At 32.0% G+C, this 72,089-nt stretch overlaps 3 protein-coding genes and 1 pseudogene across 3 annotated transcripts; 3 read left to right on the top strand and 1 right to left on the bottom strand.

The window, feature by feature from the left end:
* The first annotated feature begins 15,528 nt into the window (after window positions 1-15,528).
* LOC142633905 (mini zinc finger protein 2-like) lies at window positions 15,529-15,822 on the top strand. Its single transcript, XM_075808169.1, has one exon. It carries the CDS (start codon window positions 15,529-15,531, stop codon window positions 15,820-15,822), a length of 294 nt encoding a protein of 97 aa, XP_075664284.1.
* A 5,256-nt stretch (window positions 15,823-21,078) lies between these two features.
* Window positions 21,079-24,292, top strand: LOC142616531 (F-box/LRR-repeat protein 17-like; annotated as a pseudogene).
* An 18,022-nt stretch (window positions 24,293-42,314) lies between these two features.
* Window positions 42,315-43,083, top strand: LOC142622576 (mini zinc finger protein 2-like). The gene has a single exon (XM_075796088.1). The coding sequence runs from the start codon at window positions 42,414-42,416 to the stop codon at window positions 42,699-42,701; it is 288 nt and encodes a 95-aa protein (XP_075652203.1). The 5' UTR covers window positions 42,315-42,413; the 3' UTR covers window positions 42,702-43,083.
* A 16,784-nt stretch (window positions 43,084-59,867) lies between these two features.
* On the bottom strand, window positions 59,868-61,579 carry LOC142622223 (zinc-finger homeodomain protein 8-like). Its single transcript, XM_075795667.1, has one exon. It carries the CDS (start codon window positions 61,126-61,128, stop codon window positions 60,088-60,090), a length of 1,041 nt encoding a protein of 346 aa, XP_075651782.1. The 5' UTR covers window positions 61,129-61,579; the 3' UTR covers window positions 59,868-60,087.
* Window positions 61,580-72,089: the final 10,510 nt, after the last annotated feature.

Here is a 72,089-nt window from a genome sequence, read left to right on the forward strand (position 1 = left end):
GCACTTGTTCATTACTGAAAGGTTTTTTTTGAGGGGGAAGTGTTAAAACTGATGCTAGCTGCATGTAATTTGTTTCAAAAAACAATTTGCAGGTACGTTTGTGCTTAGACCGCCAGGATTATGTTCGTGCCCAAATCCTGTCAAGGAAGATTAGTCCAAGGGTTTTTGATATTGATACTTCAAAAGAAAAGAAAAAGCCTAAAGAAGGTGACAATCTTGTTGAAGAGGCTCCTGCTGATATACCATCTCTATTGGAGTTGAAGCGGATTTACTATGAGCTAATTGATGAGATTTTAATGGGTTTGTGCTTAATTGCTCATTACTGTAACTCTTTTATTGTTATTGTACATTTCACATGCTTAAACTTAGTAATTTCTGGGACAACAAGCATTGAATTTTCGGTTGAAACAGCTCAAAGATCTTTTAAAACAAAAATAAAAAATTATTATTGAAAGTTAATTTCTTTTTTGTGCATTCTAATTTTCCACATTTGGGCAATGATAAATCAGACATAAAGAAATAAGTTTTGAATTGATCTTAGTTTTAGTACTACTATTGTTTGATTATTTCAAGGTTATGTATTTGATCAGCTTATTTATTAGATCTATTTAGCATTAGAAAATTAATTTGAAGTCATTTTGAGTAAATTTTACCTCTTTTTTATTTATTTTTTTCTTAGGGGTGCTGAGTCGAAGCAATTGGCAATATTTTTGGTTTGAATATGATCAAAGGTTTGTAGGTATGTTGTTGGTGATTTAATTAGTTCCTTGTGGTAGCAAAATGTTTGATGTGTGTTAGATGATTCAGTGGTAATTGCTTGGTTGATGGTGCACGCTTAAAAATGGAATCATCCATGAATAGTTATAGACATGATTTTTGGTAAGCATTGTGTCCTTTGTTATGTGTCTACATTTTGCAGTTGTCTACATTTTGGCTCTTACCCACCTCCTCTTCCTAACCCACCTCCTCTATTTTAAAACTATCTGTTAGAGTTCCATTTTATCCTTGAAGAGACTAAACTGGAGGAACTCTATTGTAAATGTTAAGTTATATAAAGTTGACTATTGAAAAATATAATATCATAAAAAAAAATAAAGATTATTATTGAAAATACATAATGACTGATTCAAAACTAGTTTTTATTCATCAATTTCAATATTTCTTATAAAACTAAATGATTAATGGTGGTGATAATGTCTTTTTAATTAATATGATTAATGGTGGTGGCTGCAATATGCCTTTTGCAGTATGATTTCAGTGGAAGACGTGATTTAGTAAAATTAATAAAGGAAATTCATGCACACGGTTTATATATATGCATGCCTTAGGATTGGACCCTTCATTGAGAGTGAATGGTCTTATGGGTAAAGCCACTTCATTTTTCTTCTTTCTTTTGATACCTCTCCTTATTATACTACATATAAAATATTTACTTCTCAAATATAGAAAGATCAATAATGTAAATTATTTTATAAAATTTGTGGTTGAAATTTAATTTGCAACTAAGCATGATTTGGTGTTTGGCTCAGGGGTCTGCCATTGTGGTTACATGACATTCCAGGCATTGTCTACCATTTTGATAATGAACCATTCAAGGTAATGACTTTTAATTTCCCAAATTCAATACAAGTTGTTGTGATTTTCAACAAGAATATTTATCATTCTCATATTTATCTAATCGGTTTTTTCAGACTTGTGTTTCCTATATTGCACGGATGCTTCTAGAAAAAAGAGTCATATTTGTATTAGATACAATACTTCTCAGATGCTTTCCAATGCAATTTGATAAATCATCTAAAGTTTGTAAACTTATGCATCAAATACATCCTAAACTCTTAGATATGCTCCTCTTTAGTGTAGAATGGGCATATCAATGTAAATAATAAATAGGAAGGCATAATAAATAGTATAACTATGAAATATCTGCCATTTTATGCTAATTTTTAATAATTTTGCTGTATCAACCTATCCACATTTCATTTCAGAGGGAAGCTGGATCAGCTGCGAAGATGCTTTGAGGTTTGAGCTCATCACCCTTACTTCTCTTTAAGTAGTTACTTATCCTTTTAGTGACTTATTTATGATTGTGTACTATAGGTTCAATTTGCAGCGGGGAGGGATCTAAAGCCTGGTCAACTTGGGAGCATGATACAAACATTGTCGAACTGGTAACATCCCTTGTTCAAATTTATTTGAGAAACTTCTATGCTCATTTTGGTTGCTTGTTTGATTGCTAAATCATTCTCCATTTCTTGAACAATTTATTTATTTATTTATTTATTTTTAGTACTTATCAAGTGATGAAAATGCTATTTGAAAACACTAGAGTAGGGTTGCATAGGTTGACGATCAGTGTAAAATTTAATCACATTCAAATTTGGACATAAAACTGCAAGACTCTAATTCATATGTACTAGAGTTTGGCTGGACTCGTTATAGGTCTACTGCTTAATGCAGCATGCTTGTTTCCATGCTGCACATGCCAAGGTGTTTCTCTCCTCTGTCTTCGAAATTGCCCTTGCATGGGTGTAGCCTTGGTGCTAGTTGATGCAAGCATTGTTTTTTAGCTCATTTTCCACTTTTCTTGCCAATATCTTGACTCCCTTGCACATTGAGTGTTGGTTTTGGGTCAGTTGCAAGGTGACACCATCTACTTCTATGTCTGTCCACCAAGGGAATAACACATATCTAGTTAAACGTGTTACAGTACATGTACTTCTAACCTACCTGTAAGGAGTAAATGCTTTTTCATCATAATTTTTAGAATCCATAGGTTAATTTTTTAGAAGTTTTTTAGGTGAAAAAACCATTTGCTAAGATCAAAGTTCTGTTAGTAGGCATATATAGTGGGGGGGGGGGGGGGGGGGGAGGAAAAACCCCAAAAGGAAAAAGAAAAATCTGGTTTTGTTTATAAGGAACTTGTAGAGGCAATGCCGAGAGCTGTTAGGGCAGAACAAATTTTCTTCAAAGAGACTATTTGTAATGCTCATTCACTAAAACCTCAAACCCTTTTGCACGTTTACTGGAGGGATTGAGGCAGCCATAGTTGCCACAAAAAGCTGAAGATAAAAAAGAAATTGTCAAAACTGTGTGTTTGATTTGCCATTTGAGATAATCTTATGAATTTTTAAATTTTTGACAGTTACAATCAATGAAATCAAGGCCTTGTATGATCTATTCAAGAAACTAAGCAATTGCATATATGATGATAGTTTCATTCACAAGGTATATCTATGCAATGTTTTATTATGTAGCTTCTAATTTGTCTCTTTTCATGAGTTCTGATCTTCTTGAAGGCAAGAGAGAAGCTGAACAACAGCTAGAGAAGCAAGTTGCAAAAAGCAGAAGGGGGATAAGGGTGTAGAGCAGGCTGTTGTGAAGTATTCAGGGTTATAGCTGCGTTCAAAACGCGGCCATAGTTGTAGGCTAAAGCCGCGTTTTTAAAACGTGGCCATAGTGATGGGCTGAAGCCGCGTTTTAAAAACGCGGCTTTAGGTCACAACTATGGCCGCGTTTTTAAAAAATGTGGCCCTACGCCTATAGTTACGCATTTTAGGCCACGGTTGAAAACGTGGCCTAAAAAAACGCGGCTATAGACCAAACCATCCTGAAGCCACGTTTTTCTGAGCTATAGCCACGTTTTTAAAACGCGGCTATAGAACATTTTTTTTGTAGTGACTGTACATGATTTAGGTCTTTTGATGAAATTAGCACATACAAATCCATATTTCATTCTTTGTGACTTATGGTGATCTATCCTTTTGTAGTTGTTGTTTTAATAGTTTTTGAGAAAATATGGTGATCTATCTTGAACATGAAAATTGAGACTTCTAAATAATATGTTGACATAGTTTTGGAAAAAAAATTGCTCAATTTGGCACCAAGTCATTCCCTTATCTCTCTTTGAAATTGCCCATTTGTAGTTTTTAGTATATTTGTGAATCTAAGTACCTTCTTCTATGACATAGATTTTACCAATTTATGTAATGGAAACCCGCCCATTAATAATATATGTGACTCCTCTCAGCAACAAAAAAAAAAAAAAATGTGACTCCAATCCATTTGAATAAGAACCAACAATAAAAATTTTATAAAAAAAATTGAAAAAAAAACTCACACTAATTTTAAGAGTGTGTATCCAGGTTGGAATAGTATAATTTGAGAAGCATTGTCATTCCAACTTTTTTAAGTTGAGAAACCACCAACCAAAATCAATTCATTACTAATAAAATAACAAAATCATGGCAACGTATAGGTGATTGGTCTAGGTTGGTCGGGTTGGGCTTTTAGTATGGTCCAGTAGGCTATTCATATTAAAAAAAAAACCTTCCTTTGTCAATCAATATTTGAACACAAAAAAATAAATCCCAAGTGCATCAAACGAACAAGTAATCCATTAAAGTGGCGCATGCATCAACCTAGCAAAATAGATATTACAAGCCTATACATATGTGAACCAAGGATTAGCAGCAATAGAGACTATAGAAGTATAGAGTGAGAATGCATGAGAGAGCACCAATTAAAAAAAAAAAAAGGGTATGCTAAAATTTACCTTCTTTTCTCTAGCCCTATTACAATTTAAATCACAAATTTTTTTGTTGTTATACATATAAAAGATAGAATTGGAAACTATGGCGTCGGTTTAGTTTTTTGTTATATTTGACCACTTAAAATTTGGAGTAAATAAAATTGCTAGGATTTTGTTGATTAAGCAAATTTTATATGCTGTGAATTCACAGCATATAAATCTTTGGCCCTTCTTCTCAAAAAAAAAAAAAAAAATCTTTGGCACTAATATGGAAGGTTGTGTAAAACGCAGCAAAAGTGGTTTCTAAAATTATTTACTTGAATAATATGGAAGTAAAGAGGTGGAAAATTAGTATAAACTGGCTCTCTTAGATCCATCAAATCTCTTTTCTTTGTTGCCTTTTAACTTCTTCTTCCTTTATTTATTTATTTATTTTTGTGTGGGGAGTCATGTCATGCCAACGTTATAATGTCTCGCTCACAGCGGATCATATAGCAAATGCCTTTACACTTACCATCTCCTTTCTGTCTAGTGTAAAATTCGATTTCTAATAAGTTTATCAAGAATAAGAAAAAATAAAAATCTTTACAATTCATTGTATTATTGCATAAGAATCTTTGAATTTGAGGCTAATGATGCGGAATTGATAGAGAAAGGAATTGATGTACATGAATCTAAGCAAGTCATCAACTATTAACTAACTATGTGATTGAGAGTCATTTTCTCATAATCTCTATGCGCCATATTTCTACATTTTTTTTCTTCATCTATTTCAAATCTTATGACCAAATCAGTGAAAGTTTTTAAGTGGTCCTGAACTTAGTAAAGATTAGTGATCTTGCAATTTTCTTTCTCATCAGGTAAACGAGAAATATGACTAATCAGCATTTAATGTGAGACTTTGATGTGTGTACCACTTCCCTTACCTATAAGCCTATGATAGAAAGGAAAGAAACAGAATGTGATAGATTGAAAAGTATTTTCTAAAAATAATTCATCATCACCCCTGTTTGAAAGTTTGATAGGAATGAATATATATATTAAAAATATTATATATTTTAACACACACACGAAGAGATGAGAGAAAATCTTATAGAAATTGACAATGATATATATTTAAAAGGGCCTAATTCTTGGATACATAGTACAAACTTTAAACCTGATAAGAATGAATATAATTGTTAAGTGGGAATGCTCATTTCATTCCATTTGTTTTTAATAAAAAAATCTTCCAAAATATGAGAAGGACATAGATTGCAATGAAATATATGTGAAATACCGCTTTGATATGCCTATTTTGGGAAGGAACAAACAAATGTGAAAGATATAATAGTAAAATTATATATTTCTTTATTTCCATTCTTTATTTTACAAACTCCCAAATTGGCCAAACACACTAGAAAAAATGCACAATATTAAATTTCATTCCATTATTTTATGATGTATCCATTCCACTAAACTCTCAAATATAGTGTTAAATTAAAATTCAATAAAAAAAGATATAATGTTAACTTACGCAAAGCTTTGTAACTCAATTGATATTTTCTGATGTTTTTAGTAAAAATGTCCAAGGTTTAACTTCTCCAATCACCAAATTGTTATAAAATTAAATTAAAGTGTAAGCGTTATGACTTTTTTCTTTTTATTAAATTGTCTACCATTATTTATTTATTTTTTTAATGAAAGTTGTCTACCGTTTGTTCCATCCCACTAGTGTAGATGTCTTGGTTTGAAATGACATAATTTTTAATGAAAAGATATAAATGTAGTTATCTTTTAAAATGTATTTTATTTTATACAAAGAGCAATATATCGTTTAATACAAATACTACTAAAAAAAACACTTAGTACACCATAAGAAAGTAAAAAACTTTATAAAGATATATGTTTGGCCCTAAAATTAGGTAAGGTTAAGAGCATTATCATTGGTGGTGGTAAAATAGCTTTTTAGTGCCCAACATCGGTGGAGTCAAAGGCAATTTTTTTCCCTTTTTGCTACAACGAACCTGCTAGTCTTGGCAATTCACTGTAAAAAGAAAGTATTAAAAAAAAATTATTACTTAGTTGGGTTTCATGGCAGAGAGGAAGAGAGAGGAAGCGAGAAAAAAATTAATAAAAAAAAATGAGTAGTGTTTGGCTGGTGTAAAAATAAGACCATTGATGCAGAGTGTGCTGTGCAATTATGTGTTAAAATAGATAAAGTAGTTTTTTAAAGTGTTAAATGCTAAAATTTTGAGCTCCACCGATGTGGATGCTTTCCATTAATTCTGAAAATTTTCCTTCAATCCTAAAAATTATAAATGTATCAAATTAATCATTCCATCATCTTGTCATTATAATTCTTACTTGTGTGGTAAAATTCTACTAAGCTACTCGATGCTTCATTATAACGGCAAGGTTACAGAATGAGTAACTTTTTGTATTACTAATTAACAATCTTTTTTAGGATTAAGAAGAACTTTACAAAATTCAATGATTAAAATCATTTAAAAAAAAAAACTTAGTGATTAAAATAAAAAGTGATCCAAATTTTAGGAATCAATCATATACTTTCCCTAAAAACTATAATTTTTAATAAACTAATATTTTAACACTCTCGTGAAGAAAGTAAAAAATTTAAATGGAGATGAAGAGAATACTGAATACCATAATCTCTATGGAAAAAAGGATCTTCTCCATTTCACTAAAATATAGAAATTGAAATGGAAAGAGTTTATTCATAATTCAAATTTTATTTCATAGACTTAACATGTATAGAGTATCACATTATTTAAAATATTAAATAATGAAGATGATCCAATTTATATATGGAGGTTGCAATGTGAAATAATTCCTATTTTTCCAAGTGAAATGGAGGGGATCTAACTTGTTATTTGTATATAGAGGTTGCACGAGCATTATATATACAATTGCTTGCTATAACTATACAACTTGATTCGTAAGTGTGCTTCATTAATTTTTAGCTGCGGTAGTGCGATTCTTGTTTTTGAAAGCAATAAGTCTTGTGATACACAAATTTCTATACAGCTTGGTTCATAATTAATGGTTGAGTTGGGATATTGTAATGGTGCACGATAAAGATAATGTTAGTGTTGGATTAATGTGAAAATGATGTTACACCAATTACAACTAACTACTTTAAGAACTTGTAAAAATTGTTTTACCCTTAACATTACTCTCGTTAAAAATCACATGTGACTCTTGCAGTTAAACTTATACAAAAATTCACTTTTTACATTGGCCTTTTGAGTTTGTCAATTAGAGGGTGTTTGGTTGTATTGTTTAAACAACACAACATGTATTTTTACAACAGTTTTTCATTCACACATATTTTCAGAACACTAAAACAACGTTGTTAGAACAACGTTACCAAATGAGCCATTATTTTATTAAGTAACCTGTTTTATAATGAAGTAAAGCATTACTTCAATTCACAATGGATGCAGTAGATTTCATTTTACCTTAGTACCAAAGACATTTACAAGTCCGTCCTACAGTTTGGAAGTATATCAGCTAATTAACCCACTACAAAAGTTCTGTGGTCCAATCTCGAAAGGTGTTTTCTTTTGCATGGAGGAAGTAGAAAAGTGCTAAACATAAATGGGCAATATAATTTGAATTACATGGATAAGAATTCTAATACTATAGGTCAAGTTGCATCAATCAGCACCACCTTTCCTTAAATAAGCTAAACATTTCCATTTTAGTCTGTATTATTGATCATTTATTCATTTTGATAAGTGACTTACTTAGGTCACTTTTCAGTTTCCATCACAATTAAAAAAAGGGAAATGTGTGGTTTAGAAGCCTAAGATGCTTTTGTCCAAGGGCCCCCAAAAGCCATAATCACTAGGCCTTTTACTGTGGGCCTATCAAATGGGTTGGGTTGGTGAGAAGCAGAAGGCCTCATCTTTCTTTATTTTCCCAGTACACAATCATACAGCAGTCTTTGTCAACCCTCAAATCCATCCCAACTGTCCTTTTATTATTCATCACAAAAGATACTCTTATGAGTGCCCCCATACTCAATTTGTTAATTTGACATCAAACCACCAACTCTAAGCCCTAGATTAAAGATTGCATGCATGTTGAAGTTCCAAACCAACCTTCCAATTGACTATGGTTTATGGGATATAAACTTACCTGCACCATTTGTAATAGAACATTTGGTGTCTATTTGGTTGGAGTGATTTTGAGGAGGGGAGAGGAAAATTAGTTTTTGAGCAGTTTGATTTGAAGGGAAAAGTGGAGGAGAATATGGTGGGTCCTCAGATGTTTTCTCCTCTTGGCCCACCAAAATCAAATTTCCCAATTTGGGAAGATAATGGGAGAGGTGAGGAGGGTAGATGGAAAATTTCTCATCTACCCTCTTTTAATTCCTACATACTGTTATATTGTGCAAATTGTGTTTTGTTTAATAAAAAGATATGTTTTATTATAAAACAACAAAACTATTAAACTTTTTCCTTCATATATATGATATTGCAATAACAGACTAATAGGGAAACTTTTTTGTTGGATTCAAGCTCCTACGTAATTCCTCAATGATATTTCTCTACCTTGTTTTATTAGTTTTTTTCTAGAGGTTTTATTAGTTGTGTTAGCTTTCAAGTTTATAATATTTTTTTTAAAAATAACTTTCTTATAAAATATTAAAAATATTGTTATTTATGTAATAGGGCTCCTTACACAAAAAATACTTGTTTAAAGAGTCATGAAGGCCATCAAAATTTCTTTTTCATCAATATTTGTTTCAAATGTCATCCGGACCCTTTAAAAAATCTTTTCAAGTAATTTTCATTCTCTTTTTTCAAGGGATTTGACTTGCCAAAAAATCAACTTTTTTTTTTTTTTTGTAGTGGTTATAATACTAAATTTATACAAATGACATTTTTTATCTGCTCAACCAAATAAAGGAATTTTCCATCTATTCACTTTTCTATCTTCCCAACCAGATACACATAAGGAAAAACTAAATCTATTCTATTCCTCAATTTTTCATGCCCCAACCAAAGGAAAACCTTAGGGTTTAATTCACGTTATTTCCACAATCTTTTCATGTAAAATATTAAGTACAGTTCACCAAAGAGTTAGCAGTTACCCAAATGGAACAAATTGGCACGAGTTAAATTCCAAATGATGACAAAGATATTCATCTAGGTTAAAACTACATATGCCAATGATGTTTTTTTTTTGAAGAAGATAAGGTTGTTAAGCAATGACTTCATAACACTACTAGTACTTTTTTTTTTTTTCCTTTCAATAAGGTATTGGCATATCACTTCACTAAAAATGATCATTTAGCTATAAAGCAACCAAAAAAAAAAAAAAGACTTTATTGATAAGGATGCCAGAAAAAGAAAAAAAAGAAAAGAAAAGAAAAAGAGAGAGGAAAATGGAGCCGAATATGTTGGGCACTCCATGCAGGCTGTTCACAGAGCAAAATCTTCCCTATGATGACCAAAAAATGGCAAAAAGTTTTTAATTGTGTCTCCTATCAATCACATAGGCCAGCATTAAAAAACTAAATGTCGATGAAAGTTGAAATTTTAGTGGGGTTTTAGCTTACTTTTGCACTTAAAAATCAGTCATTGTTGCAAAAGCAAAGCAACACCTGGGAGCACATGATTTCATTTTGTTGGCTATAGCATCGTTCACGAATATTTTTAAAAAATCAAGAAGAAAAAAATAAATATGTAATGCATATAAAGTAAGATAAGAAACTAGATACCTCATTGTGTAGGGTAAGTTTGGATGAACTATTTTTAATTTTTAATAAGCAAGTGTAGAAATACAATTGCACCTATAATTAAAGTATCATTTTAAGAAACTATACAAAAGCTTCTTCTTCTTCTTGTTTTTTTTTTTTTTTTTTTTTTTTTTTTTGAAAGAAATACACATAAGCTGGCAATCTTTCTCAAAAAAAAAAAAAAAAACACATATGCTGGCAATGAATATGAGTTGGTATTTTAAGCTAAGAGAGCCTTACTTTATACAATTCAAGTCACACCAAAAAGGAAAAAAAAATTCATTGATTTTATGGTTAACAATTTATTTTTTAACAAGGATATTAGCACCCTTTTATTAAATTTTTAAAGAGTGTATTCAAAAAATAAGAACTCATAATAAGTCCATAGGACAATGGAATTCTTAATTGTCCAATAACTTCCACTTTCATACTTTTTCAATATAATCTTTCCCTCTACTTTTGTTAGAAGGGTTATCATTTTTAGTGTCTTAATTTTGAATTTTCCAAAATAATGTTGTTTCTAGGACTTTTTGAATTTCCAAGATAATGTTGTTTCTAGGACATCCAACGTCCTAATGTGAAGGAATTAAATAGAGGGACTATATTGAATAAAAGTATAAATTATAGGATTGAAATGAATTTGAACAAAGTTAGAGGGTGCAATTTATAATTTTGTAATTGTTTTTTTTTTTTGAAAGAGGTATTAAAAAATAGGTCCATAGATTTCTTGAGCAATCATTGTGGAGCACTTGCACACCCCTACTTAGGGTTCAAATTTAATCACTTGCAAAAAACTAAAATACACAACAGTTTATAATTAGTTTATAGTTATTAGGATTAATGAAGATACGCTGCTTAAATGTAAAAAATACTAGCATCATTTACGATCCTAGCATTTTTTTTATTCATGATCATATCAGTTTCAGGGGACGAATTAACATTTTTTTTTTTTTATGGTTATTACTAATGTTCCAACCAGTAATGCTCAATTGGATCAATAAACTACTTTACAGGTACTGATCTGTTGTCATGAGAAGCTACTGTAACATGCAATTTTATTTTAGATTCGTGGTAAAATATGACTTATTCATTTAATCATAAACAGTTAGAACTCTAAGATTTTCATGATATAGTTTTAAACAATAAAAACTTTAGGATCTAAATTCTATGCAAGTATCTGATCTTCCTAGCACCAAGACATTCTAGAGAATTTAATGTGCAGGAAATAATATAACAGTAGGTTCAACGGATACCAATAATAATAATAATAATAATCACAATAACTTGTGAGCCGATTATGGAACTTGCAATATTTTGACAAAGTGATGGTAATATCTTAAATTCTTAATACTAAAATTCTACTACATAATTGATAAATTGATGGGTAAATAATCATAAATAAATAAATAAATATATATATATATATATATATATATATATTCATTCATTATATTATTAAATTGACACTAATCACATTTATTACCACATTAGTTTGTAATTTTTTCCATAATAATTTAGTAGTACCTTTAAAATTAATTTTTTCGTCTAACAAATATATGTAATATTAAAATTGCTTTAAAACTATTAAGATCTTTACAATTCAATTGACACTTTTTTTATTATTTTTTTAACATAAATGTCCAGCATTTAAATCCCCTCTCTTATTATTATTATTAAAAATAAGATACAATACCACAATATCCTGCAGACTAAGGTGGGCAAAAAGACTTGCAAACTTTTTCTCACAAAGTAAGTCGAGCATCCGATTTTAAATATGTAATGCAGTACACCCAAACCAAGTACAATCTCTCTCTCTCTCTCTCTCTCTCTCTCTCTCTCTCTCTCTCTCTCTCTCTCTCTCTCTCATATTATAGCCAATCATAGATGAACCCCTAAATCCACAAACCTTGCACACAACAAATTGAATTTTAAACACTTTTTCTATATCGAAGTAAAAGTATCACTAGACTTTACCTGTGATTATAACTACATTAGTGATGTACTATCTAGCAATCACATTGCAATATACATGAAACATTGTTATAATTTTATATTAAATAATTAAGTTAATAACTTGCTGCAAATTAAAATCAGAACCTTTTACATGCATGAACAAGATTAGCCATCAAAGCAAATTGAGGTACATAGCAAATTGGGGTACATGTTATGACATTGATTGAGATATGCAACACCATTCAACTTAGATGCATTATTGGTACATTTCTACAAGAAGTTAGTGATTAATTAGAATTGAGAAAGAGTACATAATAAAGGTAAGAGCACTTATTGATCCTAGCAGCCACTCATTTTCCCAAAGAACTATGTCAAGAAATTGAGACCATTCATTTTCCACAATGACTTGTTTGATAGCAATTGGTCATGAAGCATATGGCAATAGATGAACCCTAAAGATTGTGATACAAGGGAAAAAAAACACAAAGAAAAAAATAGAACATGTCTATCTCAAGATGATAATCCTTTAATTTACAAGGGTTTTATTAAATCTACAAAGATAACTCTAGAATCCACCAGAAAATTAAAAAAGAAACTTTTAGAAATTTTACTAATAAAAAATTGAATTGCCTTGAAGGCTACAACCACATCCTTAAGGCTGTTAGGAGACTCTAAAAACCCTAATTTGCGTTGGATACGAAATTAGACTAAAAAATAGGGAAATTTGCAAAAACGATGCAAAATGGAGAAAATTATAAAATCAAATCCTGAGGTCTTTGGGATACATTTTAGAATTGACAGGATATTATAACAGGAAGAAAAATTACTATAATTAAAAAAAAAAAAGATTTGTTAAGGTCTTAAATGAAAGAATTTGCTATAGAGCAATGTAAGTAGTGCCGACGACATGAGTTTTGATCCTTGTGATGATTCCCTTCAAGTCATTAATTTTCACAATTCCATTTGTTGTCTACGATGATTTTTACTATTACTTTTTTACTTCTTGAATTTCTTGTGTTCTAACTTTTGATAGTTTCTTTATTCAAGGAAAGTCTGTGTTGCCCGTTTTTCATCAGATTGACAGTCATCCTCCCATGTGAAGAGTATATGACTGACCACCTTTCTCTTAATTAAGAATTTTTTTTTTGGTGTGGAGAAACCTCTCTGTTAAGAACTTGAACTTGTAGAATATGTAATAAACATGTTATTAGGATTAACTATGTTATTAGGATTAACTATGTATCTATATGAACAGGTCTCTACCCTCTACAAAGGAACTAGGCATTAGGTTCTTAAACTTATATAAAAACATTTGTCTTGATAGACTCAGTTGCATGTTTTTTTCTAGTACCAATGAACTTATCAATCTTATAGAAAAAAAGAGGTGGGGTAAACGTTTAGAGATAAGTTTTTCATTTGCCAAATGCTCTAAACAAAGTTGACTACGTGACATTGAATTCTCTTACATGTGAATGAAAGAGTAATGGTTTTTCGTACAGGTTAGGCAAGCTTAGCTATCATACAGATGTTTTTAGGCAATTTTTTTAAATAACTATAAAATCTAAACTATATTATTAGTTAGCCAAGGTTTGAAACAATTTTGGTTTCTAACAAATCGAGTCTAAAAGACTCGATTTTACTATAGCAAATTGAGTTTTAAAGACTCGATTTCTATGAGGTGCGTAGCTGACGTGGATCCACGTGGAAATCGAGTCTCTAAGACTCGAGTTCCCTCATAAAAAACCCAGATCACCCCAGCAAAAATGACCCAACCCAGAACAGCAGAAATCACCAACGTTCCCTCAGAAAAAACCCAGATCACCCAAGCAAAAATCACCCAACCCAGAACAGCAGAAATCACCAACGCAGAAATTGAAGAACTCGCTATGGCCTCTGATCACCGCCCCCAAGCTCCTTTATTGAAACCGAGTGAAGAACTCGCTGACGAGTCCGATTTCGAAAACATCATCTCTTCCGACGACCTCGTCTCCATCTGTGGCTTTGGTTCCCTCCTCTCCGGTGCGTTCGATCAAACTGCATTTTCAATCACGATCTTCACCATCACGCTTTGAGCTTTGATCGTACGATCAATATTTCTTTGGCAAACCAGAAACCAGAAACCCAGAACAGCAACCCACAAAACACAAACAGACCAACCAAAAATGAAAAAAAACCCAGAACATCAACCAAGAAAAAACAGAAAATGAATCAAGAGACAAACCAAACCAGAAAACACTGAAAACGAACCTTTGGTGCTGAGATCAACAAACCCAAGCCGCTCCGGTGCCGAGATCATCAAACCCATGGCGCTAGGGTGCTAAGATCGTGAATTTTGGGTTTGGGTTTTTGCTCCGATTTTGAGATCGCTGGGTTTGGAATTTTGAGAAAAGGGTTTGGATGTTTGAGGAAGGAGAAGAAGAAGAAGGAAGAACTTTTTGGGACAAAAGATGGAGAAAGAACAAAAAAAAAAAAAAAAAAAAAAGGAGAAAAAGAACGGAGGAGGAAGATGGGTTTTCTGCGGTGGAGGTGTTCTGAGGGAACTCGAGTCTTAAAGACTCGATTTCCACGTCGATTTTTTTTCCTCCACATCAGCAACCCACCTCATGGAAATCGAGTCTTTAAAACTCGATTTGCTACAGTAAAATCAGGTCCATCGGACTCGATTTGTTAGAAACTAAAATAGTTTCAAACCTTGGCTAACTAATAATATAGTTTAGATTTTATAGTTATTTAAAAAATTTTGCCATGTTTTTAGGTCAAGCAAAACAACTGTTGCTGGCATCCTATCGTAAAAATGCACACCACAAAACCTGCCTTTTTAGCATCACTTAAGGGCCACATCACATTTTAGGTTTAAAAGCTACTTAATTAGCTGGTCATTCTAAAAAAGTCAATTACTATTTCAGGAGGAAAGTAAAGCATTCTCTTGATTTTCAGGGTTTGGCTTATAAGTATTGGAATCATTCTTATTTTGTACTAATGAGTTGTAAGGTAGTTGGACAATCAATTTTCAATTACCATTTGATGGTTTATCAGTAAAAAAGAAAATCACATGAAATGAGCAAAGAATTAAAACCAATTTCTTAACAGCAAAAACTACAGTAGAAAGTTATTAATGATATTTTTACATGATTGTTAGCTTCTCTGTTACAAGGATTTGGTTTATATATAACATCTACATTCTACATATACGTTGCAGTGCTAGGACTTGTCCATTATCACTACCAACCAAATTCTTGCTTCTCTCTCTCTCTCTCTTTTACTTTCAAAAGGGTACAAAGAATTAGGGTCTTGCAAAATGAGGAAGCGACAGGTAGTTGTGAGAAGAGAAGAGCCATCAAGGTGTTTAACAACTTCAGCTCAAACTATTACGACTGTGAGATATGCAGAGTGCCAAAAGAATCATGCAGCTAGTGTTAGAGGTTACACCGTTGATGGCTGCAGGGAGTTCATGGCTAGTGGGGAGGAAGGGACAAATGGTGCACTCACTTGTGCTGCCTGTGGCTGCCACAGGAACTTCAACAAGAGGGAAGTGGAGACTAAAGTGGGATATGAAAATGCTACAATTTCTTCAAATGGGACATACAATTGAATAATATATATAGCATGTGTTCATGGATGTTGATCATTTTATGTATTGGTGTATTTTTCTTTCCTGGTGTGTGATGGTTGTTGAAGTCTTTGTGGTTGATGCTAAAGACCAACCCTCATGTAATATAGGTTTGTGATAAAGGGGGAAAATATGAGTATGTAATGATGAGTCATTCTCCCTCCTTTCAATTTTCAGATTGGGGCAAATCATCAAAAGAGGTATTTCTCATTCTGATTGAGCACAATACATTTCAGCTTTGGTGTGTTATTGTGCTAGTTGAGTAGCTAAGGAGAAGTGCATATCAAAGGAGATTTGGGAATATATATTAGATGTAATGAAGTCGCTATACATATATATGTGTGCATCAATTGATGAAGTGTGAGATGCTTTCCATAGTACTTTTCAGATGAAAGGCTTCATTTTCATGCTCTATAACATTAATTACTGTAATATCACTAGATCATAGTCGTCATTCATCTAAAAGTTCAAAATATTAAACTATTTTAACCATGGTTTTGCAAAACCATAATAGCCTATGGTATTTTATAAAACCACTGTCGATATATTTATAATAATATCCTAGTATAGGGTAATTCTACGTACCCCCAAAAAAAGGGGGGTACAGTATCCACTAATACGTAACCTGCTATATCAGGTTACTTTTTTTTTTTTTTTTTTTTTTTCACATTTGACAGTTTTATCCTCACATTGTGCAGTTCCAACATCTTATATGACAATTCGTTTCTCATATTTGGTGGTTCCCTTACTTTTTTCTCACATTTGACGGTTTCATCCTCACATTGTGCAGTTCCAATATCACATGTGATAGTTCTTTTGTCATATTTGGTGGTTCCCTTATTTTTTCTCACATTTGACGGTTCTATCGTTACATTGTGCAATTCCAACATCACATGTGACAGTTCTTTTGTCACATTTGGTAGTTCTCTTACTTTTTTTCTCACGTTTGACGGTTCCATCTTCACATTATATAGTTTCAATATCACATGTGACAGTTCTTTTCTCACATTTGGTAGTTCCCTTACTTTTTTCTCACATTTAAAGGTTTCATCCTCACATTGTGCAGTTCTAATATCACATGTGATAGTTCTTTTGTCACATTCGGTAGTTCATTTATTTTTTTCTCACATTTGACGGTTCCATCGTCACATTGTACAGTTCCAACACACATGTGACACTTCTTTTGTCACATTTAGTGGTTCCCTTATTTTTTTCTCACATTTGACGGTTCCATCTTCATATTATGCAGTTCCAACATCACATGTGACAGTTCTTTTCTTACATTTGGTGATTTCCTTACTTTTTTCTCATATTTGACGGTTCTATCCTCATATTGTGCAGTTCCAACATCACATGTGACAGTTCTTTTGTCACATTCGGTGGTTCCTTTATTTTTTTTTTCTCATATTTGACGGTTCCATCATTATATTGTGCAGTTCCAACATTATATGTGACAACTCTTTTGTCACATTTAGTAGTTCTCTTACTTTTTTCTCACATTTGACGGTTCCATCTTCACATTATGCAGTTCCAACATCACATGTGACAGTTCTTTTCTCACATTTGGTGGTTCCTTTACTTTTTTCTCACATTTGACTGTTCCATGCTCACATTGTGCAGTTCCAACATTACATGTGACAGTTCTTTTGTCACATTCGGTGGTTCCCATATTTTTTTTTCTCATATTTGACAGTTCCATCATCATACTGTGTAGTTCCAACATTGTATATGACAGTTCTTTTGTCACATTTAGTGGTTCCCTTACTTTTTTCATCACATTTGACGGTTCCATCTTCACATTATGCAGTTCCAACATTACATGTGATAGTTCTTTTCTCACATTTGGTGATTCCCTTACTTTTTTTTATCACATTTGACAGTTTCATCCTCACATTGTGCAGTTTTAACATCACATGTGACAGTTCTTTTGTCACATTTGGTGGTTCCCTTACTTTTTTTTCTCACATTTGACAGTTCTATCCTCACATTGTGCAATTCCAACATCACATGTGACAGTTCTTTTCTCACATTTGGTAGTTCCCTTACTTTTTTCTCACATTTGACGGTTCCATATTCACAATGTGCAATTCCCTAAAATTAAAAATTTGACCAAAATACCATTGAAACCTAAAAAAATGACCGAAATACCCCTAAAACCTAAAAATAACCAAAATACTTCTGAAATCTAAAAAATGACCGAAATACTTTTGGAACTTAAAATGACAAAAATACCACTGAAACCTAAAAATGACCAAAATATCCCAAAACATAAAAAATGACCGAAATACATGCTTAACTCGTATCAAATGTTTTTCCTTTGTTTTGGTTTTTGAACTTTGAAGCTTGCATATTACTTGATATTTTTGGAGCTCGTTGAATTGACTGTAAACTCCTTTTTCTTTGTGAGTAAAGTTTACTAATTTAATAAAATAATTTTTTAGGAATGAAATTGTAACAATCGATGGTTCTCTTATTTGTTTTCTCACATTTGATGGTTTTATTGTCTCAATAGATAATACCAACATCACATATTACTCTACTTTTGCCACATTCAATGGCTCTTTTTTTTTTTTTTCTCACATTTGATGGTTCCATTGTCACATTAAGCAGTATCAGCATCACATATGATTGTACTTTTACCATATTCGGTTATACGCTAATTTGTTTCTCACATTTGACAATTCCATCGTTACATTGGGTAGTATCAACATCACACGTGATCGAAATACCCTTAGAACCTAAAAAATGACCTAAAAGACCCTGAAACCCAAAAAATGATTGAAATGACCTTGTAACATAAAAAGTTATTGAAATACCATTAGAACCTAAAAAAAGATCATAATGCACTTGAAACCTAAAAAATGACTGAAATATCCATAGAAACTTTAAAATGACCGAAATACCCATATAACCTTTAAAATGATCGAAATGACCTTGAAACCTTGAAATTTTTTGAAATACCCTAGAAACCTATAAAATGACCAAAATACCTCATAAAACTTGAAAATGACCAAAATATCCCCGAAACCCTCACCAATTACCAGAATACTCTTAGAACCTAAAAAATTATTAAAATACTCTTAGAACCTAAACAATGACTGAATGACCCTAAAACCTTAAAAATGACCCAAAAAACTAAAAATGATTGAAAGAACAAAAAGCAAAAGACCGTAATGCTCTCGATACCTAGAGAATATTTAAAATACCCTTAGAAACTTAAAAACGATCAAAGTTCAATTTTACATTGATGGTTTCCCTTTCTACTTCTTGTTTTTGTTTTTGTTTTTGTTTTTTTTTTTTTAACGTTAAATGAAATTACTAAGATAGGTAGCTTTAAATGAAATTTCAATACTAAACATTTCGATGAATTATAAATGATCTTCTGGTTAACACTCTTATAATATTTATTTTTTAAAATCTAATAAAAGTTTGAATATTTACTTCTACTAATTTTTATTTCTATTTATTAACACTCTTACTTTTACTCTCCATCAACAATTTTTGACAACCCCAATATTTAATGTAATGAACAAATTTTTTTTGAAGCCAACATTAAATCTCACGTTCACATCCACTAAGTTTTTCAATCTGGACTCCAATCAAACCTGCACAAAATGAAATCTCAATGTTCAAATAGATACCAATTGGTTAAGCACTAAGATTACACGATTTAAAACAAAATTGTTGGGAACAACAATTTTTCATGAGTGATGGTTTCAATGGCACTTCTTTTGCATCCATATCATCTTATAAAACCAGGTCAAATAACTCCATGTTATGATGTAGGATTTTTTTTGCCGTTTAACATGATTTTCAAAACAATTTTTTTTTATCCTTGTTGAACTCTAGTTTTATAGGCTCAAGTTCTACTAATTTATATTTTTTATTTTTTATCCTGGTGGAACTAGAGTTTTAGAGACTCGTGTTCTAATGGTTTTTTTTTTTTTTTTAACTGCCTACATCTTAGTAAATCCCCTATAGCAACATTTTAAGATATAACATAGACCAAAAATTAATAGTTTCAATGGAAAGGTCATAGTTTAACTTTTAACACACAAATGAAGTCTATGCATGAATGAATTAAATTTCGCCATTGAATCAAGTTTCGCCAATAACTTTCATTTCTTTTTTTTGGCTAAAAACTTTATAATATCACATTAGAATCTATACCATTGTAGCTCAATTTTTCCAACAACTAATACTTTATAACAACTAAAAGTAATTTTCTCTTTCACAAGTTGTATATGCTTAACAACCATGTCCGCAAATATCTTGTCGATGGATGGCTTCCACCTTGTCCTTGAACGTTCCAACTTTGCCTAATGTATGACTCCACTCAGTCCACTGTCCATATACAAGTGTAGAAAACGTATTAGAAATCAATAATATGACAATTAACATACAAGTACAAAAACTGAGGTGCTAAAAAGCCAAGATTTTTAGGTCTACAACATATGGAGTAGTAAGATTCCAAAGGGGATAATAAATTTAGCAGATTATAAAATTGGGGGTGAAGGATATTTGATGAATTAACTCTCCCAAGACTACAAATCTAGATAATAAACCATGAACTAGTGTATGACAAACTACAATTAGACTGATTATTATTATTAACCAGATGTTCATAATCAGACCCTACAGGCTGTCACTACAAGAAACATGACTTGTTTCATCCCACTTTTTTCAAGAGTTCACTAAAAATGGTTGAAACAAACGCTAACAAACTGGTACACTAATTATACTCTGACTAATTTTATTGCAATGGTCATCAAAACCCTTGAAATAAACTTAAAAACTAAATCCCCGGGTAATTGCTGCCTCCAAATTTTACATTCTTCAACAAAATTCTAACACAACCCTTAATAAAAGATATCCAAATATTTCAAAACCCTCGAAATAAAGTCTCCCTCTCTCTCTCTCTCTCTCTCTCTCTCAAAAACTCAGAATTCAGAAAACCAATTTTTTAATAAAATCTTTGCTCTCTCTCTTAGAAAACCCATTTTCATTTTGTTCAACCATCCTCCCTAAAAAACTCTCTCTCTCTCTCGAACTTTCAAAAGCTTTCATGGAGTCCAACAACAGCAAATACACAAAGACCATCAAATTCCTCTGCATGATTGTCGACCCTACGCGCACCTCCGTCGCGCCCTCTCTTCGACGACGACGTCGCGCCGGCTTCCCGAGCCGAGCCGAGGTCGAAGAAGAGGATCAGGAGGAGGACGACTCGGTTGTCCTTCAATGGATCCGGAGCCGGCGCGTTACCGGCGGGGTCCTGTGGGATATACTGGGAGGTTGCCGCCGGCGGGGCTTTTGTCGGCGGCGAGAGTTTGAAGTCGTGGAGAGAGACTTCGAAGAGGTTGTGGAAGGCGGGCGGAGGAGCTGAGGCTTAGGGTTCCGGCAGCTAAGGTCGGTTTCGTAGGATCGGTGTTGCAGAAATGCCCAGGCTCGTCAAACTCTCCCTTAGAATGGAAAGGTTAGGGTTTTCGATATGAAACTATACGATCTAGGGTTTCACCGACCGATCGGATTTTGTTCTAACGGACATTAAGCTTAAACAACATGAATTGCTTAAAATAATTGAACCTTAATGAATAAAACGAACTAAAAGTGCGATGTGAACTTGATCTATAAGGATCGATGTGAGAAAATGACGTCCTAGTGTTTGATCTATATAGATCGACGCGAGGAACGATGTTATACCTGCTCGATCTAATAGCATTTTCAATGTGCTCTTTAATGATTCCCAAGTGTTCAATGCGTTTTTAGCTTTCTAATACTACAATGCGAGTGGAAGTAAAGTAATGATGGAAAATTGAGTTTTGTTTTTTGTTTTTTTTCCTTTGAGGTTGACATATTTTTCTATAAATAAATAAGGCTTAATATGTGAATGGTCAATAAAGAATAATATTGTACTGTGGATTTTTAATTTTCTAATATTTCTTTTGTTGTTGTTGTTGTTGCGTTGATTTGGATGCAACAATGTTAGCTTGCATTGCATTTTCATGCCCTAATCTGGAATTTATGGAGATCTTGAAATCCGATACCGCGATTAATCGGATCAATGGGTATAATTCCTGTTCTCTTTTTGTTTTTGTTTATTTTTTGGGTGAAATTATCGGGTTGTCTTGTATAATGCACAATGTGATCTACATTGCAAATCTAAAAATTAGTTTAGAAGTAACTTTATTATTATTATTGATGGGGCTGTTATTCTCTCACATCTATTTTCATGTTTTAAATGTAGACATTACTTTTTGGCCTTTTAAAATGTGTACATCAATGCATCAATTTTGTAAAAATAGTGGATGTAAAATGACTCGGGAATATTTTCTCTCGTTTGATATTTGGATGCAATTGTTATAGATATATTCTCCCATGTGTGTGTGTGTGTGCCGCGCGCGTGTGTGTTATGTGCAATAGTTTACTCTATGAAGCTATTAAATTGAACTAATTTTTGTGGGTTTGGTTGGTGCTTTTAAATTTTCATAACAGGTGTTGGATTTGTTTCCGTGCTTAGGATACCAACCGGTTAGTGTTCACTACTTTGGTTCTTCTTTTACCACTTATTTTGGTTTGTGCTTTTAGGCCATTATTTTTGCTGCTACATGATCCATAGCATTTACCGTTTTTTTCCTCAAGCCGGCAAAGTTTGTATCAATTGATTGATTGATAGAGTTGATTTTATGAATTTCAAATGCAGCGATGAATTGGGTCGTTTTGTTGCGGATAAAAGATGTCTTAAAAGCCTTAAGATGGAAGGGTGTTCTAATCTAGGGGGTTTTGTTCTTTGTTCGTGAAGCCTTTCTACACTTTGGCTTTCGGATCTTTACTCACACTCTAAGATGGTGATTTTTTTTCCCTTTTCCTTTTTATTATTGCTTGAGGTGTGATCTTTCTCTAGAATTGCAATTCAATGTTTTCTTTCTCTTTCTGCATTTAAGTTAATTCCTTTGTATGTGTCCATAGGTTTTTAACTACCAAATCTCAAGGAGATTTCCTTAGAATTTTATCGTCAAGAAAATGATAGCACTGATCTTACTACCATGGTAGATGGTTTGGGAAGGAATTGCTTAAGGTTGCAAAACATACACATTGCATCGGTTCGTCTTTCTCATTCCGTTGTGCTTGCTCTTGCCGCTCCAAATCTAAGGTTTGTCACATATCCATGATTTATGACTTTAGTGTGGTATTTAGTAATTTTTTTTGACATGTCTAGAATTCTTCAGATACTTCGCTATTTAGCAACTGAAAGTCCTATTTTGACCACTTTGGATAGCAATAATATAAGTTGGCTGCTTCACTCGTTCGGGGATTGCGAATGCTTTCACTTGTTCTTGGATCTGAAATCACCGATGCATCTATTTGCCATTGCTTCAAGCTATCCGAACTTAGAATTGCTTGACCTGAGTGGGTATGTTTTTCCTCCCAAGTACAATCGTTTTCAACCTTCCATAAGATGGTTAATTGATTGTGTTGGAATTGTTACCAAGTTAAATACGGCTTGTACATAATTTACAAGCACTATGAAATGAATCTATTCCTAATATTAAAGAAAATACCGAATAGGGACTTATAAGGTAAGAATTGCATGTGGGAGCCAAAACCGTTTTTTAAAATGAGCATTGCTATATCCAATTTTGATTTTATGCTCCCATGTTGAAGGTAACCATCATGACTATGGATGCAGAGTAGCATTTTTATCTTACGAATCTCGAACTTTCATGTTTGTGTAACACTGTAAATTGCCTTAAGTTTGCCTCCTGAACAAGTTGGCTTGAACCTTCATTTGTAGGCTTTGTAATAAGAGTAGAAAATGTTAAAATATATGTAAACTTCAAGATGATTGCTTCTTCACTACTCATAATGTTTGAGATTTTTTTTAATGCTATACTTCTATTTGCAGATCAAGCATTAGTGATAGTGGCATTGGAATGATCTGCAATGTGTTCCCTGAAACACTTTCAAGACTCCTCCTTGCTCTTTGTCCTAATATTACTTCAAGTAATTACCCATTTGAGGATTTTTATCTGATTTTTTGTCTTTTGTTTGGTAATCTTTTTTTTCACACTTTGCCTACGTTCATTGAAGCGTTGTCCGTAATTTTCAGGTGGCATTCGGTTTGCTCCACTCAATTGCCACTTCTTGAGCTCATGGATTGTGGCATGACCATTTGTGATCCCAATTCCCAAAATGGAATCCCTGATGAAAGCAGTGATTGGGAATTAAGAAACACTGCAAACCCTCATATTTACCAAAAGCTGATTATCAAGCATGGTCGGCTGAAGAAACTCAGTTTGTGGGGTTGTTCTGGCTTAGATGTGAGACTCTTTAAATTAAAAAGTTACTTGTGTATTCTTGTATGGTCTTCTCTTGGGCTCTTAGTTTGTGAATTTGAATGCAGGCTTTATATTTAAACTGCCCAGAACTGAATGATCTAAATCTAAACTCTTGACCCTCAAAATAAGATTAGAGCACTTGTTTTGAGGGTCACGAAGGCTCTCAAAATTTCATTTTCGACGGTATATGTTTCAAAGGTTATCAAGGGTCAGTTAGACTCTTAAAATAACTTCTTTCAAGGTTTTTTAATACTTTTTTTAGGGGTTTTGACCCTTGAAAAAAGTCTGATTTGTTGTAGTGTGTTCACATGAAAATATTTTGGATAACTAGGCTAGAACTTGACATGTTAGCAAGAGAAGCCTAAGAAGATTTTGGATAACAAGGCTGGTTCTAGAAGCAGTTTTCACAGAATAATTACATTGGTGTAAAATAATAAGGCAAAGAAAAAGGGATGCCATCAACATTATATATGTGTAAAAAAAAAAAAAAAAAAGGACAAGTCCTCCTGGTCCTATGGGGGAAGAGGGGATCAGAATATATGGTTTGATAGGAAAACCTCATGACTAATAGGTATTATGTTTAGAGATTCTAAAATAAATTTAATTGTAGACAAATAAAGAAAAAATAACAAGCAAAAAATGTAGTCATAATTTTGGTACAAAGTTACATCAGTACAGTTTATTTTGCAGGGCTGTATGTGAAATGCTTGGATCTCTTAAGTCGACCAAATATATAAGCTTGCTTCTCTATTGCACATATGTGGAACAATGATATAACTTTATATTGTAGAATACAATTCAACAATGAAAGGAGTGTGTTGTTTTTTGTAAATTGGAAGAATGAGATGTTAACTGGTTAAATTGATTTAAAAGTAAGAAGAGAGGAAAGGGAAGAGTGATGAAAATATATTAATATTTTTGTTTAGATTGGGTACTGCTCTCAATTTTCATAAACGTAAATGAAGATTTGAGATACTTCCACTAGTTTGGCAAAATATGATCAAGAACCAGAGTAATTGAGTATTTACATTGAACATGAAGTGTGTAGAACATAAAGTTTTATATTGGATGATTAATGATTATAAATTTGCATTATAAGTTTTAGGTTGCTAGGACTCTGCCTGCCTCCCCTACTACAGTTCTCTCTCACTCAACACCAATTGATGGTCTAGTGTGGGGAAAAAAAAATTTGGTGTTCTTTATCAACAGTGTCTAATTAACTATATCTATAAATCTATAGTTGATGCTGAAATTGGTGTTCTTACCGCCAAGTTGGTTGAAAAAAAAATTCATGGATGGGCCACCAAACCTTGATCAACTAGCCAATTTGGCGACATAGCATATCAAAGATTTTCTTTTTTTTTTTAAACAAAGAATTTTTATTCAATTGTGCCTTTTGGCATTATATATTTAGGAGTATATATCATATATTACCATGTCTGAAAGCAGAAAGTAATTTCCGCGGATGACTTAAAAATTAAAATAATCAAAATTTCAAAACCAAATAATACGAGGAGGCAGTGAATCGAAAAGTATGTGCCAAAGTTACATATTGATATATAACAGCCAAAACTCAAACAAAACAACAATAGCATAAACCCACAAAATTTAGAGACAAAAAATATAAACCCATATCAGTGTATAATCCTAAGTAGGAAGAGAACCTGAAGATTGTGGGTGGCACCGCCGAGCTAAGGTTGTGGGTGCGCAAGACAAGAGAAGCAAAGAGAATGGCTGGAACTAGAGCGTATAACCCTGTTCCTTCTCATGTGGGTAGGGTTTTGTTTAACAGCTATCTGGGTTCTTGTGGTTGGATTGGAAGAGAAGAAGTTAGAGAGGCAGAAACCTAGCAGAAGATCAATCAGAGCGTAATCACGAGAAAAGCGTAGAGAAATTTGATATGTTATTTTCTTTTCTTTCTTGCTTTTTTGGTTTATATATATTACCTACTAAACTGGTAACCAGTATCTATTAAAATTAAATGAATGGTCAAGATCAAAACAGTATTAAATTGATGGTTCAGATTTGGGTGGGTACCGTATCGAATTGTGCTACGGTCATCCCTCCACCAACCACAACTCATCACGTGGGCGAGTTGTGGCCAATGTTGTGACCATTTATGTGGTCTTAGCATAATTCGTACCGTACCCACACAAAAAAAGAGGAGGTACCGTAGAATGACCCCCTAATATATTTTAATAACAAAGCTTAATCAACTTCACCCCCCCCCCCCCTCCACCCTCTTCCACCTTTCTTTTTATTTATTTTTTCCCCTACTTTTTGCTTTTTGCATAAGCTAACTCTACAATATGTACTCGTCTTTACTTGGAGCCACATATTTTCCTTTCTTTTTTCTTGAAACCCTTTCTTATTTTATACTGTAGCCTCATAATTTTAATTGCTATAAAGCGTCAATTCATGAATTATATGCTCCCAGATCTAAGTAAGTTTGGCTCATAATCATCTCAAATGTTTTGGCAAAAATGTATGGGACATATTCTAAATTCAGTAGTCTAATCTTTATACTTAAGGCCCACATTTCTAATCATGCTGGTTGTTATAATGGAGGGTTTCTTTAGCAATGTACTTAAAGGGCAATCAAAGCTTAACCTAAAATACCCACTTAATATTGCAGGGATTCCGGATTTGTATTTGTTCGGTTGGTAGGTCAATGCTATTGATTGGTCAAGAACCAAATCAAGAAAGACTAAGCCAAAGATTAAACAAGTTGTAATGCAGTAGGTAAGCTTTTATAGGTGACATTAATGGTTAGCATTATTTGATTGGTTCTGATGCTGTCTAAAAATTTGATTCTAATGGTTGTTTGAAACCCTAGAAGACAACTAGTTCTGCACTACCATGAGACCATAGCATGTGTAGAAGTGGGTTTAACCTAAAACAAACAAACTATGACATTTTTCAAGGCTTGTATATAGTAGATAATACTAGTCAATCATGGGTAGGTACTATATTATATTCTGAAATTTTTGAAAGAGTTTTGCAAGTAACTTGTGTGTGTGTGTATAGTTTATAACGAAATTTGATCTAATAATATATTTACATGATTTATCAGAAGCTTGTTAAAAGTTGTTCTATCTACTGAGGAAGAGAAAAAACAAAGCACTTCATAGTTACAAATGATTCATACCTAATATACATGTATTATTGAAAATAATTTATCATAATAAATTTTAAAAATAAAATGTCAACTTGCAACCAGTATGCAATTTTCATTTTCATCTGGTTGGGAAAAGCCGAAGCGTGCAATGGTTACCATTTTTGCATCACCACACCAAAAAATCATGAAAGTTGGACTAGAAGCAAAGGGCATCTAATATATTTGGAAATTTTCTATTATAAGAAGAAAGCACATAAAATCAGGAAACTAGGATTAGAAGTAGGATTCCTTAGAAGTATACACTGAAACCAAATGAATTTTTGTCAGCACACCCCCTTTCCATACAAATTAAATTTCCCTTTTGGAGCTAATAGCACTTCAAGCTACAAGCATCTAATTTTGGGTCTTCAAATTCAAAGACTAGATTTAACCACCAAAAAAGAAGTGAGGTTGCCATGGAAAAACTGACACAAGCTCACCAGCATGTGGTTAGATAGCTTTCCATGTGAGATGTTGTAAGCAAATGTCAGGTTAGGCCTTCAGTGAGGAGGGAACAAACCTTCAGGTATACGTTGTATTGAATTGGGTAGATGTCAATTCTGAAAGACTCAAAATATTTAGAACTCCATGTTTAATCTTGGACTATGAGTATCTTCAGGAAAATCAGCTCAGTAAGTCCAGCAATGGGATTCTACAGCACTGACGATAAACGAATTGTCCATTGGCTATAAAATTTTTCAAAACATTGCACCCCTTCAGCAATTATGTAACTAGTATTTCTTTTCCTAATTGGTAAATGCTGCTTCCAATTTTTGCACATGGAATGATTTGGTAAATGCTGCTTCCTAATCGGTAATTGCTGCTTTCAAGGGTTTTGATTATATTTTTTCTTTATAACCTCTGTGCTTGATATTAAGAGAATTGGAAATCAATAACTATCCCATTATAAAATATTTAAATTTCAAGGTTCTTTGTTTTTAAACTTTAAAACTTCCACAAAACATGAGTTTGTAGATAAAATAGTAAATAATATTTTATTAACAAGAACTTTGGCATGCAAATTAAGAGCAACGAAAACATGTAATCCAAAGGTTGATTACTCAAAATATTGTTTTAATAAAAAATATTATAGACATAAAATTGCATAAAGTTAGTCATAGTGTAACACTTTGTTCATGTTACACTACTCAATAACTTTTTATCAATATTTCAAAAATTTCACCATTGGATCATGACTCCTCATTCTTCTTAACACACATGTCAAATTCTTGTAAGTTGGATATTATTTACTATTTGATCCACAAACTCATACTGTAACTCTATAAGAATACTTTAAAATTAAATAAATATAAAATCTTTAAAAAATTAAATATTTGGGTTAATTATAGATTTACCCATTTATGTGGTTAGACCCAAATTCACCACATCTACCTGTAGTTCAAAAGTTGGCATTTTACACACCTAAGATATGCTTTGATTGACCTTTGTAACTTAAATCTTGCTTTTCTGTTAGGAAAACATCTTTTAACACAAAAACTTAACATAAAACAGTCATCAATTAATTGTTGGAAACATTATTTTAATCGTAATGCCATCACATGTTCCAAATGTGTTTGAGAATTATTGATTAAAAGACTAAGATTAGTGTTGCACTCCAACTCATAACTGTTATGATATTCTCCACTTTGGTTACACAGACCGATGGCTTTAAAACATGTCATGTGAAAAGTACGTAGTGGAATTGAGCCTCACCCACAGGATATTTTCCTCTTTGGCATACCTATTCCAAAATGAGCGCACCCTCAAGGTATTGTTTTGCCTCCAAAACAGTCAAAAAGCGGTACTAATTAAATTGAGGGGCTCAAAGAAACAGTGAAAAACAAAAAACAAAACAGAACACAAGCTTAAAATTTGGGGATATTAGGGCATCCAATAATTTTTTTTAATTGAAACTCCTCTCCAATCATACTACACATTAGTCCATGTGCCAATCAAATTAGATTAACTAAGATTTATGCCCTAAAATCCACTTTGTAAGAAGTTTTAAATTAATAAAAGAGTTCAATTTTTTAAGATTATATGGACATGGAACATAATGCATAATCCATGAGTTGTACTGTACATGATTTAGGTCTTTTGATGAAATTAGCACATACAAATCCATATTTCATTCTTTGTGACTTATGGTGATCTATCCTTTTGTAGTTGTTGTTTTAATAGTTTTTGAGAAAATATGGTGATCTATCTTGAACATGAAAATTGAGACTTCTAAATAATATGTTGACATAGTTTTGGAAAAAAAATTGCTCAATTTGGCACCAAGTCATTCCCTTATCTCTCTTTGAAATTGCCCATTTGTAGTTTTTAGTATATTTGTGAATCTAAGTACCTTCTTCTATGACATAGATTTTACCAATTTATGTAATGGAAACCCGCCCATTAATAATATATGTGACTCCTCTCAGCAACAAAAAAAAAATGTGACTCCAATCCATTTGAATAAGAACCAACAATAAAAATTTTATAAAAAAAATTGAAAAAAAAACTCACACTAATTTTAAGAGTGTGTATCCAGGTTGGAATAGTATAATTTGAGGAGCATTGTCATTCCAACTTTTTTAAGTTGAGAAACCACCAACCAAAATTAATTCATTACTAATAAAATAACAAAATCATGGCAATGTATAGGTGATTGGTTTAGGCTGGTCGAGTTGGGCTTTTAGTATGGTCCAGTTGGCTATTCATATTCAATAAAAAAAAAATTAAACTTCCTTTGTCAATCAATATTTGAACACAAAAAAATAAATCCCAATTACATCAAACGAACAAATAATCCATTAAAATGGCACATGCATCAATCTAGCAAAATAGAAATTACAAGCCTAGACATATGTGAACCAAGGATTAGCAGCAATAGAGACTATAGAATTATAGAGTGAGAATGAGAGAGTACCAATTTTTTTTAAATAAAGGGTATGTTAAAATTTACCTTCTTTTCTCTAGCCCTATTACAATTTAAATCACAAATTTTGTTGTTGTTATACATATAAAAGATAGAATTGGAAACTATGGCGTCGGTTTAGTTTTTTGTTATATTTGACCACTTAAAATTTGGAGTAAATAAACTTGCTAGGATTTTGTTGATTAAGCAAATTTTATATGCTGTGAATTCATTGTATTATTGCATAAGAATCTTTGAATTTGAGGCTAATGATGCGGAATTGATAGAGAAAGGAATTGATGTACATGAATCTAAGCAAGTCATCAACTATTAACTAACTATGTGATTGAGAGTCATTTTCTCATAATCTCTATGCGCCATATTTCTACATTCTTTTTTCTTCATCTATTTCAAATCTTATGACCAAATCAGTGAAAGTTTTAAGTGGTCCTGAACTTAGTAAAGATTAGTGATCTTGCAATTTTCTTTCTCATCAGGTAAATGAGAAATATTACTAATCAGCATTTAATGTGAGACTTTGATGAGTGTACCATGTAGGGGTGGCAAAATTTGACACGACCCGCGAACCTGACACGACACGACACGAAATTAGCAGGTTATGGGTTGAGGCTTAACGGGTTCGTGTCATATTCGGGTTGACACGACTAACCCGTTTAATAAATGGGTTGGGTTAGTGTTGAACACATTGAACCCGTTTGACCCGTCTGACCCATTTAATTAAATGATATTTTACCAATATACCCTTCAAACTCTAGGTATATAAACTTATTAGTTGTTGTGATTTATTTTCTTTGACATATTGTGATTGATTATTTGTGATATTAGGATATGCTTTAATTTTGAATGATTATTTGTGATGCAGTTACTCTTTAGTTCTAAATTTTATATTAAAAATATTTATTTGTTTGTTTTTTCATTAATTTTTATTTTTCATTTTGATAAAATTTGATAAATAGGTCGACACGACTAACCCGTTTAATAAATGGGTCGTGTTAGGGTTGAAGAATCTTGACCCGTTTAATAAACATGTCGGGTTAGTGTTGACTTATGTAGTCGAATACTCATGACTTGACATGACACGAACCCGACACGCGAACATGAATCGCCACCCCTAGTACCACTTCCCTTACCTATAACCCTATAATAGAAAGGAAAGAAACAGAATGTGATAGATTCAAAAGGATTTTCTAAAAATAATCCATCATCACCCCTGTTTGAAAGTTTGATAGGAATGAATATATATATTAAAAATACTAAGTATTTTAACACACATACGAAGAGATGGGAGAAAGTTTTATAGAAATTGACAGTGGTATATATTTAAAAGGGCATAATTCTTGAATACACAGTACAAAATTTAAACCTGATAGGAATTAATATAATTGTTAAGCGGGAATGCTCATTTCATTCCATTCGTTTTTAATAAACAAAACCTTCCAAAAAATGAGAAGGACATAGATTGCTTCAATGAAATATATATGTGAAATACCGCTTTGATATGCCTATTTTGGGAAGGAACAAACAAATGTGAAGGATATAATAGTAAAATTACATATTTCTTTATTTCCATTCTTTATTTTACAAACTCCCAAATTGGCCAAACACACTAGAAAAAATACACAATATTAAATTTCATTCCATTATTTTATGATGTATCCATTCCATTAAACTTTCAAATATGGTGTTAAATTAAAATTCAATAAAAAAAAAAGATATAATGTTAACTTATGCAAAGCTTTGTAACTCAATTGGTATTTTCTGATGTTTTTAGAAAAAATGTCCAAGGTTTAACTTCTCCAATCACCAAATTGTTATAAAATTAAATTAAAGTGTAAGCCTTATGATTTTTTCTTTTTATTAAATTGCCTACCATTATTTAGTGCATCATCATTGGTGGTGGTAAAATAGCTTTTTAGTGCCCAACATCAGTGGAGTCAAAGGCAATTTTTTTTTCCCTTCTTGCTACAAGGATCTGCTAGTCTTGGCAATTCACTATAAAAAGAAAGTATTAAAAAAAAGAAATTATCACTTAGTTGGGTTTCATGGCAGAGAGGAAGAGAGAGGAAGCGAGAAAGAAATTAATAAAAAAAATGAGTAGTGTTTGGCTGGTGTAAAAATAAGACCATTGATGCAGAGTGTGCTGTGAAATTGTGTGTTAAAATAGATAAAGTAGTTTTTTAAAGTATTAAATGCTAAAATTTTGAGCTCCACCTAGGGATGGCAATTTTTCCCCGCCCTGTTTTACCCACCTCTCCCCGCTTCGCCCCGCGCTTGTTTTCCCCACCTCACAAAGGTAGTGGGGCCGGGATGGGACAAGATTTTAGCCCCGCACCACGGGGCGGGGTGGCAATGAGTTTAGACTTTTTAGACCCACCCCACCCTCCCCTTCCCCATACCCACCCCGCCCCCGTGTTGTTAAAGGGTTATAATTGTAAATTTTTCATACCCTAAAACTCTACTATTTAAACAAATATATCAATATTAACTTATTTTATTTTACCTAATGTGGTTCTCTGCCTTTATTTTGTTGTGTTATACTATGAGATTTTTTTTTTTTTTTTTGTGATTGTCTTGCTAAATACTTGGATATAATATTCAATTTTTTTTTCTCAAAATTGATTTGATTTGATGGGTTAAATTTAGTTGTAATTTCAAGTATATTTTTTTTAATGAAATATGTTTCATTTAAAAAAATTGTACTAGTTGTAAGGCAAATTAACAAAAAGTAGAGTTTTAAGGAGTGGGGTGGGGCTTCGCGAGCCCCAAGGGGTAGGGATGGGGTGAGAAAGTTTTCCCCGTCATGCAGGGCAGAGCGGGGATGGGGCAAGATAAAACCATGCGAAGCGAGGACGAAGACCCCATCATTCAACCCTGCCCCGCCCCATTGCCATCCCTAGCTCCACCAATGTGGATACTCTCCCTTAATTTTGAAAATTTTCCTTTAATCCTAAAAATTATAAATTAATCAAATTAATCATTCCATTGTCTTGTCATTATAATTCTTACTTGTGTGGTAAAATTCTACTAAGTTACTTGATGCTTCATGATAACGGCAAGGTTACAAAATGAGTAACTTTTTGTAATACTAATTAACAATCTTTTTTAGGATTAAAAAGAACTTTACAAAATTCAATGATTAAAATCTTTTTTTTTTTTAACTTAGTGATTAAAATAAAAGGTGATCCAAATTTTAGGAATCAATCGTATACTTTCCCTAAAAACTATAATTTTTAATAAACTAATATTTTAACACTCTCGTGAAGAAAGTAAAAAATTTAAATGGAGATGAAGAGAATATTGAATACCATAATCTCTATGGAAAAAAAGATCTTCTCCATTTCACTAAAATATAGAAATTGAAATGGAAAGAGTTTATTTCATAATTCAAATTTTATTTCATAGACTTAACATGTATAGAGTATCACATTATTTAAAATTTTAAATAATGAAGATGGTCCAATTTATATATTGTTAGGTTCTAAGACTTTAGGGACTAATGTATTAGAACTTCAATATATATTATGTTGGCAAACCATGATCAAAACATTTAGTCTAGGTTTAGACTTGCTCAAAGTTTGGTTTAATGTAAGTTTGGAATCGAGTAATTACAGGAAATTACTGTTCTATTTCTGCAAGACTCGATTGATTATGAATCGTGGATCAGGAATTTTCTGCAGAATTTTAAGTCGGCCCAAACAACAGTTCAAGCCTATTAAAAATTAAGGTTTCAGATCTACTTCTTTTAATATATAAAGGAAACCCTAAACACATTTTTAAGAGAGTTTTTTTAGAGAGATTAGAGTGCAGCTTGTGCCTCTTTTGTGGATCTAGGATTTTGTACCTAAAAGCTCTCTAAGGTTGCTCTTTATGCTGTATGTGTGAATCTCTTGTGAGATTTAGAGGTGTTTGCCTTCACATACACTGAGGGTTATCAAGGTCTAGATTGATGTCAAGAGCTTTGTGATCAATTCAGTTACAAATTCAAGAGCTTAAAGATATACAAGCGGGAGTGCTTGTACTTGTGCTTGTTGGAAATCCAAGAAAGTAGTCCAAGGACTCAGAACTGTCACGGGGTCGTGGTAGTAAATTTCCTACTCAAGGTAGCAATAGGATGTTAGTGGTCTAAGTCGCTATTGTGTAAACTTCAATTCTTTCATGGTGGATTTGTTTTACCTTGAGGATAACAAGGTTAAATTTTCTCTAGGTTTTTTACCAGTTTGGTTTTCCTGGGTTATCATATCGTTGTGTTTTTTATTTTCTGCAATTTACAATGATATGATATATTTGTGTTAACTTAGATTTGAATAATTTACTTATGTTAATCACATGGCAAAATAACTAGGTTAATCTGATTGTGTTTAAGAGGTCTAAAAACGTACATATATGGAGGTTGCAATATGAAATAATTTCTATTTTTCCAAGTAAAATGGAGGGGATCCAATTTGTTACTTGTATACAGAGGTTGCACGAGCATTATATATACAACTGCTTGCTATAAGTATTCAACTTGATTCGTTAAGTGTGCTTCATTAATTTTTAGCTGCGGTAGTGCGATTCTTGTTTTTGAAAGCAATAAGTCTTGTGATACACAAAATTCTATACAGCTTGGTTCATAATTAATGGTTGAGTTGGGATATTGTAATGGTGCATGATAAAGATAATATCAACATTGATGTTACACCAATTACAACTAACTACTTTAAGAACTTGTAAAAATTGTTTTACCCTTAACATTACTCTCGTTAAAAATCACATGTGACTCTTGCAGCTAAACTCATACAAAAATTCACTTTTTACATTGGCCTTTTGAGTTTGTCAATTAGAGGGTGTTTGGTTGTATTGTTTAAACAACACAACACGTATTTTTACAGCAGTTTTTCATTCACACATATTTTCAGAACACTAAAACAACGTTGTTAGAACAACGTTACCAAATGAGCCATTATTTTATTAAGTAACTTGTTTTATAATGAAGTAAAGCATTACTTCAATTCACAATGGATGCAGTAGATTTCATTTTACCTTAGTACCAAAGACATTTACAAGTCCGTCCTACAATTTGGAAGTATATCAGCTAATTAACCCACTACAAAAGTTCTGTGGTCCAATCTCGAAAGGTGTTTTCTTTTGCATGGAGGAAGTAGAAAAGTGCTAAACATAAATGGGCAATATAATTTGAATTACATGGATAAGAATTCTAATACTATAGGTCAAGTTGCATCAATCAGCACCACCTTTCCTTAAATAAGCTAAACATTTCCAATTTAATCTGTATTATTGATCATTTATTCATTTTGATAAGTGACTTACTTAGGTCACTTTTCAGTTTCCATCACAATTAGAAAAAGGGAAATGTGTGATTTAGAAGCCTAAGATGCTTTTGTCCAAGGGCCCCCAAAAGCCATAATCACTAGGCCTTTTACTGTGGGCCTATCAAATGGGTTGGGTTGGTGAGAAGCAGAAGGCCTCATCTTCCTTTATTTTCCCAGTACACAATCATACTGCAGTCTTTGTCAACCCTCAAATCCATCCCAACTTTCCTTTTATTATTCATCACAAAAGATACTCTTAAGAGTACCCCATACTCAATTTGTTAATTTGACATCAAACCACCAACTCTAAGCCCTAGATTAAAGCTTGCATGCATGTTGAAGTTCCAAACCAACCTTCCGATTGACAATGGTTTATGGGATATAAACTTACCAGCACCATTTGTAATAGAACATTTGGTGTCTATTTGGTTGGAGTGATTTTGAGGAGGGGAGGGGAAAATTAGTTTTTGAGCTGTTTGATTTGAAGGGAAAAGTGGAGGAGAATTTGATGGGTCTTCAGATGTTTTCTCCTCTTGGCCCCCCAAAATCAAATTCCCCAATTTGGGAAGATAATGGGAGAGGTGAGGAGGGTAGATGGAAAATTTCTCATCTACCCTCTTTTAATTCCTACATACTGTTATATTGTGCAAATTGTGTTTTGTTTAATGAAAAGATATGTTTTATTATAAAACAACAAAACTATTAAACTTTTTCCTTCATATATATGATATTGCAGTAACAGACTAATAGGGAAACTTTTTTGTTGGATTCAAGCTCCTACGTAATTCCTCAATGATATTCCTCAACCTTGTTTTATTAGTTTTTTTTTTTTTTTTTTTTCTAGAGGTTTTATTAGTTGTGTTAGCTTTAAAGTTTATAATATATATTTTTTTTAAATAACTTTCTTATAAATATTAAAAAATTTGTTATTTATGTAATAGGGCTCCTTAAACAAAAAATACTTGTTTAAAGAGTCACGAAGACCATCAAAATTTCTTTTTCGACAATATTTGTTTCAAATGTCATCCGGACCCTTCAAAAAATCTTTTCAAGGAATTTTCATTCTTTTTTTCAAGGGCTTTGACTTGCCATTTTTTTTTTTTTTTTTTTTTTTGTAGTGGTTATAATACTAAATTTATACAAATGACATTTTTTATCTGCTCAACCAAATAAAGGAATTTTCCATTTATTCACTTTTCTATTTTCCCAACCAAACACACATAAGGAAAAACTAAATCACTTCTATTCCTCAAATTTTTATGCCCCAACCAAAAGAAAGCCTTAGGGTTTAAATCACGTTATTTCCACAATCTTTTCGTGTAAAATATTAAGTACGGTTCACCAAAGAGTTAGCAGTTACCCAAATGGAACGAATTGGCACTGAGTTAAATTCCAAATAATGACAAAGATATTCATCTAGGTTAAAACTACATATGCCAATGATGTTTTTTTTTGAAGAAGATAAGGTTGTTAAGCAATGACTTCATAAAAATACTAGTACTTTTTTTTTCCTTTCAATAAGGTATTGGCATATCACTTCACTAAAAATGATCATTTAGCTATAAAGCAACCAAAAAAAAAAAAAAAGACTTTATTGATAAGGATGCCAGAAAAAGAAAAAAAGAAAAGAAAAGAAAAAGAGAGAGGAAAATGGAGACGAATATGTTGGGCACTCCATGCAGGCTGTTCACAGAGCAAAATCTTCCCTATGATGACCCAAAAATCGCAAAAAGTTTTTAATTGTGTCTCCTATCAATCACATAGGCCAGCATTACCAAACTAAATGTCGATGAACGTTGAAATTTTAGTGGGGTTTTAGCTTACTTTTGCACTTAAAAATCAGTCATTGTTGCAAAAGCAAAGCAACACCTGGGAGCACATGATTTCATTTTGTTGGCTATAACATCGTTCACGAATATTTTTAAAAAATCAAGAAGAAAAAAAAAATGTAATGCATATAAAGTAAGATAAGAAACTAGATACCTCATTGTGTAGGGTAAGTTTGGATGAACTATTTTTAATTTTTAATAAGCAAGTGTAGAAATACAATTGCACCTATAATAAAAGTATCATTTTAAGAAACTATACAAAAGCTCCTTCTTTTTCTTTTTCTTTTTTTTTCTTTTTTTTATTTTTTATTTTTGAGAAAGAACTACACATAAGCTGGCAATGAAAATGAGTTGGTATTTTAAGCTAAGAGAGCCTTACTTTATACAATTCAAGTCACACCAAAAAGAAAAAGAAAAAAATTCATTGATTTAATGGTTAACAATTTATTTTTTAACAAGGATATTAGCACCCTTTTATTAAATTTTTAAAGAGTGTATTCAAAAAATAAGAACTCATAATAAGTCCATAGGACAATGGAATTCTTAATTGTCCAATCACTTCCACTTTCATACTTTTTCAATATAATCTTTCCCTCCACTTTTGTTAGAAGGGTTATCATTTTTAGTGTCTTAATTTTGAATTTTCCAAAATAATGTTGTTTCTAGGACTTTTTGAATTTCCAAGATAATGTTGTTTCTAGGACATCCAACGTCCTAATGTGAAGGAATTAAATAGAGGGACTATATTGAATAAAAGTAAAAATTATAGGATTGAAATGAATTTGAACAAAGTTTGAGGGTGCAATTTATAATTTTGTAATTTTGTAATTTTTTTTTTTTTTGAAACAGGTATTAAAAAATAGGTCCATAGATTTCTTGAGCAATCATTGTGGAGCACTTGCGCACCCCTACTTAGGGTTCAAATTTAATAACTTGCAAAAAACTAAAATACACAACAGTTTATAATTAGTTTATAGTTATCTATACTACTATTTAAGAGGCTTCGATTCTACATTTTTTAGTTCAAAAATACCCCTATACTCTTTTTTTTAGTAGGGATAAAGCTCGAGGATAACATAGTAAAAATACATCTTTAACTCCTACGTGTAACCATGCCTACAAAATATGCAATGTTTAACTCCCACGTTTTGATTTGTTGCTTAGGAAAAAAAAAAAAAAATCCAGCTTTTTTTTCAAACTAAGCATTACTATTCACTTTTTTTTTTTTTTTTTGAATACCCGGTTTCCCTTGACAACAAAAAAAAAATTGTGAACAAAGAAAAGTAAAAACAGTATAAACCCACATAGGCACATAAAGTTGTACAAGAATCAAATTAAAAAAAAAAAAAAAAAAAACTGCCCGTATTCAATCTTTCAAACCCATCTTCACTGCCAATACCATTAAGGCATTAACCCACCCACCTGCACTTGAATTCAAAATGGGGATCAACCACGTACAAGTTGGATTCAAATTTGAAATGAGGATTAGCAAATACAGTTATAATTATCATTTCCTTATCCCATCAAAGCACTACATATCAATTTATCTTGAATATGCATTACAAACCAATGCGTCTAAAATCTTTCACTCTGGCCACATCAACAAATTCAGGTTTGTTTAGGTCTCTCTCTCAAATTATTTAAATATAAAACTAATTGGTTCATAATGGTTTCAAGATTGCAACAACACAGTCAGGCAAGTTATGTGAAGACTCAGTTGAAATGGACTCTCCGATGAAGAAGCCTTTGGGAGTGAGTCACTGGAGAATATTTCCTACCGCGATAATGCCACCAAAGGTAGAGATTGAGGGATTCTTCACAGTAATAGAATGGTGTTTTTGGGGTCAAAATAGTTCTTGGCTTTTTACTTTTGCTCTCAAAATGAGTGTTTTTTTTTTCTTTCCAGTATTTGGTTTATATTTGGTTTCCTTACTTTGTTATCATTATTCTTTCCATATCATTATCTTATCTTATCTTATTTTTTCTTTTATTTTTTAATCTTTTCTTTACTTTTATTTGGTCAGTTTGATAAGTGTTTAATATTTTCTCTAATTAATGAGTCTTTTTTAAAGTGTGGGAATGATAAATATTTGTCTTTTTTGTGGTCATTGGGTTTGACTAATTATTTTAGTGTATGTGTTCTAAGTGATGCTCTCTTTTCCTCCTATTATTCTTTTCTGTTGTTTTTCTTACATTTAAGCCTTACTCTATTTTTTTTGTATTTTTTTTAGGGTAACATATCAACAATTTTGTTAAATTGCATAGCAAGCATATTGGATGAATTTATATTTGAGAAATAGTGAACCACCCTTGCTTAGATTATGGTCCCGATTCATGATATGTATACATTAATACATTATTTTTTTTATTGGACAAATCTAGAATTATACAATTCATAATAGTATTTTATCAATAAAGACTATTCCAAGTATGAATGCAGCCATGAAAATTCTTTGGAATGACAAGCAACCCTTGATATTCATCCTTAATTTAAATATAGATTTTTTTTATTAAAAAAAATTAGGTTTGAATTGACTCATCCAATGCTTCTGTACCCTAGAGTTTACACAAGCACGACATATGTTTTAAAAAAATTGAAAAAAAAATTTTTTTGAGTTTACAATGTGAGAGTCTTTAGCATTTGAAATTTTTGTTATGGCTATGGACGTGTAATAACTAGCTGCCTTTTAGGATTAAAATTTTTTTTTATAACTCTCATTTAAAAAAAAATACATTTTTTTCTTAAAATTAAAGCAATGGTAATGTTGATAGCCCTTCTTAGTTTTTTTTTTTTTTTTTTGAATTTTTTAAACATCCTAAATTTTGGTTATGGATGTGTACTAAGTGCCTATCTTTAGGATTAAATAACTACCATTTTAAAAAAATGGAATAAAAAAAATTCTAAGTTTACAAAGTGATAGTCTTTAGCATTTGAAAATTTTGTTATGGATGTGCAATAACGAGCTACCTTTTAGGACTAAGTGACTGCCTTTTAGGATTAAAAAAAAATTTGATAACTCTCATTTTAAAAAAAAATGATAATTGTGACACTCAATGACCAATATATCTTTTTATGTTATTACAAAGTTCACAACACAAAAGGAATAATTTTCATTCGTTAAAATTTTGGGCTTGGGTTCAAAAAAATAATAGATGCACCAAAAAAAAATTACATCGCTTCATATTAAACTTACAGAATGGGTGGACTTTTCAAACGATATTTTTGGTGTTTTAAGAAAGTAATGCTATTTAAATTTTCTTTTACTTCAACTGAGCCTTAATCCTATTTCCATCTTTATGAAAATTAAATCTCAGGGTGTGAAAGACATTGAAAATTATATATACACTCAAAATCAGCTACCAATCAATTTTAATCCAACCAAAAAATTAAATAAATTGCTATACAAATTAAATCACACAAAAAATCATATGCACAACAAAAAAATACACAAATGTATACTAGCCTCACGCGCGTGCTCAGAGGCTCTTTTTTTTTTTTGGTAAGGGTTAATTTAGAGTATCCATTATAATTTCGGATCACTACATTTTCCAATAACAAAAAAAAAAACCTAGGGGTGTAATGAGTATTATGTGCGGTGAAATAATTTTTCATCACATCCCTAGGTTTTTTTTGTAATTGGATTATGTAATGATCCGAAATTATAATGGATACTCTAAATTAAGCCTTACCCAAAAAAAGAGAGCCTCTGAGCACGCGCATGAGTGCGTGCTTAGAGGCTAGTTAGGATTAATGAAGATACTCAGCTTAAATGTAAAAAATACTAGCATCATTTACGATCCTACCATTTATATTAGTCATGATCATATCAGTTTCAGGGGACGAATTAACATTTTTTATTTATTTATGGTTATTACTAATGTTCCAACCAGTAATGCTCAATTGGATCAATAAACTACTTTACAGGTATTGATCTGTTGTCATGAGAAGCTACTGTAACATGCAATTTTATTTTAGATTCGTGGTAAAATATGAATTATTCATTTAATCATAAACAGTTAGAATTCTAAGATTTTCATTATATAGTTTTAAACAATAAAAACTTTAGGATCTAAATTCTATGCAAGTATCTGATCTTCCTAGCACCAAGACATTCTAGAGAATTTAGTGTGCAGGAAATAATATAACAGTAGGTATAACGGATAATAATAATAATAATAATAATAATGAACAGGTCTCTACCCTCTACAAAGGAACTAAGCATTAGGTTCTTAAACTTTATAAAGACATTTGTCTTGATAGACTCAGTTGCATGTTTTTTTCTAGTACCAATGAACTTATCAATCTTATAGAAAAAAAGAGGTGGGGTAAAAGTTTAGAGATAAGTTTTTCATTTGCCAAATGCTCTAACCAAAGTTGACTACATGACATTTAATTCTCTTACATGTGAATGAAAGGGTAATGGTTTTTCGTACAAGTTAGGCAAGCTTAGCTATCATATAGACGTTTTTAGGTCAAGCTAAACAACTGTTGCTGGCATCCTATCGTAAAAATACACACCACAAAACCTGCCTTTTTAGCATCACTTAAGGGCCACATCACATTTTAGGTTTAAAAGCTACTTAATTAGCTGGCCATTCTAAAAAGCCCAATTACTATTTCAGTTGGAAAGTAAAGCATTCTCTTGATTTTTAGGGTTTGGCTTATCTATATTGGAATCATTCTTATTTTGTACAAATGAGTTTTAAGGTAGTTGGACAATCAATTTTCAATTACCATTTGATGGTTTATCAGTAAAAAAAGAATCACATGAAATGAGCAACAAATTAAAACCAATTTCTTAACAGCAAAAACTACAGTAGAAAGTTACTGATGATATTTTTACATGATTGTTAGCTTCTCTGTTACAAGGGTTTGGTCTATATATAACATCTACATTCTACATATACGTTGCAGTGCTAGGACTTGTCCATTATCACTACCAACCAAATTCTTGCATCTCTCTCTCTCAAACTCTTTTACTTTCAAAAGGGTGCAAAAAATTAGGGTCTTGCAAAATGAGGAAGCGACAGGTAGTTGTGAGAAGAGAAGAGCCATCAAGGTGTTCAACAACTTCAGCTCAGACTATTACAACTGTGAGATATGCGGAGTGCCAAAAGAATCATGCAGCTAGTGTTGGAGGTTACGCCGTTGATGGCTGCAGGGAGTTCATGGCTAGTGGGGAGGAAGGGACAAATGGAGCACTCACTTGTGCTGCCTGTGGCTGCCACAGGAACTTCCACAAGAGGGAAGTGGAGACTGAAGTGGGATATGAACATGCTGCAATTTCTTCAAATGGGACATAGAATTGAATAATATATATAGCATGTGTTCATGGATGTTGATCATTTTATGTATTGGTGTATTTTTCTTTCCTGGTGTGTGATGGTTGTTGAAGTCTTTGTGGTTGATGCTGAAGACTAACCTCATGTAATATAGGTTTGTGATAAAGGGGGAAAATATGAGCATGTAATGATGAGTCATTCTCCCTCCTTTCAATTTTCAGATTGGGGCAAATCATCAAAAGAGGTATTTCTCATTTTGATTGAGCACAATACATTTCAGCTTTGGTGTGTTATTGTGCTAGTTGAGTAGCTAAGGAGAAGTGCATATCAAAGGAGATTTGGGAATATATATTAGATGTAATGAAGTTGCTATACATATATATGTGTATCAATTGATGAAGTGTGAGATGCTTTCCATAGTACTTTTCAGAAGACAGGCTTCAATTTCATGTTCTATAACATTAATTACTGTAATATCACTAGATCATAGTTATCGTTCTTCAAAAAGTTCAAACTATTAAACTATTTTAACCGTGGTTTTGCAAAACCACAATAGCCCATGGTATTTTATAAAACCACTGTCGATATATTTATAATAATATCCTAATATATTTTTATTGAAACAAAATTAAATTGCATAATGTCAAAGCTTTAACAACAAAGCTTAATCAACTTCACCCCCCACCCTCTTCCACCTTTCTTTTTATTTATTTTTTTCCCTACCTTCTGCTTTCTGCATAAGCTAACTCTACAATATGTACTCGTCTTTACTTGGAGCCACATATTTTCCTTTCTTTTTTTTTGAAAACCTTTCTTATTTTATATTGTAGTCTCATAATTGTAATTGCTATAAAGCGTCAATTCATGAATTATATGCTCGCTGATCTTAGTATGTTTGGCTCATAATCATCTCAAATGTTTTGGCAAAAATGTATGGGACATATTCTAAATTCAGTAGTCTAATCTTTATAGTTAAGGCCCACATATCTAATCATGCTGGTTGTTATAATGGAGGGTTTCTTTAGCAATGTACTTAAAGGGCAATTAAAGCTTAACCTAAAATACCCACTTAACATTGCAGGGATTCTAGATTTGTATCAGTTTGGTTGGTAGGTCAGGAGTCCAAATCTTCTGTTCCACTTTTTCTGCTCCATTCTATACTCCATCAATAAAAACTTGCCACGTGTTCACCTAATTAATTAAATACTACTATTAATTAATAACGGTAGCATTAATAAATCAATAATGATAGTATTTAATTAATTAGGTGAACACGTGGTAAGTTTTTGTTGGTGGAGAATAGAGTGGAGTAGAAAAAGTGGGATAGAAGATTTGGACTCGGTAGGTCAATGCTATTGATTGGTCAAGAACCAAATCATGAAAGACTAAGCTAAAGATTAAACAAGTTGTAATGCAGTAGGTAAGCTTTTACAGGTGACATTAATGGTTAGCATTATTTGATTGGTTCTGATGCTGTCTAAAAATTTGATTCTAATAGTTGTTTGAAACCCTAGAAGACAATTAGTATTGCACTACCATGAGACCATAACATGTATAGAAGTGGGTTTAACCTGAAACAAACAAACTATGACATTTTTCAAGGCTTGTATATAGTAGATAATACTAGTCAATAATGGGTAGGTACTATATTATATTCTGAAATTTTTGAAAGAGTTTTGCAAGTAACTTTTGTGTGTGTGTGTATAGTTTATAACGAAATTTGATCTAATAATATATTTACACGATTTATCAGAAGCTTGTTAAAAGTTGTTCTATCTACTGAGGAAGAGAAAAAACAAAGTACTTCATAGTTACAAATGATTCATACCTAATATACATGTATTATTGAAAATAATTTGTCATAATAAATTTTAAAAATAAAATGTCAATTTGCAACCAGTATGCAATTTTCATTTTCATCTAGTTGGGAAAAGCTGAAGCGTGCAATGGTTACCATTTTTGCGTCACCATACCAAAAAATCATGAAAGTTGGACTAGAAGCAAAGGGCATCTAATATATTTGGAAATTTTATATTATAAGAAGAAAGCACATAAATCAGGAAACTAGGATTAGAAGTAGGATTCCTTAGAAGTATACACTGAAAGTCTGAAACCAAATGAATTTCTGTCAGCACACCCCCTTTCCATACAGATTAAATTTCCCTTTTGGAGCTAATAGCACTTCAAGCTACAAGCATCTAATTTTGGGTCTTCAAAGACTAGATTTAAGTCATTTAACCACCAAAAAAGAAGTGAGGTTGCCCTGGAAAAACTAACAAAAGCTCACCAGCATGTGGTTAGATAGCTTTCCATGTGAGATGTTGTAAGCAAATGTGATCGGGTTAGGCCTTCAGTGAGGGAACAAACCTTCAGGTATACGTTGTATTGAATTGGGTAGATGTCAATTCTGAAAGACTCAAAATATTTAGAATTCCATGTTTAATCTTGGACTTTGAGTATCTTCAGGAAAATCAGCTCAGTAGGTCCAGCAATGGGATTATACAGCACTGACAATAAACGAATTGTCCATTGGCTAGAAAATTTTTCAAAACATTGCAGCTGTTCAGTAATTATGTAACTAGTATTTCTTTTCCTAATTTGTAAATGCTGCTTCCAATTTTTGCACATGGAATGATTTGATTATTTTCCTCAACCTAAACAATAATTAGAAGTAGATGTCACCACAGTTTTATGTGGTTTATAGGTTTTTTTTTTTTTTTTAGGAGTTTTAACCTATGAGTCTGCTTCTGATGATAGCTCTTTTTTTATCATCAAACCATAATACCAATTGATTTTTGGTTTTACGTAATTTATAGTTCGTCCTTAGCACTTGAAAGAAAGTCATATAATTCCGATTTGGCCCAAAAATAGTGGCATGCCAAGTTATATAAGGTATGGTCATGTGCTAAAAGTATGATTTCTCTTAATTATGTAGCGTAGCTAAGATAGTAGCTAGTTAGAAACTCTTATTATTAAACCCAAAACCTGGTGGATTGGTTGTCAATTCCCACATCACATAGGCCATGGTTTGTCAATTTCTAATGAAACATTAAACTTTTTATGCTAGGTCTTTAGTTATTATACTCACCATCATGAATTCCACCGTGTATTTAAGCCAAAGTTTTTTTTTTTTTTTCAAATTCTACAGTTGGCAATCAAAAATAAGAAATTAGTGCATTTAATATTGCTTTTTGCTGTGCATGGCAACCTGGGCCCAGAACTAGATGCTAGATGAGTCACTAGGGAGTAGTGACATATAATAAGAATGATACTAAGAATGGAAGGTGGGAAAATAATTAAAATGTACTAAGAGACATTGCATTTCTTTAGAAAGCAATCAATCAAGCATGGAAGAACACATAGAGTACTCTAGGCATATAGGTTGGTAATACTGGATTCACTTGGAGTCAAACTGAGTGAGATTTACCTTAGTAACAAACCACTGTCATCATGCATTGTTTTGCATGGTTAATAATTTATTGGGGGCTACCAATCTTTTATATCAAATTGTATCAAATGAGACTAAAAAAAGGCGAGGTGGCTAGGTGGTGGGACAGTTGTGTGTTAAGGGGTGCCCATTATGCAGCTCATTAATGTAATGTATGGAAAACAAATTAAATGAGGAAAGGAAGAAACACTACGACACCTTGCAACATCTGCCCAATAATCAACGTCAAGATAATTAGTACTTTCTGTTATAATTAAGAACATCATCACGGGTATAACTTTATTATAAGTCTTTTGGCTGGATGTCCAAATTGCAGTTTGACAAAAATTCTAGAGTCTTGACTAACAAATATATAGCTAGATGTCCTATTGAGTCTTACGGTTTCGTTAAAGTCTGATTCCCTCTTCTTTTTAAAATGAATCAAGGTAAATTTATCTAGAGAGAGAGATGGGTCTTTGATCATCTTTCTTCCTCAACACACATAAACAAACAAAAAAACATCTAGAAATAGGAAAAAATGAGAGATTGATAGGCGCATCTTGATAACAAGAGAAAGCCCACTAAATAAGATTATGATTTAAGAGTAGCATAATTTGCTTCTTTAACCAATTACAGGTCGAATTCCCTCTATAGTCTATTGTCACAGTTTGTTTAATAGTTCATTCTCATATTAGTTTAACCAACAATAGTAACATCAAGTTAAAACACACCATAATTCTTGTGCCCATTAGAAATGTGCATGAGTTGGATTTATGGTTTTTCCAACCAACTTGACCTCAACGGGTTGAAAAATCATCAACTCAACATGATAGATCTAAAACCAACCCAACTCAACTCGTAAGGTTCAGGTTTGGTTGGACGAATTCATTGAGTTAGGGTTATTTTAGAAGGCCAAATATTTCAATTTCACCAAAATTAAGCTCGAAAAATAAAATACATTAAAATAAAAAATTTAAACTAAATCTCAAAATTCAAAATAAATTGGACTAGCAAATTTAAAATACTTATTTTTTAAAAAACTATTAATATAGTAACTTGAGTTAGGTTACTTGGTTTGAAACCTTTTGAACCCATTTTGCATAATTGACCCTAGCTAGAACATGTTTCATCCAGATTATCACTAAAACCTTCAAGTGGAGTAGTACTATCTAAAGTTTTATTGAATAGAAAAAGGGAGAACAATATTCCATTCATGCAAATTTTTGGTCACAAAGATAAATTGACCCCACATTTAAGAATTTCTTACCCAAAATAGTCAAGAATGACGCTTCCAAATGAAAAGGCATAAAAACTTTAAGTGGAAGAGATGACTGGAGCATGTCGTTGGGTTTTGTTGATGATAAAATTATTTAGCTAACTCTATAAATAATATCGGCTTCTCCCCCCCTCCCCCCTCCCCCACCCCCCCCAACTTATTGAGACATAAGTTATGAGTGGAAGACAATCATCTAGGCCCTGTTTGGTTCTCAACAAATCCATATCTCATAATTCATAACTCACAACTCAATAGTCTATTTCTTAGATCTTGTAGATCTTCGGCTCTAGGTTAAGATGTTCATTTTTCTTTAATGCCTATGGATGTTGTTTGTTCTTTTTAGACCCCTATAAATCAAATTTGTTTAACCTAATGAATTATCCAAGTAGTTACTTAGATTGATTTTTCAAATATAAGTTAAACTCATGCAATCATATTACTTATTGTGGAAAATTAAAGAAAACAATAATATGATGACTCAGGAAAACCAATAAAACCAACAGTTTCAAGGTAAAAAAGCTGCAGAGAATTTAACCTAGCTATCCTCAAAGTAAACAAATTCACAATGATAAAATGGAAGTTTACAATAGATTTTCTCCCTAAAATCTAAAGTTACCTCTTGTAGAACTTATTAAAACAACCACTGCAGCTCTGACTCCGCAGACTTTTCTACCTAATGTGCTGAACACAAACACCCACATTTGTGATTTTGAGATCACTCAAAAGTTTCAGATCATCAGCAGTTGTTGATCTTATAGCAGCAACTTTAGATCTACCGATTCTATTAATGTGTAGATGGAATTCTGGTAGTAACTTTAAAGGGAGAAGACATAGTACATTTTAGATCTAACAAGAACACCTCCAAAGTCATCAGAAAACGTGTTTTAAGGTTTTTTTCAAATACTTAGTGACATAGATTTGAAACCCTAATCACTTAATTGGCTTAACAGGCTGATGGGCTTTAATTAAATTCTGCGGAACCCTTCTTTCGATAGATCAAAACCATCTTCTCAATTAGTCAAATTTGGCATGTTTTGAATTCCTGAACCTGCAACTTTCTTTTTCTTATATTCTGACTTACAGCATCTTGAGCATGATCTAATAAATCCTATAGACTCTAAGATCTATATCTAAACAAGTTTATATTCATGATTTGCCAATTAATCTAAACTTTTACAATGTAACACATGTGCATAATTTTCTTATTAAAAGGACCTGACCTTCGCTCACTCATATATCACTATGACCTTTTTGTCTCAATCGACCGAAGATTGGCAAACCTCACATTTGGTCCTTAAGTTTGTCCAATTTTTCAATTCTGTCTCTAGAGTTTCAAAATTAACAATTTGGCCTTTCAATTATGTGTCATCTTATTCCACACATTTACTATTAAAAAAAGTCTATATGGCTTAAAATCTACATGTGAACAATCTTTGGTGAATTAATTAGAAGTGTTATGCGGTCATCATGAATTCTTGAAGATTCATTATTACCACGTGGCAGACATTGGCAATATTTGATGGCGGCCACGTGACACTTTTAATCCTCTTTTTAATCCACTTAAACATTGTTTTTATTGTAAATGTGTCTAATGATGACACATCAACATTCAAATTAACAAATGAATAAAGTTGGATCATTTTTTACTATTATTTAAGAATAAAAAATGCTATTTTTGAAACTCTTAAATTTTTTTTTGAAAAGTTCAACAAACTTTAATGCCCAAATGTAATCTTTGCCTACGCAACAATCACTTGTGAGAAATAGTCTCTTGTTTTTTTGGGAACAAAGTGGGAAATGGTTTTTAGTTGCTATTCTCACTAGAAATTTATTAAGAACCAAGTTGGGTGCTTTCCTCCTGCATTAACATTTTATTTTTTATTTTTTTAAAGTTTCAACCTATGACGGCTATTTTTTCTGATAGTTCTTTATCATCAGATCAAAATACCAATTGACTTTTTAGTATAGCTAGGGATTAAACCTCAAATATCTTATTCAATCATTAAAAACTTTATCAGTTGAATTAACTGCAACCCACCTCTTATATTAACTTGAATGTCTACATCACAAGCCCAATTAAGTGAATCAATTTTTCTACTGACAGATTGATTCAGTTCCTGTAAGCTCATTGATTAAATGAAAGTGTATATGAGTCTATCTCAAGATCTTCAAACTCAATTGCATAATGAGCCAAGATTAAAGATTTACAAGTTTAACTTAATTAATATATTATAAATTAAAAGAAAAGAAAAGAAAAATATCATGTTTTACAAAGAACTATTAACTTCGAAGTGTAAATGCATCCGGTAAACTTTTATAACAATATGTCTCATTTGCTTCTTTTATTAATTTATATTTTGCTAATTACAATGTATCTCATTTGCTAATATGTATAAGTAGATTTGATTCATTTGAAACAATGTCTTAACTAAGACTTATAGCTGTTTAATTTACTTGAAAAATTAAGCTAAGCTTACGAAAAACAAGTGTTTATTTTCAAGATTTAATAGAAAATTATAATCAGTTTTAAGCCAGCCCAACTCGTTTAGATTAGGGTCCCTTAAGTAACAGGCCCAATGTTCCCCCACATAGATAGGATTAGTTTTACCCATCTACAAGTGGGTTCCTGGACCCCCAACAAAATAATAAATAGTCCAAACTGCAAAGTCCAAGCGATAAAATCATCTATAGCTCATTGGATAAGATTTTTAATTTTGATTTGCGATCTTTAGTTTGAAATTGAATGACTTGAATAATGAATAAAATTATAATTTTTTTATTGGCCAACAAAAAATGTTATCTCAAAGTTTAAATCATCATTTGCGGTAAAATTTATAGGAGTATCAAACAAAAGTAAATTAGTAATTATATTTCAAATCCTTGGTTTTAAATCATTAAATCCAAATGCAACTATATTGAACCGGTATCAATCTATGTATACACAAAATCTAGATGCTTTTTCTCAAATTTTCTTAGCCGGATCGTTTTTCCTACAGGTTGAGTAGAATTCATACCATAGAATGAGATTAATTAATTAGACCACAGTCCCCTTGGTACATTGGTACTCCTTGAAGGTTCACATGGCTTCTACTGAATCCGAAACATGTATGTGGGTGGAAATAAAAGTCCGTGTTGTTTCTAATTTGGGTTAGACAAATGGGCTCTTTCTTTTTAGGTATCACATGGGAAAAGTCCATAGCTTGATTGGACCTGTCGATAAGCAACTCACTGCAGCTTTCACTTAGGGTTCTGATGAATTGAAATAAGTTTTCATGTGTACAAATTTAGAACCATTATGAAACCTTGACACAGTGGTGGCGTGGTAGTGCCAATGATGGTGGAAAAAAAACAGAAGCAGAGTCATGCATAGTGGTGCAATGATGTTGGCAGTACAGTTTTGGTTGGCTTTGCATTGGCGTATTGACAAGAGCAATGTTAGAAATAAAAAATAAAAAAAACAATCATAATTTTTAATATAATTTACTTAAAAAGTATGTAAGTTATAATTGGTGTAACATCACTTTTATATGGAAACATTATAACAAACAAGGGAATTCTGATCTCTTCGAGTATCTAATCCTCTCATCTCACACACACTGGGTTATTATAGGGTGGCAATTTTGAATACCCATTTCTGCATGTAGGAGTAACTACGTCTTTTCTGAGAGAGTTTCAACCTATAGCGTCCGCTCCTGATAATAGTTCTTTGTCATCAGACCAAGACACCAATCAGTTTTTGGTGTAGGCGGAGATTGAATCTCAAATCTCTTATACAACCATTAGAGACTTTACCAGTTGAGTTAACTGGAAGCCACGGAGTAACCACCTCTTTAAATATACCTTAGTGAGTGAAATTTTTTTATTTGAGATTCCTACGGCTGGGAATTCTTGTAGGGGCATAAATAATATATGGGATAGCATAAGAATTAGCACAACCAAGTTGACATTTATTTGCGCAGAAAGCACGTAAGAAAATGTTCAATTTTGATTAAAAGATCATGTGTTTAATTGTGTAGGGCTGATAAACAAGGAATTTCAAAGAATGGGATTGTCAGCACTCAGCAATGACCTGAAAATAGTTGGACCACTGCGCACATAACAAGAGCACCAAATCTTTATTCTGCAAATAATTGTGTGGTCCTTAGTTGACTTGCACTATATATGGTTTGCAACTTTGCATGCTTATTTTCCTTTATTATATATGGTTTGCATGCTTGATTTAATTCATAATCATGATAGCCTAGTTTACAATGAAATTAGCCAATGACAAAGAGAAAAATAAGGATTAATTTGTATGCTTTTTTATTGGTTTATAAAGACAAAAAAGTCTTCACATTTGTCATATAATTGCATTAGTATCTACCAATTGGAGGCCTTATTCTTTTTTTTCTCTTAGCAAGAAAAGAATTCCAGATGATGAAAGGTTTGAAACAGATTATGCCTTCTTTTCTTCTTTATTATGTATGAAGATTTTTTCATAGCCACCAAACACAAAAGTTAGGTAAAATATCAATGTTCAAAGCAACCAGTTGCACATAAAAGAGAGCCACAGGGTAACTAGAATTGTAGGCAGCTCAGTTTTAAAGATAATATGTCACATAATTCTGAAATGAGGTCGTTCTCTGGTAAAGGCTTATGTATTTTTCATATTCAGCGAAGTTGTTGGTAGCTAAAAATGGGAATTGTTGTGAAAGGAGTTTGAGGATTAAACTCAGTTTCAAAAAAGGAATGGTAGGCGTTCCCTTTCTCTTGGAGGCTGGAGCTTTCTCCAAAGCGCTTTTGTGCTAATTTGCCTACCTTTCTGTGTAGGTTCAAGACAGTCCACTAGTCCAGCGTTTGCGGACAAAGCCCTATAATGACAGAAAACGCATGCCCAACCAATTGGTGAAAGGACCTCCTTGAGAATCCAATGTAAATAGACTACCAATAACATAGTCAATGGTAACAATTTGCATCACTAATCTACTATTTTCTGGACTAAAATCATGTCTTTTAACGTATAAGTTCTAATTAACTTAACTGATAAAGTCTTTTATTATCAAATAAAAATCTTGAAACTGAAATTGTTATTCACTTAAAATTGATGTTATCCAAAGTTTGGCTATAATACATCTTACATTATTTTGCGAGAAAATTATCAAGTTTACACAAATTTGGGTAGACCTATAAATCAAGTCATATTCACTGATTTGGTCGGAGCTGCACTTTGAAGAAATTTGAGTACAAGAGATTGCACAATGGCTTATGAATTATTCTAAGTTTCTTCCATGCATTGCATTCCTTTGCCACTGCACCATTTTCCATGGAAAATAATAGGGGTGGCAAAATTTGACACGACTCGCGAACCCGACACGACACGACACGAAATTAGCAAGTTATGTGTTGAGGCTTAACAGGTTCGTGTCATATTCAGGTTGACACGGCTAACCCGTTTAATAAACAGGTTGGGTTAGTGTTGAACACATAGAACCCATTTGACCCGTTTAATTAAATGACATTTTACCAATATACCCTTCAAACTCTAGGTATATAAACTTATTAGTTGTTGTGATTTATTTTCTTTGACATATTGTGATTGATTATTTGTGATATTGGGATATGCTTTAGTTTTGAATGATTATTTGTGATGCAGTTACTCGTTAGTTTTGAATTTTATATTAAAAATATTTATTTGTTTGTTTTTTCATTAATTTTTATTTTTCATTTTAATAAAATCTGATAAACAGGTTGACACGACTGACCCATTTAATAAATGGGTCGTGTTAGAGTTGAGAAATCTTGACCCGTTTAATAAACATGTCGGGTTAGTGTTGACCTATGCAGTCGAATACTCATGACTTGACACGACACGAACCCGACACGCGAACACGAATTGCCACCCCTAGAAAATAATACGTCTATACATTGTAAACATTAATGAGTTATCACTGTTCACGGTTACACTATGAGTTTCTCATACTTTCTTATTTATTTATTGGATGAATAAATACATAAGGATAGAATGACCATCAATACCAATTATAAGGTTTCCTTTCCTTGTCTCCTCAGCGAAAAGCCGGCACTTCATTACTTCATTATTATTAATTTTGTTCTTCCTTTGTGGTTCAGTTGATTTTGACAAATGGGTGCTTTATGGAAAGCAAGATACAACATGTTTAGTATTTTTTCTATGCTTTAAAATGGCATTAAACATCCTTAAAAAAAATGGCATTAAACAGCATGGCACATAGGAATGGTTTATGGTTGAGGCATTGTTCAAAACCCCATATTACCGAAGTAATCAAACACCTCATCCTTGGGGAATTGAATGCAGGAGGAGAGGTGATGCACATATTATAGGCTTCCCCTTGGTGTAGAATATGCATGGGCTTCAGCAAAATGAAAGTTTCAAAAATGGATCGATGAGGTTGACTACCTTCTTCAATTTTCTGTCTTTTCCAACAAGTTTTCACTTGATTGCCAACCTTTGGAGAATTTGGAGTGCAAGAAACAACTTTATTTTTAAAGGCATAGAGCTTCATCCATCAGAGATTCTAGTCTAGACATGGGCATTGCAATGCTGCACATCTACCGGAAAACAAATTGACACTCTCAAATCAACAATGTCGCTAGGACTGCGCGCAAATCGGATTGGACTGATTTATAATTTTTTCAAACCATCATCAACCTATAAAAACGACAGGTTGGTTGAAAATTTGAATAGATTTAGGCTGCGTTTGGTTGGGTGTAAAATATTTTCCGGGTGTAAAATAATTTCAACTAAAAATATCTTCGGGAAAAGAAAATATTTTTAGGTGTTTAGTAGTATTTTAAAAAATACTTTGAAAAATATTTTCAGGTGTTTGGTTGTGATCTTGAAAATATTATAGAAAATACATTTTCTACTTGTTGCTCACATTTTCTCAGCTTCTAAACAAATATCATTGCTCAATATAGCACAACAAAACCCAAAAAAAAAAAAAAAAAAACTCATCATTAAATTTTCTCAATACAGAACAACAAAACCCAAATCCGGTCAGAGAAGAACGAAGAGAGATTTCTCAATACAGAACAACAAAACCCAAAAAAAAAGAAAAATCATCAAATCCGGTCAGAGAAGAACGAAGACAGAGAGAGAGAGAGAGAGAGGCGACTGGGTTCAACATTGAGGCGAGATCGCGCAGCGGAGGCAGAGGCGAAGGCGAGTACGATCAGACCAAGTTCATCAGAGATCGCGCGGCGATGGCGATGGCGAAGGCGAGATCGTGCTGGTGCGGCGATGGCAAAGGCAAGATCGCGCCGGCGCGGCGATGGCAAAGGCGAGATCGCACAGCGATGGCGATGGCGAAGGCACGATCTCGCCGGCGCGGCGATGGCGAAGGCGAGATCGTGCGATGATGGCGATGGCGAAGGTGCGATCTCGCCGGCACGGGTTGGGGCGCGATCTCACTCTCTCTACTCTCTCTTCGTGCTCTCTCTCTCTCTCTCTCTCTCTCTCTCTCTCTCTTCGTGCTCTGTCTCTCTGTTTTCTGGAAAATTTCTATTTGAAGGTAAAATAGAGATGGAAATTGTTTTACGGGTGGGAAGGGGGTATTTTACGGTCAATGCAAGTGATTTTTAGTTTGACAAAGTTTTCAGTTGTTGCCAAACACACGCAAACGCGTAAAACATTTTCTGAAACTTATTTACTGTCCAACCAAACGCAGCCTTAGACTTGACAGATTGGGCGAATTAAGCAGGATAGTATTAGTTATATGTTATATACTAAAAAATGAATTTATTTTACCACATACAAATAAATTTAGGAAACTATATTTCCTCTAAATCCTATAACTATTGAAAGGAATCATAGGAGGTAGGCACTTTCCTATAGATCAAAGTAAACATGTGTTACATAATGAGTACTTTCTAACTTTTTCTATTAAAAAAATAAAAATAAAAATAAAAACTATGAGTACCACATCCTAATCAATATGTATGCTTACAAACATGTTGAGAAAGTATTACTCATTCTTCGTATTAACATGTTTAATTAATGTGGAGTTAACAAAAAATAAATTAAATTTGATATTAGATAAGGACAAAAAAGAGATGAATAAATATATAGGGGAGTTGGGACCGTTGGGTAACTTGGGACTAGTCGGATCGAGTCTTGGCAGTTTAAAAAATTGAACATACCACCCAATCTGACCAACCACTTTAATAGTTGAACCTGTCCAACCCACTTAAAAATTAATTTTTTTAACTGTGTGGAGTGGTGTGGGGCATACTAAAGAAGTGGTTTGGGCTAACTAAGTAGGTTGTTGTAGGTTCCTCAAAAATAAAATTGGGTTGTTATAGAGGTCTGAATGACGCAACAGGTCCAGTAGGAGTTAAGACGTGAGAGGTGACTCTAGTATGGTTCAAATTCCTATTTTTCATAATAGCTGCCACTAATTCTAGTGGCATTTAAAATACTTTGTCAACTATTTAAGTGTTGTTACATGTTTTGATGCAATAATATTTTAACCTTTTACTTATTTTTATTTTTAAAGTAATGAACTTTGCTTTCTAAAATGTTAGGATGTTTGTGAGTTTTCTATGGGCATATGAAAGTAAAAAAAAATACTTAAAGGTTGTGACGTTTATGTTCAATAGAAATTAAGTATGTGCCTTGACATGGAAATATGGAATACAATTTTAAAAATGTAGAAGTTAATCCCTGCCCTCCAAATTAAACCTAGACGAAGCATAACAAAACTATGTCAAGGGGTAACGTGAACCATAAATTACTTGGTTTCAAGTTCAAGTATTAAATCATGTTATTTTGGGGTCGCATTCAGGAAAAATAAAGCGATTAGATGTAGGGACAAATTTGCCAAATTCAACACATACCACAAAGCATAAACTCCATTGCCTCAAGGTTAACTCCCATGTTAAGCAATTCTTCATTATTACAATTGGTGGTGCATTGCATCAATTAAGCACAAAGAGAGAAAATAAAGCAACATAAACAGTTCTATGAGGACTGTCAAGAATCAATGTTGATAACCATGAAGACTTAACAGTGAATTTCGGTAGCATACACGCCAAAAGAAGTTGTCAATATCAAGCTTGTCGTGAACCAACATCCCTTATATGTTAAAAAACTAAAAAGCTTAATTAATGTCAACTATCATTTGTGCTTTAGGCATGATGGAACTGATGTTAAAATTTTGCCTAAAATTGATGGTAAAATTATGAGTTAGCAAGTGAAAGGCGACTCACAGAAAGTATAACAGGAATAGAAAGGACAATAAGAATTAACATGATTAAGCCTGATACCATATACGGAAGGATATGTACGACTACATCTTTATTATTAAGCTCTATATATTAAGATAGGCTGTCTTTATTATTAAGCTCTATATGTTACGATAGACTGCATTGTAATGTATATACTTAGATTAATCTTAGAATTGTGCCGCTTTAAAAGAATTACTACAATTAGAATTAGAATACTTACTCAAAAAGTAAGTGAATCTACAATAAATTTTGGGCTTTTGGGTTATAATATCCAAAACATCTCCTCTTAAGCTTAAGGTGGAAGTTCAATGACACACCTTTTTAGTTATCATTGAGGAGGATATGGTCAAGCAGGACCATATTGGATGTCCACATAAGGCATAACTAAAAGGGTAAAGGATGACATTACATTAACCCATGTGGTGCATGTCTATCTTATTAATCAAATAATTATACTCCCCCAATTTCTTTTAATTTAGGAAATGATTTAAGTACCAGCTCTCTCACATGATCTCAAATTGATATTTTAATACCCACACTCAACAATAGACTTTTGCAACTATTTCAATATCCTTTTTTTTTTTTTTGGGTATTTCAACATCTATTCAACCGTATCACAGACAAACATTAAGTAAACTTTAGGACAGTTGTTTAAATATAATTTAAATTCCCCAATTAAGTTTAAAATTGTTCTTAGAAATGATAAAGCTCTTTGTATTTCATTGACCAATACAATTGAGTTTGAATAATTGGAAACAAATTATATCAAAATTTTGTCCATAAAAAGGAAAATGCTGGAACATGAAAGAAAGTGTACAGAAATACCTTCATTCACCCGCGCTTGTATAATAATTTCAAAATTCATCCGCATCAATCTATATAAAATTGTGTAAGAATACATAATTATTAAAGTAATTGTGTAAAAATATATAATTATTAAAGTAACCATGTAAATTATAATTTCAAAATTCATCCGCATCAATCTATATAAAATTGTGTAAGAATACATAATTATTAAAGTAATTGTGTAAAAATATATAATTATTAAAATAACCATGTAAATTTACATTAGTACTATTTGTGGGGAGTAAAAGGACCCAGGTGGGCATGTGGGCCTTTGGGCTCTAGCAAGGAGGGCCGATCTGTTCATAAGCTAGGAATTTGTTAGTACTATGAATCGGCCTATATGCCGAGGGTCCGAAGATACAGCCGAGGGTGAGTTCCTCCTCGGACCGTTCCAAGAGGACTCGGAGATTCACTACAAAGGTCAAGGCGGAATTCTGGAAAGACTATTGGTTAAAAGGGGGAGGCCCTGAACCTTCTAGATGCACCCGTGTTAAAGAAAATATCAAGGGCAAAGGCTGCCACCTCCGCATTAAAGACTCTGCACCTACCTCCCTGGCCGCATTAATGGAGAAGTGATCCCTGAACAGTGGGGCTGAAACTTCTAGTCACTGTCCAAAAAGCATCAGGAAATGAAGTATTTAAGGGGGGTGAAGGCCAAAGAGAGGGGGGGGGGGGTTCGGTAACTAAGAAAGAAATTAAGAATTGTAACATTTAAAGAAAGAAAGAGAAATAATACAGAAGTAGTCCTCGGCTCACGTCCGAGGAGGTCTATTTGCAATTATCGTTTATTATTTACAAGTGTTTGTAACTTTTAGCCTGTTATCAAGTTCTCAGTACTTCTAACCTAGGTTTCAAACACACACTCTACAAATTTCATTGTTTAAGGCTCGTTGGGCCTGAGCCCATAACCTTCTTTGGGTCCAGGTACAATTGTGCACTTACACTATTCATTATTCATTTTGTTTTTTATTCTTCTCTCAGAAAGAAGAGAGTAGACAATGGTTGTTGTATATAAAGAAAAAGCAACAATTATAAAAATTGACTAACTTTTTTGTTTATAGCTTTTCAAACTTCTCATAAAAAATTTTCTTAAAATAAATAATTAATGTACATTACCCAGGTCTAAAATGAAAATAAAAAAGTATTAAAATATAAAAATATAGATTCTACTTCTTAGGTTAAAATAAACCGAAATTTTTGGTACATATATTTAAACACATATTTTCAGTTTTTAAATAATATTACAAACATTGTCATACTTTTTCACTTCCACATATTTTCAAAAATTACAAACGTTACTAACGTTACCAATCAGCCCCTTTCACCCGTTAATGCGTTTTAGAAAGAGAGAGAGAGAATGAATTGCAGCCTCTCTCACCTGAAAGTCACAGTGTTTGAGAGTAATTGAGTATGAACAAGGACCAACCCATGCTTTGGCAGTTAGATTTAGGAACTCAAACGGAAGACACGCCCTTACAAAAACAAGATTACTGACTTCACTGATCCAAAAAACAAACAAAACAAACCCCCCATAAGGGGTGGTAGACAAGACACTCAATATTTAGTACTACTTCCGTCAGCATCAATATTAAATTAATACTAGTAATAATGATTTGATCTGCTTCCCTTAAAAGGAAAGTGACATTAAAATATTGCAATAAATACATGAGCTTACTTTACCTTAACTATGCTATTACCACAGATTAGTTGAAAAATAATATATTAGGGGTATGCTTAAAATATAGCTTAACAAAACCCCACATTCTCATGTTTATCCAAAATTGCAAAAGCTCTAAAGCACATGGCTGAGGAACAATGCTTTTTTCTGCACTTGGAAGAATAAAATAAAGCCAGAAAAGGCTCTCTTTTTAAACAACATTAGCTTCATCACAACCACTTAAAATTCCATATCCATGTGACTGCTACATCCACAAAACCAATTGATAGGGGAATTATAAGACCAAATCATATCAAGTTCTATTCTTTACAAATCAAATAGTATAGAATTACATAAAGCTAAGGGATAAACTAGAATAATAATATTATAACCGCCCTAATTTATGTGACACACTTTCTGCTTCTTTCTCTCAGACAGACGATAAGAAATCTCTCTCTCTCTCTCTCTCTCTCTCTGATGAGACATTAGATTCAGAAATCATACAATTCTATTGCTGTCCGAAAAGAGAAAAAGCATAGCAAGACTGCTTATTCTAAAATTCTTGAGAGAAGAATGAAACTATAAGCCAACCCCTCAGCACAAAGGCACTAACCCCTCAGCACCACAATCTCAAAAGAGACTGATGACAGAAGGAAATCATGCCAAAAAAAAGTGCAAATGAACTTTAAAAAATATATATATATATATATATATATAAAACAGCTAAAGTTCTTCATGAGCAAAAAAGAAAAATTAAATAAACCAAATAAAAATTCCCTTTTTTGGTTCAATCTAGAACTCTCCCATGCTATCCTCAACAAAGTGATCATCATCTCATTAAAATTAAACTAACAAAAAAGAACAATTAAACTGAGCAAGAAAGAAAGCAACTAGAATTAATTAATACCCCAAGTCTTTTTTTACTCTATCTAATACCTCCTTATTATTCCATCAAAGATCAAGAAGATGAAGATGACCCATTAGTAGCACCACCATGAGCTCCACTATCACTCTGGTAGTGATTCAGATTCTCTCCAAGGTTGCTGTTGTTGTTGCTGTTGTTGTTTCCATTGCTGTTGATGTTGTTGCCATTGTGGGTGTGTTCAAGAATGTTGTTACTGTTCCCGGCACCGCCACCATTCACATCTCTCTTCCCAAACGTGTTCTTATTGTTGTGCATCCAAACCTTTAACACACCCTTATCAACCCCAACTTTATTGCAAAACTCTTGCACCAATTCCTCATCTCTCTTTTGCATCTTCCATCCAACACTGTCAGCAAACTGGTGCATCTTCTCTTTCTGATCCTGGCTGAACTTGGTCCTGAATCTCTTCCTTGCATTGGGGCTTGGGGTCAGTATAGCATTATTATGCCCAGTTGGGGTATCTGGTGGAGCAGTTAAACCCCCAGATAGAGCTAAAAGCATGTGCGGTGCTGAGGAGGGGAAATAGGAAGATGAAATTGGTGGTGGTGAAGCTGAATTGGGGCTTCTATTTAAAGGTAACTGTGGCTGTGATTGTGGTGGTTGTGGTGGTGGTGGAGGGTGGTGGCGATGGTGAGGTTGATACTCAATTACATGAGTGGTTTGTGAAGTGGGAATCGGGTCATCAGGCTCTCTGCGATGGAAATTTCTATGGCAACCACAAGCAGCACATTTGAGTGAAGTTGGGTCAGCTGGGGTGGCTGATTGTGAAGGCATAAACTCACCACACCCATCTAAAGCATGGCCTCCTAAAGAAGCTGCATGGTTTTTAAGGCATTCTCTGTAGGTAACAACAAGTTGTGGACTTGTAAAGTGATGTTGATGATGGTGATGGTGATGAGGGTTGTGGCGTTTGAGTACACCATTTGAGAAAGATAGAGGCTTTGAAGGTTGGATCCGGGTTGGTGTTTCACTTTCAGCTTCTGGGGATTTTGCTGCAGTATTATTGATGGCGGTGGTGTTGTTGGTGGTGGTGATTGTAGGGGTTAAGTCCATGGCTCTAACATCTAGGGTCATAAAAAAAATTTTAATTAAATCAGAAAAGAAAAAGAACACAGCTTTTAAGAAGTTGTTGATAAGTTTAGGTTTTTGTAAAGATTAGAACTTTGTCTATTCATGGAAGTTTGGGTGATACTAAGATTAGCATATATTGAAGAGAAATGAAAGATTAGGTGGACTTATTGAAAGGCCAAGATGGGTTTTTTTCTTTCTTTCTTTGGGTTTTGGTTTTGGGGGGTAATAGAAGAAGAAGAAGAAGAAGATGAGAGAGGAGAAAGTAGAAGAAGAAGAAGAAGAAGATGATAATGATGGTGGTGGTGATGAGCAGTGAAGACTGTTGATAATAAAAATCTGTGTTTTGTGGTTGTCCTTCTTAACCACTTGTTTTTTTAACCCTGGTTCTAATCCATGGTTAAGTTGCTGGACCCTATTGGGGTTAGATGTTGTATGTGTGTAATAAATATACCTAAGCCTAGTTGAATGACCCTTCTTCACTCTTTATTTATAGTTTCTACTTTCTTCACTCATTTTCTTTCTTGACGTTTTGACTGGGTCTTTTTTCTCTTTCTCTATATGCTTTTTACTCACAGTAATGGTCCGAGTTACTGAGCTCTGTTTGAAGGATTTTCTTTTGAGTTTATGACTCAGTAAGACAAGCCGAGTTCACCCGGAGAAGCTGTTAATTATTATGAGGGTAATTAACCATTGCAGAGAGAGAGAGAGACCTGTCACTCTGAGACATTGCTGTAGCCCATCTTAATTTGTCAATTTGCTGTAAGGTGTGGACCGCTTAAAACAGTAAACCTTTTTCTATTTTTGTTTTGGACACCCCAACTTTTTCAATCGTTGATTATTGTGGAATATTATTCTAATTGAAACTTCAAAATGAAATTTTGTTAGTACATTGAGACTTCAAAATGAAATTTCGTTGCTAAATTTAATGCAAAAATATGGATGATTTTTAGAATTAAAAAAACACATTGATTTTTATAAGTCTTGTAATTCAATTAAAACTTTTTAATATTTTCAAACAGAAATATTTTTCTAAATTCAAATCTCCCTTCTATTCAAACTATTAAATTACTTATAAAAATATATATTAAAAAATATTTGTTTTATGTCTTTTATTTTCTTTATTCTAGTATTTGATAAAACACAAGTTTTGATTTGCTGGATTTATTTTTCTATTCACATTTATCTCCCCAAAGTTCAAATCATGTCTCTCTCAAAAAAAAAAAAAAAAATTCAAATAATGTTTTCAGCTCTAACCACAAAAATACAAATTCTTCTAAAAATTTAGGGCGTCTAGAGAAAATAAATTAATACAAAAAAGGCATACATGTGATACGATTTAAATGTGGTATTTATTCCATAATAATAATATATCTCTATAGACAGCAACACTCAATCTCAAATCTTTTTTTATTTTACGAAAAAAAATTATTAAAATAAAAAGGATTATGTACGTTTTTTAAAAAGATTGTAGGGCCTCTGGATGTTAAGTTTAAAATTGTTGTATTCTCTTTTGTGATAAACAAATTTATCAAAAGGAAGCCTAAACTCCTATAAAAATAAAAATAAAAGGAAGCCTAAACATGATAAGATTTAATTTATAGTGCTTATTACATAATAATTTCTCTCTATGATAAACACAAAATTTGATCTCAAAAATATATATATTTTAACCACAAAAATTACCAGTAAAAAAACTACTAAAATAATAAGGATTATGTGCAATTTCTAAAAGGACATTAGCACTTCTAGAAGTTAAGTTTAAAATTATCACATTCTCTTTTGAGTGAAAATTAAATTTATTTAAAGAAGCCTAGACATGATAGGATTTACATTTTTTTTTTTTTGAAAGGTGATAGGATTTACATTTAATTATATTTTTTTTATTATATAATAATTGCTTTTTGTAATGGCCGCGGAATTTGATCCAAATCTTATTTAATTACAACAATTTTACCAATAACCTCTCAAAAAAAATTTACCAATAAAAATTATTACTAAAATAAAAAGGAATATGTATTTTTTCAAAAAAAATAAAAGAAATGAAATGACCTCTAGATGTAAGGGTCACCCCGATTAAATAATAAACTTAAAAAAAAAGTGTAAATATGATAGGATTTATATTTATAGTGTTTATTACAAAATAATTGCACACTATATATAATTAATGCCGAATTCAATCACAAGTATTTTAATAAACCAAAAATATCAAATCAATCAAATTAATTAAAACCCAAATTAAAGACCAAAGTGGCATTATTATTATTTTCTATCTTTTAAGTTTTAAACCAAAAAAAAAAAAGGAAAAAAAGAAAAAGAGAGAGAGAAAGAAAGGAAGAAAGTGGCATTATCAAGGTTATGTCTCAAAATATTTGAAGATCTTTGTCGGCTTGAGAGAATTTTCGGACATGGGAACGGGTCTGTCCGTGATGAAACCGTGTCATGTTTTGTTTTGTCAATCAAAAACGACACCGCTTCGACTACTGCTTGCACGGTTGCAACCTTGGCCCTGACAAAAAGCAACACGTCCTTATAACCGTACCGTAATAAAACCTTGGATCCACTTTTTTTTCTTCCGGACCAAACTGCCCCTCATAATTTCCTACTATTACAAAACCCAGTCCAGCCCAAAATTTGGACCCCGTTGCATGAAAAACGAGAGGTTGAAAACTATACTAATCAAAATTAACACGTAATATAAGCATGCAAATTGGGTTACACGTGTTAAATATAATACACGTGGCAGCACCTGCATGTTACACTTTTCAATGTCCAAGATGCCACGTATATTAATTTGGATCCTGTTCACATTATCAAAGTCAAATTAGCAATTAATTAGATAAGTCTAAAAAAGATTGACAAAAAAAAGTGGTAAGTAAGAGAAATGATAGGGTACTTTGAGAAATACTCTAATTGTTATTACTTTTGCTGGTTTCAAAAAAATCCAAACCCTTGAGTGCACTGACTTTGATGATAATCAGTGTTTTATTAGGCTTGCTAATTAAATAAGAAAAATTTTGGGTGCAAATTCACACTTTGCCCATGAAAAATAGGATTATATTAACAAATGTTCTTAAAGTAATTATTAATAACTTATATTAAGAAATTTTGACAACACTTTCATATAAAATATAAAAAAATTTTAAAATTATTATTTAGAAAGTCAATGTTATTCTTTTTTTTATAATCAAAATTAATGAAAATAGTTCTAAAAATTTATACATTATTATATAGTAAACAAAACAATAAATTATATTCGCTTCAAAAGTTAAGTTAATAAAACAGAATAAACAAATTGAAATGGGGGAGAATATATATATATATATATATATATAATTTTATTAAAAATCGTTACGTATCAAGTTGAGAGATATAAACAAATTGAGCTAAACTTAAAGGAATTAAAAAATGAGATTAAGTAAAGAGACAAGTACTTGCAGCGTAGGTATTTGGTGACGTCATTGGACCAATCATGGAGGAGCTAAGGTTTAATCATCGAAGGTCGTGTAAGCAACAATTGCATTGAAACTCACAACTTGTGAATTTATTACGAAGACTCAGAGCTTGTGTACATCTTTCTCAAAAAAAGATTACATTTTTTTATTATTAATATATTACTGTTAGTCTTTGAGGGATTTTCAAATTTTGACTGTGAATAATAATAATAATTTTTTTTTGATAATGAATAATAATAATAATTTGACTGTACAACACTTTCTTTTCTTATAGCACGTACCTTTTGCAGTTTAAAAGCTTGGAATTGGGCCCACAATAAACTCAATATCAGAATGTTGATGTGAAACGAAAGTTTTATATGTTTTTACTACTTTTTTTTTTTTTTTTTTTTTTTTTTTTTTTTTGAAAGAAAGTTTTATGTGTTTTGAAATTGATGATAACAGTATATTTTAATTATGTTTTGGGTTTATGTATTATGATGCCCTTTTTTTTTTTTTTTTTTTTATGAAAGAAAGTTTTATGTGTTTTGAAATTGATGATAACAGTATATTTTAATTATGTTTTGGGTTTATGTATTATGATGCCCTTTTTTTTTTTTTTTTTTTTATGAAAGAAAGTTTTATGTGTTTTGAAATTGATGATAACAGTATATTTTAATTATGTTTTGGGTTTATGTATTATGATGCCCTTGACATATGACATACTCCCTTCATCATGTTGGGTTTATGATTTTGTTCATTAAAAAAAAAAAAAAGTTTATGATTTGTTTTTATGTTTGAACTTTATTTTTACTTTTATTTTTGTGTGTGTTTGTTTTAAAAAAAAAACAATATATTTTGAGAATAGTTAGCAAAGTTGAAAGCAACTTTCTTTTGATAAACTTTTTTTTATAATTATATGTGTTGGGATCACAATTTGACTCCTTACAATCACTCTAAAAATATGTCTGCATGGTGTGATGTCAAAAACCATAAAAGATTTTAGTGTATTTTCCTCATCACCAATTGGTTTTGAGGTGAAATAGCACAACTTACGGTTCGAAAAATGGTATTAGAGCCAAGGTCATAAGTTTGAGTCACGAGAATGTCACTGTCAGGAAGGGATTGTTGGGGGACCACAATTTGACTTTCTACAACCACTCTAAAAACAGACTCACGTGATATGATATTGAAAGCCATAAAAGATTTAAGTTTGTTTTCTGCATAAAAAATTTGACGTGAAATAACACAGCTTACTGTCTGACAATATAAAAGGAACAATTGATTAGAGAGTTTATTTCAATTTATTTGATTTACATTCTACTTTTTATCTTTAAAACCTTATTTTCTATTAATTAACTATAGTTTTACTTTTGTTCAAAATATTTTTAAACCCAATAAACAAGTACTATCCTAAAGGGTGTACTTCAAAAAAAACAATCCTAAAGGTGCATTGTGACAGACCCAGTGAATAGTTTAAATTTGACCAAATGATTTTTTTTTTTTTTTTTTTTTGAGGAAAGACCAAATAAAACTTAAAGTATAATCATCGAACTCCATAAAATTTAGGTCTTAGATTTAATTTTGAGCGGATGGAAGTTTCAAAAATTAGGGAAGTCTACAAATCAAATGTTCTTAACTATTTTTATGAGAGAAAAATTAGTGGATACTCTGCTATTATTGACTTACGAAGTATTAATAAAAACTTATTATGAGGAAAAAAAAGTAATTAATTTTTTAACATCTTTGTATATTTCTCATTAAAGTAATATTAAATTTTTCTTAAAATGATCCATTAATTTTTCCTAAAGGTACTTGTTAACCGGACCTCTGTTAGAAACACCTTTGAATTTTCCAGATCGCATTAATTAAAGTAATTTTTTTTTTTTTTTATACAGGATAGAAATTCTACTATAGTATAATCTAAGTGTATATGTGTATGACACTCCATTCTGGAGATTTGAACCCCGACCTTTATCCTCCACATCCCACAAACACTTATACTTATAGAATAACCATCACATTATTAGTGCGCGGTGGTATTAAAATAATATCATATTTACTTCATTAAAGGGATCTTGAATTTATGGTTGCTTGTAAGTGAACCAAAAAAAAAAGCTTTTGCCTCCTTCAATTTAAAGCACAAAAAATGATAATTTTGACTTTTTATTTTCTATTTTTCATTTTTTAAATGTATTAGTGAGATTCTATGAAAAAAAAAGTAAAAAGATTTAAATCCATAACCTCCATCTTATAAAAGAAGACTCTAATATAAGTATGCTATCCTCTAAGATTTTGATTTTCTAATTTCCATATCATCCAAGGTTGTTTTTTATTATTATTATTACTAGTCGCTAACTCATGCTATGCACGGAAACCTACCTATTTGTGACGTAGACTAAAATAATTTTATAAAATTTTAAATTGATTAAGAAACTACAACATTGCATGATTTGTTCTTGTATGACTTCAATTTGTGTTATAATTTGATGAAGAAGTCATTGCCTGAATGTGCAATGGCTTACAAAAATTTTTTCAGATAATTCTGTAAAAAAAAAAAAAACTCAAAAATTCAATATTAAAACTTCTAAAAGACAAAAAAAATATTAAAAAATCAAATGATTCACAGCTTAGATATTATTGAAACAAAAAAATATATATATATATATATATATGACTAAAAAATAGAGATATATAAAAGAAATATATGTTATATTCAAAAGACTAATTTCAATTATTGCAAGCTTTTTTATCTTGTAAAAAAACGGCTAAAAAGAGTTTGGTGGTTTATGTAAAAAAAATTACTTTTTAAATAATAGATGAAAAACCATGAAATAATTTTTTTTAACAAAGTAGAGGAAAAGAAAATAACATAAAAAGAGCTCATAGCTCTACTCGACTTTAAAATAATAATAAAAAAGGGGGGGGGGGGTTTGCACAGCTTTTATAGTGTTCATGATTAACCTCGCAAAATTTGAGTTTAAGTTGGACTTGTAAGAGAGATAAAATTTCACTCTTTGTTAAATTTGGACTAAACAAAAATAATTTTGTTTAAAAAAAATGATAATAATGCCTACCAAGCATCTTGATTACTACGTTGTTGTATAAGAAGTTGTAGTAGAATTCTTCTATTATCCAAAAAAGTTATACTTTATCAATAGTTGATGATTTTTATATTTATCCAAAAAAAAGCCTAGTTTAGGATCTTAATATAGGATTTATTCAAGTGTTTTTTTTAATCGACGTTTAAGTTTGAGTTTGAGTTTAAGTTAAACTTATTAGAGAGATAGAATTTCGCTCCTTGTTAAGTTTGGACTAAACAAAAATAATTTTGTTAAAAAAATGATAATGATGAGTTTGAGTTTAAATTGGATTTGTTAGAGAAATAGAGTTTCACCATTGTTAAGTTTGGACTAAATAAAAATAATTTTATTTAAATAAAATGATCTTTATTTAAATATTGTGTTGATGTGAAAAATTGTGGGAGTTTCAGAAATTTCAGTTTTATATATAAATAGATAGATAGATAGATGATTATTATTATTATTATTATTGGTTGAGAAGACAAATCACTTAAGTCAGTTGGGTACTTTCCTCCTTTCAAAGGTAAAGGTCTTGGGTTCAACTCTAGTGAGCATAAGATTTACAATATTAAAGGTTATTTTATAAGTTTATTGGGAAAAAATACCCAACACTTTGAAGTGATCTATTGTGATTAATATATCTTAATATTTATCTCTTTGACCTGATGAAACTTATTAAGAAATATCTATTTAAGAGCGTTAGGATTCAAACCTTGGATCTCTTAGTAAAGAAAACCAAGCTATTCTACACCTACAAGACTATTGAGATACTTCTAAACCCATTAGTTCAGTACCTATCTCTGATCGTTATCAATAGATTCACAGACCATTAATTTTAGTACCTATCAATAGATTAACAAACCATAAGTTTTAGTACCAATGATCTTACGGTTTAGTGGCAACAGTTCTCTTTCATAGGGTTTAGTTTTTGGTTGAATCCCCAAATTTATACTTAGAGATTAAAATATTTAGGTATTTTGTGATACTTCCAAAGCTACTCACATTAGTTATTATACATATGTGACATATGAGGATACGTGTGTTCCATTTGATAAAAAAAAAAAAAAAACTTTTTTTTTATTTAACAAATTTCAGTAGTTACAACAATAGAAGACATGAGATTCAAATTCCAAGTCTTCTAATTAAAAAGACCAGACTATATTGCTAAGTTACCAATTATGTATAAGTGAGAAATTGGTTTTTTATTTTTATTAAAAGACCTAAAGTCGCTTTCTGTAAAGGTATTTACAAATGAAACAGAAAGTAATGGAATGCAAAGCAAATTTGGGTGACTTTTCTAGGCTGCAGATTCTCATATCTTGAAAAATATGGTTATAAAGTATAAACAATAAGTAAGTTGTTCTTCTTTTACATTTATTATTTTAAAGAAAACTATCCTATAAAAATTTAAAGAAAACTAATGGATGGAGCAGATTTTTTTTTTGGGTGGAACCCATTGGAATTTGGCCATATGTGTCCCCCAATGCAACATAGGAGCTAAGGCCTGTGTGTGAGCAGGTACTCATACAAGGACATAACACCTTAGACCTACAATTTTCTCATCTTTATGGATAAGGTCACATTATATAGGGTGGTATGACAATTACTTGCACTCTGTTATTGTATCTTCTGTTTTTTCTTGTGGTAAGTTCAATACATAATTTGGTTGACCAGATTGAGAATTGTTGGTTATATTATATCCTTATCTTCTTATACACTGAGTACTATCATTATTACCACATCAGCAACTATATATATATATTTGATGTTACAATCCAATAAATATGTGACATGTGTATTAAAAAAAAAATTCATATCAACATTATTGTATCAACCAAAATCAACAGGCATTCAAAAAAATCAACAGGCATTCATACACTACAAATAGTCTACATTGGCATTTATAGTAGCCATGTTCATGCCCAATAAATGTATTTTTGACCTTTTAAATTGGGTTGACACTTTCACAAGCATTCACAAACTTTGCCCCTCCTAGTGGCTCTTACCTTGAACAACATGTGACTTCAATTAATTGCATTTGTTCTTGTTCATACCAGTGAAGAAGAAAGACTTAATTTTGGTGTCACTCAAAATGAAGACATTCCACCTTTAAACAACCAATATTTTAGCAAGTGAATAAATGCTTATTAAACTTCTAGTTAAGATTAAATTATCTTATAACACAGCGTCCTCTCACAATATATGCGTTACACTAAATATGAAAAAAGGATGCTCCATAAAGCGATTTCATGAAATACTTTCACCTAGCTAGTTAAGTTATGAACAATTTCAACATCAAATTGGAAGGACCCAAATACTCGCACGTCAACCATCCATTATCGCTTATCAAAAATTCAAGGCTGCCAAGCTTTCTACCAAAGACCATGAGACCAATATTCTTCTTTAAAACACAATATATTTGTTTGTTGTGTGTGCTATCTTTATTCTTGTTAGAGAAATGTTATTACTGAGCCTCATTCCTTGGTTGGTATCTTTGCCTCTCTCCAATAAGAAGACTGTCTAATATATAATTTTTTTTTTCAAATTCAATAATTTCAACAATTGAAAATGAATTTTCGAATTTTGATTCTCTTAAAGAAAAGTATTTTATGCTTTTGAGTTAAAGTTTTTAACCTAAAGGCTTGATACCTAGTCCTTTGATCCTTTAAAATTTTACAATAATAATAATGAAGAATGTAACATTGAAACGAAAGTAATCTAAAATAAATCATTTTAAGGTTGAAAGTACAAAATGCTGGGTTGTGTAATCAATGGCACACCATGTAGTAGCCCCCCAAAAAAATGGAACAATGTAGAAAGCTCATCTGCCTAAATCATTTAAAACCCTTTTTAGCTGAATTAGATCATTTAAAACTTTGAAGGTAGAACAATCTACCTCAATCATTTAACAAATACTCCTCTAGTTAGTTAAACCCCTCAAATGATAAATGATAATGCAACAAGACCCAACAGACAACCTACCATCCAATAATAGCTTTCTATGGACAATGATTCAAACATAAATGTGACACCGATGTTATAGCAGCTTTCACCATACAAAGTATAGTACTACTTTCTTTTTTCCCAAATTATTTAGGTAAATAATAATAATAATATAATATAAGTAAACATTGAAAATGAAAACTGGTAATGTGTACATTTACCCAAGCTCGTGAGCTTGGCATCATATAACAGGTTTGAATCGTTGATTTCTTCAAGTCTAATAATGTTTACATTCTTTCATATCATGTTTACACTTTTTCATATCATGCTTAAATCATAAATATTTGAAGTAAAAGTATAAACATGATGTGGCATATTTTTTGTCAATTGAAAAAGTACAATAAATCAGAAACTTTTTAAAAAGCGTACATCACTTTTTAAGCATACCAATCAAGGCCTAAAATCTTACCGGGTGTGAAATTAATTGTACCTTAGACTTATTGAAAAAAAATGGGGACCTTGGCTAGTTGGCTTGGCTTAGAATTTAAGACGTGATGAGCGGCCAGGGTTAATGAAGGACAATGCCTTAATTATTGGACAAGAAAGAACAACGACTTTGAGGGCAGTGATTTAGACCCTCCACGCTACAAAACATTGTTTGTTTTACCAATTGGTATGTAATCATAACCAATTGCTTCTGTGTTATTATATTTATAAAAGGAATGTTCAGTCACTTCAATTCTTTTTCAATTGAATTGTTAGCCAATCCATTTACACCTTAATTCAGTTTTTTTGGACTCTAATAAAAGACTAATACATTGACGTGAAGGTTTTGATTAAAAAAGAAAAAGAAATAAATTGATGTGATGTGAAGGTGCAAACGTTTTAATAAGTTATAATGAAGTCATAGGAGGGCTTCCCTCAAAAAAACAAAAAGTCATAGGAGAGGGTGTCCACTTTGTAAGTTTCCCTTAATTGAGATTTCAAACTTCAAATTTGGGATTCTGATTTGCAAAATCTTGGATGTTTCTTTGTTTCTGCGGCTTGAATACGGCTTTTGTTGTCCATATGGCAGGGCTTTTACAACGAAGTTTCTATAGTACTCCAGGCCTCTCTCTCTCTCTTAATTATTGGGTTAAAATAAGAGGCAGATTGATGCATTTGGAGTCTTAAAAAATTGATTATCTAGTTTCATACGTAAAATTACTATTAATTAATATGAGTCACGTAGAATTTTTTTTTAAGTTTATAAACACAAAAAAAATTTGACAAACCTTTTTACATTTGTTGATGTGGCAAATTGATAGTAGTGAGTGAAAAATGATGTCAGTAATGAATCTAGTTGAAAACTAGTAAAAATTTGCTAACTTGACTATTGTGAAAAACGTTGTGAATATTTTTGTGGATTGCTTTCTTTCTTTTCTTTTTTCTTTTAGAAGTGCTACATTCACAATGTTTTTCATAACAAATCTTAAATGTTAAGTTATTTCTTGTTTTCTATTTGAAC

This window comes from Castanea sativa, chromosome 1, assembly GCF_040712315.1.
Source record: "Castanea sativa cultivar Marrone di Chiusa Pesio chromosome 1, ASM4071231v1".
Lineage (NCBI taxonomy): Eukaryota > Viridiplantae > Streptophyta > Magnoliopsida > Fagales > Fagaceae > Castanea > Castanea sativa.

What these genes read in the sequence shown, in the direction of transcription:
- LOC142633905 (XM_075808169.1), top strand. Translation starts at nt 15,529, where the DNA reads ATGAGGAAGCGACAGGTAGTTGTGAGAAGAGAAGAGCCATCAAGGTGT.
- LOC142622576 (XM_075796088.1), top strand. Translation starts at nt 42,414, where the DNA reads ATGAGGAAGCGACAGGTAGTTGTGAGAAGAGAAGAGCCATCAAGGTGT.
- LOC142622223 (XM_075795667.1), bottom strand. Translation starts at nt 61,128, where the DNA reads ATGACCCTAGATGTTAGAGCCATGGACTTAACCCCTACAATCACCACC.